Below are 72,089 nucleotides of genomic sequence, written 5' to 3'. Positions count from 1 at the left end.
GAATAAACTATTTGTTTCATGATGAATTTCTCATCAGAGACTTTCAAGGCCATAAGGCATTCACAAAATATTCTTTCCAGCACTGAAAGAAAGAAATCTCAGATTCCTGTGAGCAGTGAAAATATCATTCAAAATTAAGAGAAAAGCAAGACATTTTCAGGTGAAGAAAAACTAAGAGAATTTGTTGCCAGATAACCTAAACTAAAATAATGGCTAAAGAAAAGTCTTTAAACAGAAATAAAATGAAAAAGAAGAAACCTCATATTATCAGAAATCAAGAAAGAATAAACTAAAGAAAATATGGATATTATAGACTTCCCTTGTCTTATTGAGTTCTCTAAATTATGTTCAGTGCTTGATCAAAAATTATTAACACTGTCGAATATGGTTATAAATGCATGTAAAGAAGGTATTTAAGACTATTATATTATAAAAAAGAGAGAGTAAGGGAGGCTGACCCCACGGCCTAGAGATTATGTTCAGCATGCTCTGCTTCAGCAGCCTGGGTTCAGTTCAACGGTGTCTACCTACGCCACTTGTTGGTGGCTATACCGTGGCAGTGACTGACATAAAAAATTAGAGGAAAATTGGCAACAGATTTTACCTCAGCAACAAATCTTAGCAAAAAAAAATGAGAGAGGGAGAGGAAAGGACTTAGAGGAAGTTTAGGTTTCTACACTTGACTCAAACTAGTTAAATTTTGACAGTAGATTTTGATAAACTTATACATATATAATATAATATCTTGAGCAACCACTAAAAAAGTTATACAAAGGGATACATTGAAAAATTGTAGAGATAAATCAATGTAAAATTCTTAATAAATGTTTAATGCATAAAAAGTTAAGAAAAACAAAAAAGAGAACAAATAGAATACAAAAAGTGAAGTGGAAGACTTACACATTAACATATATGTGATTATATTAAATATAAATGGTATAAGTAAACCAATTAAAAGACAGAGATTGATAAAGTGAATAAAAACATGATCCAACTAAATGTGGAATACAAGAATCTCACTTCAAATATAATGATAAATAGATCGGAAGGAAAAAATATGGAAAATGACATACCATGCAAATGTTAATCAAAAAAAGCAGGTGAAGTTACATTAATATTAGATAAAGTATATTTCAGAACTTAATATTAGATAAAGTATATTTTCAGAAAAAAAATGTCCAGAGACAAATACTGCATAATGATAAAAGGTTTACTGCAACAATAAGACATATAATTCTGAATGAATAAGGAACAAATAATAGAATTGTGAATTATTTGAAAAAAAATTATAGAACTAAAAGGAAAAATAGACAAAACCACAATTAGAGTTGAAGGTTTCCACACCCCATTTTTCACAATTATGACAATGAATAGATAGAAATTCAGCAAGCATATAGAAGAACTCACCACTACCGGCAAATAATATGATTTAATCAACAATTATGAAACAGTTCACACAACAACAACAGAATACACATTATTTTCAAGCACCCATAGAATATTTACCAAAATAGACTGTATTCTGGGCCATAAAAGCAGGTTCAACAAATTTTTAATAATTGAAATCACAAGGTATGCTCTCTGAGAACAATGTAATCAAACTAGAAATCAGTAACAAAATGAAAGCAGAAGAATCTCCAAACATTTTTAGAAAATAAACCATATATTTCTAAATAGTTCATGGGTCAAAGAGAAGTTCTCAAGGGAAATAAAAATAAATAAAATGATTGAAAATGTAAGTACAACATATCAGATTTATGGGACATATCTAAAGATGTACTGACAGGCAGTTTACAGCAATAAATGCTTATATGAGAAACAAGGAAAATCAAATCAGTAATTTAAGCTTCTACCTGAAGGAACTAGAAAAAGAAGAGCAAAACAATCCTAAAGCAAGCAGAAGGAGGGAAATACATTGCTAGTAATAAAGCAAGTGCTATCACAAGAGATTGTGCAGACAACAAAAGAATAATAAGGGAATACTACCAACAACTTTATACAAATAAATTAGACCATTTAGATGAAATAGGTCAATTTCTTGAAAAGTACACAGTGCAATTCACCCGATATGAAAAGCAATTTGAAGAGCCCTAAAATTGTAAGGAAATGGAAATCATTAAAAGAAAAAGAACTTCTGAAAAAGAAATCTCCTGGCCAAGATGACTTTACTGGAGTATTGTACCAAGCATTTAAAGAAAAAATAATACCAATTCATCTAGTATCTCTCAAAAATATACATGAAAAAATCTTAACAAAATATCAGCAAATAGAATTTACTAATATATTTTTAAAAATTATACACAATCATTAATTTGGGCTTATTTCAGAGATGCAAAGCTGGCTCACTATTTGAAAATCAATCAATATGACCCACCTTTTTAACAGGCTGAAGAAGAAAAGCTCTATGAAACAGTTGATGCAAAAATTACTGACTTTAATGCTAATGTTATTCATTAACGATAAAAAATCCTCAGAAAACTAAAAATAGACTGAAACTTTACTTGATAAAGAACATCTAAACAAAACATCATACTTAATAGTATAAGACTGAATGCTTTCCTTCTGACATCAGAAACAAGGCAAAGATGTTAGCTCCCCCGCTGCTATTCAACATAGTGATGGAAGTTTTAGCCAGCAAAATAAGGCCAGTAAAGAAAGTAAAAAGAAACAGATCCGAATAGAAGAAAATAACTTTCTCTATTTTTAGAATAAATGATTCTCAACATAGAAAAATCACAAAGAATGACCCAAAACAAATAAAAGCAAGTAAAATCTCTTAGTACAATAATTTAGTTCAGCAATATCACATAGTACAACATCAACATACAATGAAGGAATAATAGTTTTCTTTAAAACAAATATTGCAAAAGCAATTAGATAACCATAGACAAAAAGCGACCTCCAATGATATCCCACATCCTATAGAAAAAATAACTCAAAATGGATTGAAGATTTAAATCTATAAAATATTTAGAAGACATAAAAAATCTCCAGGACTTCATATTCAAAAAGCTCAATTCATGAAAGAAAATATCGGGAAATTAGGCTTCATCAAAACAACAAAATCTTTTGTGTCGTGAAAGACACTGTTAGGAAAATGAAGGCAAGCTACAGACTGGGAGCAAGTGCTTGCAAGCCACGTGTCTGACAAAGAACTTGTATTGAAAATATAAAAATTCAACATAAAAAAAGAAAACATTCCAATTGGAAAATGAGCAAAACACATGAATAGACATTTCAGCAAAGAAAATACACAGATGGCAAATAAGTACATGAAAATATGTTGAACATCATTAGGCAAGAGGAAATGCAAATTAAGACCACAATGGGATATCACTACAGGTCCACCATAGCAGCTAAAGAAAAAAAAATGTTGACAATACCTTATCATGGCAAGAATGTGGTGGAATTTACTCTTCCTTATATTGTTTATGAAAATGGATATTTTTATTGATGTATAATTGACATATAATATTATTAGTTTCAGACGTACAACATAATAATTTGATATTTGTATGCATTGATAAATAATCACCAAAATAAGTCTTGTGAGCACCAGTTCACTAGATCTGATCTAAGACCAATACTTCCTCATAGAATTTTCATGAAGGTTGAATGAGCTGATATATGTGAAGTGCTTGGAACAATGCCTGGTACATATTAAACACTATTTAAGTGTGTAAGTGTTGTTAAGTTTAATACTTTAATTTCATTTTACTTAAATGATTAACTTATTAATCAATAATATCACTGTGCATCAGAAAAGATCATGATTCCTTTTTTAAATTGAAAAAATAGAGATTACTAAATCATATATTGTGCCTACCGAATTCATACCTATACCTTAGAATCTTTGCAAGTAGATTCCAGCTTATTTATTTATTTTTAAACTCTTAAGTTTAATATTTTAAATTAATGTTCTCAATAATTTTAAAAGTTCCATAGAAGAGAATAGGGAAGAACAGCTTTGTAACCTTGGTTTTGGTAAAGAGTTCTTAAATAGGACAGAAATATCACTAAATATTAAGGCAACTAATTGGGCAATTTTTAAATTGAGAACTTATATTTATCAAAATCACCTTGAGAATGAGTAAAGGTAAGCCAAAGGCTGAGAGAAGATATGCAGAATACATTTATTTGACAAAGGACTGTTATCTAATACGTAAACACACGCAAACATACGCATGTATACCCATATAAAGAGACGTGCATATATATGTGCAGCCAACATACACACATGTATACATACATATACACATAGCCACATGTGATATTTTCAGTTGATCCTCATTATTCATGTGTTCCATATTTACAAATTCGATTATTTGCTAAAATTTATTTGTAACCCCTAAGACAATACTCATGTCACTTTTGTGGTCATTTGTGGACATGAATAAAGTCATAAAAAGTTCGAGTCGACTGATGCACACATTTCCAGCTAAGGTCAAATAAGATGACCCTCTGCTTTCTTTTTACAGATCTCATACTGTAAACAAGTACCTTTTCATGGTCTATTGGTACCATGTTTCTTTCATTTGAGGGCTTTTTCTTCGTGATTTAGTTGTTTGAGTGTTCTCCAAGCTTAATGCTGAAGGGCTGTCTAATGTTTCTAAGTGTAAAAAGGTGTGATGTGCCTTATGGAGAAATTGCGTGTGCTGGATAAGCTTTGTTTTGTCCTAAGTTATAGCGTTGTTTGCTGTGAGTTCCGTATTAATGAATCAACAATATGCAGCATATTAAATAAAGTATTTTAAAACATAATCACACACAAAAATGTTGTGTATTGATCAGTTGACAAAAATGTTGTGAACAGAGGCTTGTAGGAACTTAACCTTGTATTTCCCCTAGGAGGAATAATTGAGCATTTGTTAATTCAATGTATGCAGTGACTTTACAGAACATAAATACTGTAAATAATGAGATTCAAGTGTGTGTGTGTGTTTGAATTCTACTAGTTAATTACAAAAATATACGTAGCCCAATTATTTTTAAGTGAGTAAAAAATATCAACAGAACAGGTGCTTCATAAAAGACGATATACAAACAGCTGACTGACTTGATGAATAGATGAAAAGCAATAGGATGTATTGGAGTACATGAGGAAGCCATTGCTTTAAAACTAATTCAGCCTGACCTTGTTTTTCCAGAAAGGCCTGATGTGGCTTGCTGAGTATGCATTGTACATCTGCTTTTAATATTTACAATGTCTCAAAGACAAGAATGATGCCTTTCAAGATAGGGATGTGGCTTTCTCCCATATAGGCATTTCTTTAAGGATAAGCATCTCTTCCAGGAAACTAAAGACTAATTACTTATGTGCTGTGCTCACCTTGTGACCACTGACCTGCTGCACTAGCAAAGCAATTTCATGACTATTGTAAAAGTGATATTCTTGTCATATGTGATGTATACTCTTTGTTCCAGGACAGTATATAACCACTCTGTACACCCCACTTGTTTGGTGTACTTCCTTCCTTAGGGAAGGAAGCCCTCCAAGCCATATTCCTCAGACCTGGCTCATAATAAGCTCACTCAAAATTCTGATTTATAGATTGATTATGGATTATTTGTGTCGACAGATGTTTTCAGACAGCCAGAAGTAAGAATAGCTGTTAACTTTGTCCTATGTTCCAGTCAAGTCACTGCCTTCCATTGGTGAATGCTAACAGGAAGCCAGTTGACGTGGGAGTTTATAAGCCTTCTCTCCTGACCACAGAGTTATAGATACAAAGGACCTTAGAGACATGCTGTTCTACATACATATGGGAAACACTGTCCAGGGGTTGAGCTTCCCAGTAGTAACTATAAGAGATGACAATTGCTAGATTGTGTAAATTCCAAGCTGCTTCTATTATCTCCAGAAATATATGAGTCATCTCAAATACCAACTGTGAGTGGACATTTTTACAATCTGTGTGTCAGAGGTGGAATTGGATTTAATTTGCTTAAGAAGAAAATCAATTTAATAGGAGGTATCAAGTCCATTTTAATTTTTTTCATCCTCTCTATTTTTTACTTACTTATTACTTTCTTTTTTAAATTTCATAGACTTTTAATTTCTATTTCTTGCATCGATTTTAATTTTATTTTTATATATTTAATCATGAAGACATTTAATCCTATGACTGTTTCTAAGAGCAACGTTTTGACTTTCTCTCTTAAAGTTTAATTTCTGATATTCTAATTAACAATACTTCCAAGTGTTCTATAATCTCCATTAGTTTCCTATTTGAAACAATCAATATTTAAGACATATTTTTTAATCATTACCAAATTAGTTATTTTAAATTTTGATGTTTTATTAATCATTTCCAGTTTATTAAGCTGACGTCAGAAAATGTAACCATTTTAATTTCTACCTTTTACATTTTATTGAAATGACCTTGTGGCATGATTAATACATGAATGATTTTCTAATTATAGATGTGGAGATTTTTCAGCTTTATTCAGGTAAATTGACAAATAAAATTGCAATATATTTAAAGAGCACAATGTGATGATTTGATATAACTACACATCGTTAAAGAATTCCTACTATAGAGTTATTTAACACATCCTTTAACATTTTGACCTTCTTATTTTTTATGAGAACACTTGAGTTCTACTCTAAGCAAATTCTAATTACACAATATGGTATTATCAACCATGCTCACCGTGTTATACAGTAGTTCCTCAGAACTTATTCATCTCAGAGCTGGAAGTTTGTACCCTTTCACAAGCTTCTCCATAATCACCCCACCTCCCAGCCCCTGGAAACCATAACTATACTCTCTGTGTTTATGATTTCCACTTTCGTTTTAGATTCCATGTAGAAGTGATACCGTACAATATTTATCTTTCTCTGTCTGGCTTATTTCACTTAGCATAATGCCCTCCAGTTTCATCCATGTTGTCACAAATGACAGGACTAACTTCCTTTTTAAAGCTGACTAATATTCCATTGTATATATGTATACGCCACATTTTCTTTATACTTCTTCCGACAATGGAAACTTAGGTTATTTCCATTTCTTTACTATTGTGAATACTGCTGCAATGAATATGGGAGTAGAGATGTCTCTTTGAGATAATGATTTCATTTCCTTTGAATATATATGCAGTGGTGTGGGTATTTTGGATCATATAGTAGTTCTATTTTTGATTTCTTGAGAAATCTGCACACCGCTTTCCATGGTGGCTATACAAATTTACATTCCCACCAACAGTGCACAAAGGTTCCCATTTCTTCAAATCCTTCCAGGGATATGTTGGAAGCTTGGTTTTAGAGTTGGAGTGAGCCAGTGGAAGAAGGTGGGGAAGTGTCCACTGGTGCTTTTGAACTCTAAGGCTCCTAGATGCATGCTAATTAGTACCCAGACCCTCAGGCAGCAGCTTGTATACAATCAAACCCCATCCATGGAAGGACCTGGAGATGGGCATTTTTGCTTGCTCCCTCTATGCTAATCCATGGGGGAGAAACTGTGACAAGAGCTCGAGTGTCCATCAACAACTTCTTTGTTTCCTATAGTTCTGAGGGACTCATGACTTCAAACCCCACTGGCTTTCAAAGCCAAGTGTTTTGGGGACCCATCCTCAGGTGGGAACTTTGAAAATTGGGACGTTAAATGTGCTGTTCAAACCTTTTACTCTTTAGGGAAAAGTTGGAAGTTCGGGATTCCCTCCTCACTGTATGGCACTGTGCTAGTGGGTGGGATTGATGGTGAGAGTTTGTCTCAGCCTTTCCTACCTTTTTTCCATGTGGATATTTTCTCATTGCCCAGCGCGTAGGAATCATTCAGCTAGTTTCTGGATTTCTCTCATAGGGAATTGCTCATGTATAGCTGTACATTTGGTGCATCTATGGGAGGAGGCAAATTTAAGAGATTCTATGTCACTGTCTTGGTCCAGAGTCCCCAGACTCTGCTTTTCTTTCCCTCAAAAATGATTTTGCAGGAGTAAAAGAGTCCAGACCAGCAACCTGTAAAAGTGGAATTTGTAAACAGGTGCTTTATTAGAAAGTTAGTTCCCTTTTTGAAACAAGGTTTAATATAAAACTATTAAATTATTTTTTATATATTTCACCTATCTAGGAGAGAGTGAATATAGTAAAATATTCCATTGATAAAGGCTTTTAGAAACGAAAAACAAGTTTTCTTTTTTCTTAACAACGTTTTATTTACATATTACAATTCTTAGTTAATTGGTCTACATACTTCCATGACCTTATGTTTACAATTTGAGTTATGTTCTTTATAAAATATTTTAAAATATACTTTTTGACCTCAAATATTTTTCTTGAAATTTATTAACCAATATAATGTATTTACTTGATCCAAAGATTCATGTTTTAAAATTTTTCTTTCATTGTAACATTTCTGTGATGGGTATTTATCATATGACTGACGAAGAAACAGGACAGAGAGAAACACGATAGTTAACACGTGGTAAAATTTTGTATTCCTTTGATAGTTCACCATCCAGTTGTGAAAATGCAATTGTGAAGCAAAGGTTGAATCGTTTGAATTGTTAATAGTGTGACTTACATCAGGTATACAGAGGTGAGCAACACAGACAAGGTCCCTTTTTTTTTAGTACACAGTTTACTGAAGATAAAGGAAGCAAAGGAGACAATGCTAAACCTGCTAACGAGGCAAAAGTTATGAGCACAGGATGCCCCTAACAGTTTAGCATATGCCATACATAGTTGCAGATGGCCCAAAGAAAGGATTAAGGTCAAATGATGTTGTCCTCCTAGAATAGAAACTTGTTTCTGTATTTCATTTTAACTACTACAAATTACTATATGTAATGTAATCTTTCCAATGTTTCTAAGAAGAAATATTATAAATTGCATGTCTAAAAATAGGATGAATCTTAAATCAAGAAATATGTAGGACTACGATCTCTATTTGTTTTCATTGGTTAATCTTTGTGTGTATACTTATATATTTATATATTAATTTTATATATGTATATTAATAGCTAGTTTTCTGCGGTTTGTTTCCCATAAAAAGAATTTTAGACTTTTTTCCCCCACTCAACTCATGGAGATTTTGTAGTCTAAATATATATATATATATATATATATATATATATATATATATATTTAGTGAACAACATCACTATTATGTGAACAACATCATATTGTTACTGTAGGCACAGTGTTTTACAGCATATCATTCTTAAGTCAAGTTATTGTCTAATCTCTTGCTTGTCATCTTACAGTTTGGTGTTCATATTTTCAGATATGTTGAGAGTGCAAAGAAGACACTATTTAAATTTTACCTTTCTGCCCTGCAAGAAACCTTTTATAAAACATAACTTTTCTCATTTAAGGCTATGAGTATCTTCCTTTCATATTTTAGATGCTTTACCCTCATGAACTCCATATTTGAGTTGCTTACTCGGTTGCTGTTGTTTCATCCACTAGTGACTAGTATTTTAGCTCTCTTTTTATTGAAGTTCAGTAGATTTTCTTTGGATGTCTTTTTGGATGCTATCAGAATCCTTTCTCAGAACTTAAGTTAAAGATCTAGATATTAGTTCCCTTTGAAAAAAATGTGATAAATCTTAATGACAGAGAAGAAAGTTACATGAGGGAGCCAGAAATGTGTGCATTCCTGGCACAGCTTCCCCTCATCAGTCCTTAAAACATTCTTGCCTTGTTGTTGGAATAGAAGCTGCCTCTTGCTTTTCTCTGTTACCTATATGACCTGAACCCTGCAAGCATGGCTGCTTTTAAACTCTTCTGGTCTACAGTGTGGTGGTGCTTTTCCATCGTGTCCCACAGGCTGCCTCTGCCTCCAGCGCTCCCCGCACAACATCAGGAAGCATTTATGTGGTTCCAGAATGTTGTCTCTTCACTTTCGAGAGTCCGCACTCCTTCTCAGAGGAATGATTTGTAATTCAGCCAGAAAGGTGCTTGTATTCCACTCCCTCCTCTCTGCAGTAAACTGGAATTTGTCCTCATGATCACTGTCTTTCTTAGCTTATGACGCTGCTGCTGATGTTATTTTTCTGATGTTATCTTAAGAAATGCGTTAGAGTTTTTGTGAGAGTTATCCAAAAGTTTTTTTCCTCTTAAAGAAAGCACATGTGACTACAGCATCATATTTAATTGGTCACTTAAGGCATCAACCACGTTATTGTGTTATAACCTCAGGTGACTCCCAGAAGCTATGGAAGTATTTAGAACCCTTTGTTAAAATACTAATGGATCTGCATGCTAGTGTAGACAATCCTTTTCACTGCTTTCTGTCATTTCTAACAGATACTTCATCTTCTGATTTACTACTTAATAGATATAGTTAAACAAATCAAACAAACAGATAAAAAAACCGGTGATACAGTATGAATTGTAAGTAGAATAATGATAAATTGCATTAGAGATGTGAAGATATTTTCTACAAATATACTTTACAAATAAATCACTGCTTTTGTGACTTCTGCTTTGAGTACTGAGTGAATTTTACTTCTTTTTTGGTTCTTGGCTATTTTTAAGACAGTTGAACTGTCAGGTAAATAACTTCTGGATAGCAGTTTACATTAATTTACCTATGCTTAAATATACTACTGAGAACTGTCACGTTGATTGATTTTTATATTTAGGCATAATATAAAAAATAAATTTATGTTAACACAGTGTTCTCTCAAAGCCCCACTCCACATTAAGTGGAAAAAATAAAAATAGTAATTGATGATCTGATGTATGAATACTTGGAAAAAAGCATTTAGTGTATTTGTTCTTTCTTCTTCACACCAACCTAATTTATGTGATCAAAGAACATCAATCATCTCAAGTTAAAGTGCCCAATGGGTAGGGCCTTATAACATTCCTTAATGAAAAGTTTATATACTCACATAAAGTAAACATCTATTTTTTTAAAACATCCCTCCTTTTCTTAGAGAAAAAGAATGTTTTTCTCCTTTAAATATATTTATTTTATTAAATGAAATACTTTGCTCACTTGCCTTGTGCTGCTGCCACTTTGTCTAATCCTACTCATTATAGAGTGGGATTCTACAGATGCTCCTTAGAGTTACACTAAGGAATATATACTAATCATTAAAGAGAACTGAAAAGTGGGTTTTTCTCCAAAGTAATCATAACCCCATAATAAATGATCCTCCATAGACCTGTTCCTAAAAAGTAACTAAAATCTAGTTTTATGCATTATAGACTTATTATAATGATGACTGATGTTTGGTTTAAATAAATAACTAAAACGGAAATCAAAACTTCAGAGGAGGAATCTCATACTCCAAACTCTGGCATTCTGCATATCCTTTAAAATAGGAATAAATGACTACATTTACAATTTACTTTGTACCTGGGCACCTTTTTTTCCCTCCAAAAATTGTAAAAGCCAGGCATACATAGACAGAAAAAATGAATGATTTTATACTCAGCACTTAAAATCAAAGCAAATAGAAAATAATTTGCTCATGAATCAGCAATCACATGACAGCCATATGGGAAATGTTCCTCAGTCTAACTGTGTCTGTGCCAGTATTCCATTTGTAACATTTCAGAATATCTCTGAGATCTTGTCTTGCCTTTTCTGCTCACTCGTAAGCAAACCTGTCCTTGTGCCCCAGTATTTCACAAACCGGAGAGTTATTTGATTTCTCAATCACTGCTACCCTCATTGATGCTAATATATGGGTTATCATACTTACCTTTACTGGTTTGAGATTTCCCTGTTGAGGATACCTGCCTTACTAAAAGTTTAAATGTCACAGGATTGCCCTTAGTATCATTGTTCCATTTTATTATTTTTTGTAAGAATAAAAGGTTTATAGAGTGTCATAACATGTGGGTCAGTCTTCGAAGCTTTTTATAGGAAACTTATTTTATCCTCATGCAACCTTATGAGACAAATGCTAGTACTATCAATGTTAGTTTTTACGGATGTGAAAACTGACTCTCCAGAGTAATTTACCTGTGGTCATTCAGCCAGTGAATGACAGATCTGAGCAATGTGACTCTGGCACTCAAGCCCTAGCCACTGAAATGCCTATTTCTCAGACCCCAAAAGATTGAGAAGACTGAGACGTAAAGGAGAAAATAGGACATTTTCCAGCGGTGGTCTGCCTTTATAGTAATGAGTATTTCAATTAAATATACAAACAAAAATGTTATTTTTAAACTATGTATTGGACTCATTTCTCTGTCACTCAAGCAGGACCTGAAGTTGGACACAGCAGCTGACTCAACAGGTTTAACGCAGATTCATGGCGTCTTCACTCTGTCATGGTCAGAATCATTTTGGAGTGGAATTCTTATAAGTCTGCATAATTCTGAGCACTGTTCATCCATCAGCAAATAAAATCCCTTCAACAGAGCATGAGGCAGACACACTGCCCTCAGCAAGCTTACAGTTTAGCACACTCCAAGGAGCTATATCTATTGACTTACTCTGCTCAGCCATGATGGAGAGCACTGTGTCTTTTTTGTTGAGACTCTTGCCATCATTTGCTAGAACCTGCTTCCCCTTTAGGATGGTGGGCATGATGATGTGCCACTGGTTTTCTGCTTTCCTTGGCTATTGAGGACCGAAGCTCTCAAAACAACCGTGCAGACACAAGACAATTAGAGACATCCCATTGATAGTCCAAACACCTCAAGCCACATTAGCTTCATCTTCATGGATATATCATTTTTGATTTGTTCCATCAGTGACAGTGGTTGAAAAGCACTGAGGTATTCAAAAAGTTTGTCTTGTATCATGACCAAAACTTTACAACTAATGCCAGAAATTTTATCCTACCTCTGGATTCTAAGGAAATAAAGGAATAGGCTTTAGAACATGGAATTCATGAAATTCATGAGAGAACTAGTCTCCTGGAGAATAAGTTTGTATTAGTCAGTGTTTTCTAGAGAAACAGAATGAGCAGGATGTCCACATACAGAGAGAGAGATTTATTTTAAGAAATTACCTCATGTAATTGTGGAGGCTGGGAAGTTCAAAATCTGCAGGTGGGCTGCTGGACTGGAGACCCAGGGAAGAGTTGCAGTCTGAATCCCAAAGGAAATCTGCAGTCAGAAATCCTTCTTGCTCACGGAAGTTCAGTCTTTGTTCTGTTAAGGCCTTCGACTGATTGGATGTGGCACATCCACAGTCTGGAGGGAAATCTGCTTTATTCAAAGTCCACTGACTTAAATGCTGCTCTCGTCCCTCAAAAAAAACCCTTCACAAAAACATCAGAACAACATTTGACCAATATCTGGGCACCGTGGTCCAGCCAAGTTGACACATAAAGTTAACCATCATATCATCCTATTAAAAAATGCTTTTTTTGTGTAGTTTGAGAATGATTTATTGAACATATATTCTTAACTTCTCCTTAGATTAGCCACTTTATGATAATTTTATTGCAATTTTACCATGCTTACAACTCAGATGAATTTCAAACTAATAATGCTGAGTGAAAAAAGTCAATCTCAAATGTTACATATTGTATCATTCTATTTACATAATAGTCTTGAAATAGAAAAGTTTGGAAATGGAGAATAGGTTGTAGTTGCTGAAGTTGGAGATGAGAGTGGGAGAGGGGTAGGTAAGTGTGATTGTAAAATAGGAGCACAAGAGTGGCTTGTGGGTCTAAACAGCTCTTTTATTGGTAGTTACATGAAGCTACGCATTCAATAAAATTGTTTAGAACTGACCATACTCACACCCACACACACATACCTGTAAAGCTCATGAAATTCGAATAAGCTCTTTGACTGTACCAGTGTGTGAATTTTTAGTTTTGTTATTATACTATACTTATGTAATATATTAAAATGTGAGTAAGCTAGGTAAATGGTACATGGAATATATCTGTACATTTTTTTCAAGTTATGATGAATCTATAATTATTCGAAAATATAAAGTTAAAGAAACTTAGTGTGTAGCTAAAGGAATTGAAAATTTGCATCCACACAAAAACTTGTACATAGATGTTTATAATAACTTTATTCATAATTGCCAAAATTTGGAAGCAATTAAGATGTCCTTCAGTAGTTGAATGGATAAATAATAGTTGAAAGGATAATAATAACAATAGCTGAATAGATAAATGGCAAAATTAAGGATACAGTAAAAACATGAGTGGTTGCCAGAGATTTGGGGGGAGGGAAAGAGAGACAGAGCAAAATTTTTTCTTTGAGGAAGATTGGCCCTGAGCTAACTACTGCCAATCCTCTCTTTTTCCTGCAGAAGACTGGCCCTGAGCTAACATCCATGCCCATCTTCCTCTACTGTATACATCGGATGCCTACCACAGCATGGCTTTTGCCAAGAGGTGCCATGTCCGCACCACGGAACCGAATGGGCGAAACCCTGGCTGCTGAGAAGTGGAATGTGTGAACGTAACCTCTGCTCTACCGGGCCAGACTTGAGCAAAATTTTTAAGACAGTGAAACTACTCTGTATGATTCTATAATGCTGGATACATGCCATTATACACTGTAAAAAATCTTTATACAGTTGTGAAAACCTATAAAATGTAGAACACCAAGAGTGAACCCTAATGTAAACTACGGTCTTTGAGTGATAATGATGTGTCAACATAGGTTCATAAATTGTAGTAAATGTACCACTCTGCTAGGGGATTTTGATAATGGGGGATGTTATGCACGTGTGGGGGCAGGAGGTATATGGGAAATCCTTTTCCCTAAAAATACACTTTCCTCTCAATTTTGCTGCAAACTTAAATCTACTCTAAAAAATAAAGTGTATTTTAATAAAAGTTAAAGAAAAGAAAGGAATGGAAAAAATAACATAAAATATTAATTATAAGGAAATAGGAATGGTCACATAAGAAGCTGACAAAGAAGACTGATAAGAAAAGAGATATTGTTTGTGATAGAGGTTTATTTCATAATTTTAGAAGGGTCAATTCATCAAAGAGATATAATTATGTTTGCAGAAGTGTATGCAGCTAATAAAAAGAATCAAGATTTTTGAAGTAAAAGCCAAATGTAAACAAGAGAGAGATAGACAAATGGTTACAGAAGCTTTCTTCATAATTGCCAGAAGTTGGAAGCAACCAAGATGTCCTACAGTAGGTGAATAGGTAAACAAATTGTAGTACATTCCTAGTTGTTGATTTAACACTCCTCTCTCAGAAACTGGTAAAACAAATAGACAAAAGTCAGTAAAACGTATAATATTTCTACAATATTGTCATCCAAATGGACCTATTGATATTTGTAGAAAGCTACACCTGAATGCAGAATTTACATACCTTTCAAACACGGATAACTTATTAACAAAGATAGACCACAGATAGGACATAAAACACATCTATCTTAATAAGTTTAAATACAATCATACAGGTATGTTCACTGTCCTCAGTAGAATTAAATTATATAACAAAATAGAAATATCTAGAAAAATCCAAAATTTGTAGAAATCATACAACACATTTCTGTTTAACTGATGAGTCAATGAATTTATAATAAAATTTAGAAATATTCAAACCAAGTGATAATAAAAAATTATTAAAAATATAGAACAAGACAGCAGATCAATGGAACAGAGGAGAGAGCCAGAAACAGATCCACACGAAAAAAGAAGCAAAATAAATTCAGTGGAGAAAGGATAGTTTTTCAACAAATGGTGCTGGAACAACTGGACTTGTACGTGCATAAAATTAATTTAGACACAAACCTTATATCTTTCACCAAAAGTAACTAAAACTGGATCACAGACCTAAATGTAAAACGCAAAACCATAAAATTCCTAAACAATAGCATAGCAGACAATCTAGATGACTTTGGGTTTGACAATTACTTTACAATACCAAAAGTATGACCCATAAAAGAAAAAATTGGTAAGTTGGACCTCACTCAAATGAAAAAATAACTCTGCTCTGTGAAAGACATGATTAAGAGAAGGAAAAGAAAAGTCACATACAGGGAGGAAAGATTTGCAAAAAACATATCTGATAAAGAACTGGTATACAAAATATGCAGAGAACTTTTAAAACTCAACAATATGAAAACAAAACAAAAACAATTAAAAATGGGAGAAAGATCTGAGCAGACACGTCACCAAAGAAGATACAGTCATGCATCACTTAAGTATGGAGCTACGTTCTGAGAGACATGTCATTAGGTATTTTCATCGTTCTACAAACATCAAAGAGTGTACTTGCACAAACCTAGATGGTATAGCTTACTACACAGCTAGGCTATATGGCACTAATCTTATGGGATCACCATCCTATATGCAGTCCATCGTTGATTGAAACATCATTATGCAGCACATGACTGTACAAATAAGAATATGAAAAGATGCTCAACATCATATATAATTAGATAAATGCCAATTAAAACAAGAATGGGATCCCACTACACATCTATTAGAATGGTTAAAATCCAAAACACTGACAGCATCAAATTCTAGTGAGGATGTGGAGCAACAGAAACAGTCACACATTGCTGGTAAGAATGCAAAATGGTACAGTCACATTGAAAGACTACTTGGCAGTTTCTAACAAAATATCAAACATTCTTTCACGATACAATTCAGCAAAGGTGGTTCTTGGTATTAACCCAAAGGAGTTGAAAACTTATGTCCACACAAAAACCTGCAAATGAATGCTTATAGAAGCTTTATTCATAATTTCCAGAAGTTGGATGCAACCAAGATTCCCTCAGTAGGTGAACAAACTGTAGTACATCCCTACAATGGAACATTATTCAGTGATAAAAAGAAATGAGCCATAAAGCCACAAAAAGATATGGAGGAAATTTTAAAACATATTACTAAGTGAAAAGCCGTTCTAAAAATGCTGCAACTATATGAAATTCCAGAAAATGAAAAACTATGGAGATAGTAAAAAGATCAGTGGTTGCTAGGAGGGTGTATGGGAGGTGAAAATAGGTGAAACACAGGGTGTTTTTTGGGCAGTGAAACAGTGAAACTACTCTGTATGATACCGTAATGATTGACACATTTCATTATACATGTCAAAACCCATAGAATGTACAATGTACAGAGTGAACCCTAAAGTGCACTATAGATTTTTTTTTAATGAGTTTTTTTTTTTTAAGATTTTATTTTTTCCTTTTTCTCCCCAAAGCCCCCCGGTACATAGTTGTATATTCTTTGTTGTGGGTCCTTCTAGTTGTGGCATGTGGGATGCTGCCTCAGCGTGGCTTGATGAGCAGTGTCATGTCCGCGCCCAGGATTCGAACCAACGAAACACTGGGCCCCCTGCAGCAGAGCACGCGAACTTAACCGCTCGGCCACGGGGCCAGCCCCAACACTATAGATTTTAAGTAATAATATTGTATCAATATCAGTTCAATTGCAACAAATGTACCATACTAACACAAGATATCAATAATAGTGGAAATTACGTATGTTGTTAAGGAGGAGGTATGTGGGAACTCTGTAGTTTCTGACCAATTTGTCTGTATACCTAAAACTGCTCTGAAAAATAAAAGTGATTAATTTTTTTTAAAAGATGGAATATAACTAAAGAAGTAACTAGAGGGAAACTTAAGGATTTCAATGTTTATGTTAGAAAAAGAAGAAAGGTTTTAAATTAAATACCTAAGTTTCTAACTTATTAAGCTAGTTTAAAAGATCAAGAAGCTAGCAGTGTCAGCGACATAAAAAAAGCCAAACACTAGAAGCAAAGCAACAAAGCTAAACGTGAGTTACTTGAAAAAATTTATGAATTTTAGAAGCTCATAAAGGAGATAGTCACCAAAAAAGTAGAGAAAAAACACAAATAAATAACATCAGAAATAAAAAAGACAACTTCATCAAAGATTTCACAGACATTAAAAGGATAAGAAGAAAATAAGAGTAACAACTTTATGTCAATAACTCAAGCTAAATGAAATGGACACATACCTTGAAATATAGAAATTACCAAAATGGTCATATCACACAATAAGAACCCAAAACTGACAGATGACAAAATAAAAATAAATTCTTAAAAGAAATTGAATTTGTAATTAAAAAATTCATGGTCAAATGTTTTCACCTATAAATTCTACCAAGCATACAAGTAAAACAATGATATCAAATTTATGCAAACCCTGAAAATAAAAGTTGAGGGAATGTTTTTTATGTTATTTTACAAGTCCAGTGAAACAATTTTTCAATTAATGAATATTCACATGCAAATCAATCTTAGATAAACCAATTAAATATGGGCAATAGATTGAACAAGTCTTCACAAAAGAAGAAAGGATAATGACCAATAAGCACATGAAACTGTCCTCAGCATCATTGGTCATCTGGGTAGTATGAATTAAAACCACAAAGAGATATTACTTCATACCCATTAGAATATCTAAAATTTAAAAAAAGGCCTACAATACTAAATAGCAGCAAGGATATGGAACAGAAACTCTTGTGCAACGCTGGCAGTAATGTAAAACATTAAATAGACTTTGGAAAATTGCTTGGCAGAATCTCATAAATCTAAATACATACTTAAATATGACTAAAGGAAAAAATTGTTCAAGAATATTCATAGCAGCTTTATTCACAATAGGCAAAAACTAAAAACAACTCAAATGTCCACAGACACTGAGTGGGATATTCACACCATATCACATTACTCAACAATAAAAATAACTGTTAATACATGGTACAACGTGGATGAATACCAAGACATAACAGGGAGCAAAGCAATGTAGACAAAAAAAAGGAATGCATGCTCTATATTTCCATTTATATTAAATTCAAAACTGGGTGAGATTTCACTACAGTGATTGAAATCAGAACAGTGACTGTTTCTCAGAGATGATATAATTTCGAAGGGGCATGAGGAAATTTCTGGAGGTGATAAAATATTCTATATTGGATTGGAGTGTGGGAACTTGTATATCCATTTGCCAAATTTCATTATAGCATTTAGTTAAGATCTGTAAACTTTGCTGTGCATAAATTATTACTCAACAAAAAAGAAATATATGATAAACAGAAAAAAAACCTAATACACAATACAAAAAATTAACACAGCCAGGAGTGAGGTCTTTGAAATTAAAACCAAGAGGAAAGGGCCCAATATCAAGGGATATATTGCTCTAATTATTATAATATTAAAGAGAAGATGGATATTATAAAAAAATTTTCGCCAATGAAGTTCAAATTTTGGATAAAATGCACAACCTTTTAGAAAAAACATACATTAGAAAGAATCTAGGCACGTAGTCAAGACACGATCAGTTCCCCTCTCCATGAAGCTACCCATTTTAGTCAAACCCACCTTCCGAGTGTGACATCTTGCAACCTCTGATCGGTTGTTCTCCATAATTTTGCATTTCCCAGAAACTGCCACTTTGCATTCACGTCAGTAATGTATGTTGCGTTTACCTCACAGTCTCACCAGCCCTTGGCATAAGCAGAGGTGTGTGGTGTTATCTCAATGTGGTTTTAATTTGCATTTCCCTAAAGACTAATGACATTGAGCATCTTTTCATGTGCTTATTTGTCCTTTTTATGCTTTCTTTAGTAATGTGTCTGTTCAAATCTTTTGCTCATTTTTTTCTTGACTGAGTTATTTGCGTTATTTGTTGAGTTTAGAGAATTCTTTATATTGGATATAAATTCTTTGTCAGAAATGCGATTTGCAAATATTTTCTCATAACGTGTGGCTCATTTTTAATCATTATATTAACAAAGTCACAGATTGAAAGTTTTAATTGATGAAGTCAATCTATCATTATTTTTAATGGATTGTTATTTGAGTGTTATATCTGAACTCTTGGTATAACAAAGTCACAAACAGATTTTCCTGTTTCCTTCTTATACAAGTTTTATATCTGATGTTTTGCATTTAGATCTATGACCTATTTTCAACTATTTGTATATATATAAATATATATATATGGTGGAGAGATTCTTTTTTTCTTTCTTTTTGTCTTTTTGGTATATGATGTCCAAAGTTTCCAGGACCATTTCTCCAGTGAATTTCCTTAATTTGCATTTTGGCAAATTGACCATATTTGTTTGGATGCTTTTTATGACTCTCCATTATGTTTCACTCATCCATGTGTCTGTCCTTTCTTCAGTACCAGGATGTCTTGATTACTATGGCCTTAAGATAAGTCTTGAAATCCAGCAGTGTTTGGCCTCCAATTTTGTTCTTTCACAAAATTGTTGATGGTTCTAAATTCTTCTGCCTTTCTTTATAAATTTTACCTTTTACTTCTCAGTAACTACAGGGTGGGCTGCTCTGATTTATATTAAGAATGCATTGAATGTATATATTAATTTGAGGATAACTAGTATCCAACAAGTACTTTGTCTTCCAATCCATAACATGACATGATATAGCTATCCATTTACTTAAATTACCTTTGACATTTCCAAGAGATCCTGCATGTCGTTTATAATATTTACAAGTAAGTATTTTTGGTGCTACTGCAAATGGTACTTTAAAAAATAGATTTCTAGTTGTTCAGTACTTTTGCAATGATCTTTATATATTTATCTTGTATCCTCCAAACTTGTTAAACTCACTTATAAGTCTAAAAGCTTTTTTTGCAGGTTATATGGGATATTCTACGTAGATAATCATGTCATTTGTGAATAGACACAGTTATATTTGTGCCTTTTAAATCTTTTGCCTTTTATTTCTTTGTCTTACCTTATTCCACTGCCTTGGAATTCAGGTATGATGTTAAAAGAAGTGTTGAGAGTGGATGCTCTTGCCTATTCCTGATCTTATGAGGGACTATTCAGTTTTTCACAATTAAGTGTTATTTGACCTGTATGTTTTTTGTTTTCATCTCCAGTGTGTTGAGAGTTTTTCTTACAAATGGATGTCAATTCTTTTCAAATTTTTCTTCTGTAGCTATTGAAATGATCATTTTTCTTATTTAGTTTGTTAATGTAATAAATTGCACTAATGAATTATCAAATATTGAACCAGCTTTGTATTTCTTGGTTAATCTCCACTGGATTGTAGCATATACTTTTAAGATTGTCAATCTCACTGTAGCTTTAGCCACATCTTTCTTTCTCTCTCTCTTTCTTCATTTCTCTCTCTCTTTTTCTTCCATTATTTTTTTCTTTTCTTCCTTCCTTCCTTCCTTCCCTCCCTCCCTCCTTTTTCTCTTCATTCTAGCAAAAGTTAACTAGAGATCCTAGGTTGGTGAACACATTGTAGTGCTGGTAGGGCGGTGCAACTAGAGTGGGCAGGGAAGCTCCATCTCCCTTCCTCCTCTCTATATATCTCTTCCATCTGGTTGTTCCTGAATTATATTCTTTGTAATAAACTGATAACCTCTAAAAATTAAATTTTTCTTCGACACTGAGAGTGGCTTTCATTTGGTTGAAAAAGAGAACTCTGGTCTCATATAAGATATCATTTATGAAAATCTTAGAGAAAAAAAGTAGAAGTCAACTTTACAGAGTTCCTTGTTTGTATGGCAGCTGATGATGTAGGATAATGTATGATTGAACCACCACAGCCAGAATTCTAGGACCTAAATGAAAAGGTGCAAATTATTGGTAAGATTCCAGCTGGGATCAAGGACATAGTGACATTTCTGCAAACGCAGATATAAATAGTGCAATAAAGGGACTTCTTGATAAAGTAAATAATGTCTTCAGGAAATATCAATTTCAGAACCATGGTGCACTTGAACACCAAAAGAAAGAATTTGTAAAAAATCAAAAATTTCAGTGATACTCTGAAAAATATATTTTACACATGACAAGGAAGTAAATGTGTTCATAAGTGCCACTAAATAATTCATCAAACCAATACGACCCTTCAGATCTTCAAAACTGTGGCCTGAAAGTTGTATATTTTTAGAGATGTCCTTCTCAGTCTCAGTATTGAACTGCCTTATCTGTAAATCTTAATGCTTGAATATAAAAATTATTAGTCCTTTCTGAAGAGATCTAACCTAGAATGTTGAATGGGATTATTGCCCTTTTACACTATATTTTTGTAAAATGTGGTTTAATCATAATCTCACAGTCAAAATTTTGTATTATTTTTGCCATTATAATTCTTTTACGAATTATAAGCCAAAAGAATTTACACCTTAATGGGTCATTATATAACATTCTTTAAAAGAATTGTGAATGTTAGTGATTGTTTCTGACATTTTAACTTGAGTGTAATATGTTGCAAGATAATGTATTTAACAATGTTGGGTGATAAATATTCAAAAAATATTTTACATTTGTTAAAATAAAAGATAACCAATCAAAACTGGAAAAGAAGAATAAGAAAATCTGTTGATTACTCTATTTATTAAAGAATTTTTTATTCTTTAAATTATACAAAATTATACAATAAGGTATACAATTTATACAATATTATTATACAATAAGGTATATTGGAGTTCACTAATCACACCCAAATTTTAGTAGCCAGGAATTAATTCTTTGGAAAGTTATACACATACTGAAACTTGAGGCTAAGTAAGACTTAATCTGTTGAAGTAGGTGTAAAATGACATAGCAAGAATATTACTACTGACAGGAAAATTTACTGACAGATATAGTCTATGTGACTAAACAAAGAGATCCCAAGAGTGTCTTTAAGATTAATATTTATTTCTCTCTGTAATGAGAGTTTGGAGGGAGGATACAGCTCAGAGTAGATAGGCAGCTCTGATATACGAGATCATTCCTGGCCAGATTCTTTCTATTTTTATCTTCATCATTTTTGGGGTGTTTTTGTCGCCAGGATTCAAGGTGGTTCAAATTCACATCTAGATTTCTCTCTCAGAGAATGGAGAAAAGAGAAAATTTTCAGCAGAACTAGCTTGTCTGTAAATTGAACATAAATTAGAAACTGTATAAATACTTCTGTTCACATTTTGTTATCAAAAACTGGTTCACATGGCCACATCTTACTTATCTAAGATAAATTTTATAGGAAAAACTTTGGAGGCATAGTGAATAAAACAAAATAAAATTGGAAAAATTGTCGAGAGAGTCTATAAAATGTCCATCTCTACTTTTTAAAAAATTTATTTGCCTTTGACCATGTTTCCCTCAGAGAAGGTTAAAAAATCAGAAGTCCAAAACAGCTCTTTTTTTCTCTTCTTTAATGTCTTACTTTTCTTCTAATGATAGTCTCTGATAAATAAACATTTTGCAGGAATATCTGTGTTTACACCAAGAGTATGTATACTTTTTTGTCCAACGCTTTGTGATTTAACTTCTATTTTAAGGCTTAGGATGGAAAACAACTTTACTCAAATTTAGGTTCTAGAAGCAAATAAGTAGAGTATACTTAGTTTGTGTATACAAATGCTTAGTACTGCTTGGATATGCCACTACAGTTATTAATTAAATTTAAGCATATGCATGGAAAATTATATGAAGAAAAACCTGATTTTGTTGATATTTAAAGACAAATTGAAATGAGTATTTAATGCAAAGTGCTTGTCAATAGGTGCTTAATTTTAAATAGTTATGAGCACAAACATATACACGCATTTAGTAGAAATATGAACACTTTCATTCTTTATTTCTGTTTGCTGTTGAACTTTGCATTATTCTTGCAAGTTTAACCATTTAAAAGAATATCTACCTGTTACTTGGATCACATGTGAGGATATCTCGCTCATCAAATTATGTGACATGAAAGACAACTTCCCTCTCCTGGACGCCCGAATCACTATGCACATCTTTTGTAACTTCTATTTCCCATTGTAGGCTTCATCCAAGTTTTTATGATAATTTTTTGATATATTTTTTCAGCTTCTCTAAGCTGCTTGGGGGCTGTAACATTGTTCTATTAATTTCCTTCTCCCACAGACTGCTTAAGAGAAACTCTTGCACAAATTAGGCACTCAAAATTTCTTGAAAGCCACTATAAGATTTGCCTTATTTTTCTTAGTTTTACCAATTCAAAGTGCCGTTTACCATAATCCATGCTGACAAAAGCAAAGGTATCTCTAATTGCCTACTGTCAGCAGCGAGAACTAAAATTATGTGATACAGAATGAGCTGAGAGGTCACTTTATTATTTACCCTTGGTTTTGAATGTCTTAATAGTTGTAGACTGCCCAATTTGTGCTGAGCTGTTTTCCCTTCTGGACTTGCCAATCCCAGGAATAAGATGGGTGATGTTCAGGCAAAGAAACTAGGGAATCTAGTGAAATGAGAGAGATAAGAATGACCTTACCTATTTGCTTTCTGTAAGCTTTTAGTTTCCTTGTAGAATTAAGAACACATAATGACTCCAAAAGTAAAGAATTTGATTTCAGAAAGTAAATACTTATGGCAAGTGAGTTCTTTAATTTCGATTGAGCAAATATTTATTGAACCTATATCACCATAGATCCTGTTATTAAATTATCCCTTCTGCAATACTAAAAGAATACTGGCAACATAGCTAGTCTAACATGTCCTTTATTCTAAATGAATACTTTAGTGACCCTAAGTTTGCCATCAGAGAATGTCTATTAATTTTGCAATTTCTAACTTACAGTGTTGCAACTTTTTATTACTCCAGTTCAGATCATCTTTGCAAAGTATGCCTTAACTGAATTATAGACAAAAATATAAAAGAATAAAAGTTTAATAATGAAAAGAAGCAATTGTCCTTCTAGAGAGACTTTTCTCCTACGACATCTAGATTTTTGTTTTCCAATATACTGAAACTTAAATTTTAAAATATTAATACATATAGACAAAGAGAACTGATCGGTGGTTACCAGGGGAAAGTGGGGGTGGGGGGAGGGCACAAAGGGTGAAGTGGTGTACCCACAACATGACTAACAATAATGTACACCTGAAATTTCACAAGGTTGTAAACTATCATAATCTTAATAAAAAAAACTATTTACTTTAAAAAAAATTAATTCAGCTGCTAATAAAGAACCTTTAAAGTATGCTTATTTTGAATAAAACTTTTAGACTCTTATAAGTTTTAGTAAAATAACCTGTTATATGGGATTATCTGAGTCCTTAGAATTGTTTTTTTAAAACATTCTTGAGCTCAACAGAAAATTTCAAGACAAGCACTAGATAGCTTTAAGAGGCTAATCAATATCTAGAGAGCGTGGCATATAAAACTATGATCAAATGTGGTTAATTTTGGTTTCCTGCCATGTAAACTGCATATGGCCCTGATTTATTCAAGGCAGTAATGGAGCAGATTTTGGAGAACCTGAGATTGTGATTGATTCATCAAAATACAAGAGCAGAATGAGGAGGCCAGGCCCAGCTTTAATTACTTCACAGAAGCAGCTGTTCACCCGTTATAGGGCATGAATGTCATTGGTATCATCTCTGTCCTTACCCCACTGACATGGACATAACGCCTCCAGTTGACAGAGCACAGCTCCTCTGTGGGCTGTGCATCCCTAAAGGAGCCAGTGAGCTGCCTGCTGTGATAGAACTGTTGTGTCTGACAGGATGCTCTCTAACACTCTCAGAAGGGGATGGTTATATTCACTTTAGGGCAAGTATATCTGCATCTCTCTCCCGGGAGTCTTGTAGCTGAAGAATGCCTTTTAGGAGTCATTTCCTGTCTGCTCAGATTTATTAGTAGGCAGAAGGAGGAACATTTGAATGGGCAGTTCATTCATTATCCTATTGTATGCATCCAGGGACTTTTCTTTCTTAGAACATAAATAATAAAATATAGACCAAAATGACTTCTGAAAAACAATAAGGTTATTAGAAAAAGCACTATCCTGTGGAAAAAATGGCACAGATGGGTAGAAATTTTTGTAAAGATTCTCATTGCTATTTAATAATGAAATAAAAAGAAACAACTCATTCTACAGAATGGGTGTTAACTGTAACTAATAGAATTGCAAAGTAACAAGAGCTCATACAAGATAGCATATTTCTCTATCATGTCAAAGAATTCTAGAGAATTCTAGAAGTGTTCCAGGGCTGATAAGGTAGCACAATGGTCACTACAAAAGCATGCTCCTCCTGTCTTTCTAACACATTGTCATCAACATGAGACTTGTACCTCATGGTGCAAGGTATATGGCACAGTCATACAATAAAATATTATTTTCTCCAAATAATAGTATTAGACAATGAATAAAGTTAACCCACCCTTATGGACTGTCCTGGAAATATATTCAAGAGGTACTTCGAAAGAATAAATCTAAATTGGCTGAACAGTGTGTACATGTGTGTAAATATAGATTTATATGGATAGATATACAGGTATCTTTAGAAATCTTGATAAAATTATAGCAACATAATGAACAAAATACTGTTAATGTTTTCATTGTGGTAAACATACATATCATTAGATTTACCGTTTTAACTATTTTACAGTGTACAATTCTGTGGCATTTTATACATTCACAATGTTGTGTGAAAATCACAGTTATCTACTTCCAAAATAGTTTCATCATTGCCCCAAAAAACCCCATCTTCATTAAGTAGTTATGCCCTATTCCTTTCCTCCGCTCTCCTCACCCTGCAGTCTTTGGCAACAACTAATCTGTTTTCTGTCTCTATGAATTTGCTTATTCTGGATATTTCATATAAATGGAATCATACAGTACGTGGCTTTTTGTGTTGCCTTTTTTCACCTAGCGTATGTTTTCAAGGTTTATCCCTGTTGTTACATGTATAAGAACTTCATTTTTATACCTGAATAATATTCCATTGAGTGGATATTCCACATTTTGTTTATCTGTTTATCAGTTGATGGACATTTAGGTTGGTTTAGCTTTTTGCAATTTTAAATAGAATTGTTATGAACATTCTTGTACAATTTTTGTTTGAAGATTTGTTTTGAATTCTTTGGGGTCTATTACTTGACAGGGAATTGTCGAGTTATATGTTAATCTGTGCTTCACTTATTTTCTGCAGTGGCTGCATCACTTTCCATCCAGCAATGTATAAGGGCTCCAGTTTCTAAACACCCTTGCCAACGCTTGTTATTTTCCATTTTTTTTTTTTAAATTATAGCCACCCTACTGGGTGTGAATTGGTGTCTCATTGTGGCTTTTTATTTAATTTTTATTTTTTTCGGATGTACATCATATTTCAAATTCTGGATACATTACATCATGTTCACCACCCGAACACTAATTATAGTGCATCCCCTCACACGTGACACTAATCACACCTTTTGCCCTCCCCCCTCCCCCCTTCCCCAATGGTAACCACCAGTCCAATCTCCAATGCTATGTTGTTGTTTTTTTGTCGTTTTTATCTTCTACTTATGAGTGAGATCATATGGTATTTGACTTTCTCCCTCTGCCTTATTTCACTCAGCATAATACCCTCAAGGTCCATCCATGTTGTCACAAATGGCCGGATTTCGTCATTTCTTATGGCTGAGTAATAGTCCATCGTGTACAAATACCACATCTTCTTTATCCATTCGTCCCTTGATGGGCACCTAGGTTGCTTCCAAGTCTTGGCTATTGTGTATAATGCCGCAATGAACATAGGGGTGCAAGTATCTTTACGCCTTTGTGTTTTCAAGTTCTTTGGATAAATACCCAGCAGTGGAATAGCTGGATCTTATGGTAATTGAAATTTTCTGTTAAACAAAAATATCATACACAAAGTCAGGGTACTGAAGGGTTTTACCTTTTGGGAGGGAAAAATATTTCATTGTGGCTTTGATTTGCATTTTCTTAACGACATTGAACATATTTTCATGTGTTTTTGTCCATTTGCATATCTTCTTTGGAGAAATATCTATTCAAGTAACTTGCCCATTTGTTTGGATTCTTTTTTTGTCTGTTGTTGAGCTGTAAGAATTCCTTATATATTCTGGATAATAGATCTGTATCAGATATACCATTTGCAAATATTTTCCCCTTCCTGTGAGTTGCCTTTTTGTTCTCTTGATAGTGTCTTTTGATTTCCATAAGTTTTTAATATTGATGAAGTCCAATTTATCTTTTTTCTATTGTTACTTGTGCTTTTGGTGTTACATTTAAAATAAAATTGTCAAATCCAATACTGTAAAGTTTCCTATTACAATTTTATAGTTTTAGTTTTTATGTTTATGTCTTTGATCCATTTTGTGTTGATTTTTCTATAAAGTGTGAGGTAAAGATCTAACTTCATTCTTTTACATGTGACTATCTAGTTGTTCCAGTGCGATTTGTCGACAAGATTTTTGTTTTCCCATTGAATGGTCTTGGCACCTTTGTCAAAAAGCAGTTGACCTTAGATGAATGTATTTATTTCTGAACTCTCAATTCTATGTCATGGATCTCTACACCTATCCTTATGCCAGTACCACAATGTCTTGAGTACTTTGGCTTTGTAGAAAAGTATGAAATTGGGAAATGTATGTCCTCAATATTGTTATTCTTTTCAAGATTGTTTTGGCTATTCATGGCTCCTTACAATTCCACATGAATTTTAGGATCAACTTTTTTCGTTTTTGTAAAAAGGGCTGTTGAGCTTTTGTTACGGATTATATTGAATCTGTAAATGACTTTGAGGGATATTGCCATCTTAAGAGTATTAAATCTTCTAATCCATGAGCACAAGATATCTTTCTACATATTTTTAATTGTTTTTCAGCAATATTTTTTAGTTTTCAGTGTGCAAGTCTCATACCACCATGGATAAATTTATTTCTAAGTATTTTATTCTTCTTGATGTGATTATACATTGAATTGTTTTCTTAATTTTCCTCTAACATTGTTCACAAAAAGCAAACTTTCAAACATAGTTACCAATGGGATGGAAAAAGAGCTCAGAAGTGGATAAAGCTTTTACTTCTTACTGTATATAACAAAATAAGCAATGGAATTGTGTATATTTTTTTTTACTTTTCCTTATGTAATTTTCTTTGTTTTTCATATGAAACTGTTAAATGCAAGAAATTGCACATATATAAACTTTACTGACATAAGAATGTCTCAAGATGACTGTCAAGGAGTCCTACATCTTTGTGCTATGATTAACCCCTAAGACTAATTTTCAAGCCCACATCTGCTTTGCTGCTTTTTTCTTTGCAAAAAACTCCAGAGACCTAGGCAGCTTTCCATTTCTTTCAGTAGTTACAACCTCAGACTCAACGTATTGTGGGCCATCTTCTCTCGTACTCTTCACAAAACTAGACTGATTATAAAGTCTCAGAGAGGCAGTCAAAATTTCTTAAGTTCTTAGTGTATGTAAAATAATTTTTAAAATATTATTCTAACACATAGGTTGATGATGGGAAATTCAGACGAAGGATCTGCTCAATGGGAGGACAAACCTGAATGCCTCAATGTCTTATTCTAAGGAGGAAACAGTTAAAGGAAAGCCTTTGACCTTATATTGCTAATGGTAATAAATTGGAATAGAATCAGGAAACAAAAATAAAACCCTATTTTATGGGGTTTTGTGTTTCCCCTTTTCTCCTCTTTTTTACAGTTAATTTCTCCTTGTTCCTCCCATGATAAATGGATTCCTCCCATGATTTTTAGGATTAATCTTTTTGAGAAGTATTTAATCACCTAACAGCTTCCACATCTCCTTATCTTAGGTAGGATTCTGTTTAAGAAGAAACTCTTTGTCTAACTTGATTATATTTTCCTTTTCATTAGCCTTCAAACATTTACAGAAGTTGCTTTTTGCTTTGGAAATTCTTTTCTCTAACTCCAGGTTCAAGATTAAAGCAAAACAAAATATCTATTTTAATCATTTAAAAAGTTTTCTTTGCTTTTTCTCCTTTTAAAAACCCCTTGATGTTTGCTATCCTATCTTCTATATAGAGGGAATATTGTTGTTGTTAGTAAGCCTAGTCAGTTCCAACTCCTAGCGAAACTGTGTACAGCAGAGCAGAATCCTGTCTGGTCTTTTTGCTCCATCCTCTCACCTTCTATCACCCAAAGCTCTGCTGCTGTTCATAGGGTTTTCATGGACAATTTTTTCAGAAACGGGTAGCCAGGTCCTTCTTATCCTGTCTAGCCTGGAAGTTCCACTAAAACCTGTCCACCATGGGTGACTCTGCTGGTATTTGAAATAAGGGTGACATAAGCTTTCAGCCTCACAGCAACATGCAGCTGCCACAGTGTGACCATTGATGGATGGTGTGGTTCCCTGACCAGGAAATGAACCTGGTTGTGGTGGTGAGAGCACTGAATGTTAACCACAAGACCACCAGGGTTGGCTAGAGGAAATACAGGCAGCAAGAATTGAACTAGATTTGTACTGGAGTTTGAGAGAGAGTCTGGAGACTGGGATAAATGACAAGAAGCTACTCCAGTAGCAAGATGAGAAATGAAGAATTTCTCCAGCTGCCCAGGGCAACCAACATTCTCCTAGGGTAAATTTTTTTTTAAATGCTCAACTCGCTAATTTTTTAATTGCTTTGGTTCGGTGCTGTGTGTGTATGAGTGTATAGACAGAGTAAAGACAGTTCATTTAGCTTTCAAACATATAAAAATATCATTAACAATCACCTTAAAATTTGTAATTTGTGTACTCTGTAAAGTAGTGTATCCTCAATGTATTTTCTTAAAAAAGGATTTATTGTGAACTCTACTACATGCCCATCTTTCTAGAAATGGTTTGCCTTGTATCATCTGTTTATAGCCTGTCTGTCACCTATTTCTAAGTTTCTGTCTAGTTTAATTTTGTCTCAGAAATGTGTGCATTATTGCTTATTTTGTGAATCTGAGGTTGATTTAAAAACAGTATTTCTGGGGGCTGGCCCCGTGGCCGAGTGGTTAAGTTCGCGCGCTCCGCTGCAGGCGGCCCAGTGTTTCGTTAGTTCGAATCCTGGGCGCGGACATGGCACTGCTCATCAGACCACGCTGAGGCAGCATCCCACATGCCACAACTAGAAGAACCCACAACGAAGAATACACAACTATGTACCGGGGGGCTTTGGGGAGAAAAAGGAAAAAATAAAAAAAAAAATCTAAAAAAAAAAAAAAAAAGAATATTATAAAAAAAAAAAAAACAGTATTTCTGACATGAGGAAAAAGATTTGCCTGTGATAGAAAGTTCAAAAAATGTTTTTGTTCAATTATGAAAATCAAATGCAAGAGTCAAAATGTTCCTTTAGGATTCTGTGTCTTGATAAGCAACAAACAGAAGCAATCCTTAAGCACTTCTGAAGAAGTGCAGGAGAGCTTGATCAGGCTGTATGTTCACCTCTGGCCCTTTATATGACATCTGATGCATTCAGAAAAGTGGAGAAATGTTCAGTTCCTTTCTGATTCATTGGATCTGATTCCATAGAGTCAATCTGCAGCTCTCAAATAATGCTACTTAATCAGAAAACAGAAAACAGTGCAATAGAGAATTCAGAACTGACTCTGAGCTTCAAAGCAGTATATCTTATATTTTAAGACTAATCAAATAAATATCCTCTGAGTTATATTAGCTATGTGTATTCACAGTTCAGCTCATTTGCTCCCAGTTATGAAATAGGTCTTGCCTACTCTATACTACAATGGGTTCCTATGACATTTCTAGGCTGATCAAGGTAATCAACCACAGGAGGAAAAGAGAAATGTAGGGAGAGATATATAGTCAGAAACATAAATATTTCCTCGTAAGAGGATTGCCAGTGAGGCAAAGCCCCTGTCCTCTGGGTTAGGGAGGTCTGCTTGGAGAATTTTGGAAAAGGAAGGGAGGGAAGAGAGAGCCTTTGGAACAGGCCTTGGCGTGTGAAAGAAACAGAGGACGACAGAGAGAAAGAGGGGCAAAAATAGAAAATTCTAGAAATTACAAGACTATTTTCTAGCCTTTTAACAGTCTCTGGAAGGGAGACTCTTAGAATGGATGGATTTTAAAAAGTTTCTCCAGATAAAGAAATAAATAGCCACAGAATTTCTGACTGTTCCATCCAGAATAGTAATTCAGTTTAATGCTTTTTTTTTCACAATATTTTATTTAGCTTACACCATGCTACTCTAGAAAGAACAACGCAGGGAGAGAAGTACATGAAAAGATTGACACATGCAATCTTGGAGACACCATTTAAGCAAAATAATATCCTTAGATGAATCTGAGACAGTATGGTGCTAAGAGATAATTCTAAATAATGAAATTAGAATAAAAAGACCAAAAATGAAAATCATTAAAAATTGTAAGAAAAAAACAGCACTGCCTAAGTATCCTGAAAGGAAATGACAAAGAATATTTTCATGCCACCATATTTTTCACAGTAGAGGTTGCAAAGTAAAAATAAAACAATATGGTACAATAATCTTTGTAGTAATGGAAAGCCTCAGTAGCTCTTCTCTTAGTGAAGGCTTTGTTTTTGTTCCATTCATTAGCCTAGGCTGTCAGGGGATTAGGAAAACAAAAAGAGAGCAATTTTTTAATCATTTCTAGGTGATAAGATTTTGAGTGAGAAAAAATATGCTTTAGTCATTTTATGATCCATTCTATTGTTAGGCAATGGAAACATTCAGTTATGTTAGAGTTTCTTATTTTATTTCTGTTAAGTCATAGCAACAGTCCTTATTGCCAAGGCTTTTGCCATATATACAATGACAAAAATAAATTACAGTAGCATACAGTAACACAAGGTTTTGGTTATTTTACTCTCTTTAAACATATTATGGGATTCAAGCTATTTTCAAGACAATAAGCAGAAGAAAACTGTAAGTGAAACAGTTATTGGACACTGTCATATTGCGTCTACATTCCATGTCTTTGTGCATATATGAAGTGATAGAGTCAAATATCTTTACAATGTGATGTAAAACATATAATATATAATATATATATCATAATATAATATACATAATAATATATAATGTTGGCAATGGAAGGAATACTTGTAATCCTCTAATACGGTTTTTACATACTATGGAACAAACCCAGAATGGTAATCAAATTGTTCAAAATAATGTGCCTCTTGTTGTAGAGTAGAAGTGGATGAAATCCTTTTGACTTCCATTCTAGTAATTTTTATACAATCTCTTATTTCCAATGAGTTATGTATGGATTTGAATGTTTAACCAATTATGCCAATTCCAGAAACCAGGTGGCTCATTTGAATGGACAAAACAATATATATGACCTGCTTCCCTTATAGTCATTTGCATGAATCAGTTCTTTTTCTTTTATTATTTTTATTTTTGTTTTTATAGCAGTAACAGTGGATTATAACATTATATAACTTTCAGACGTACATCATAATACATTTGGAATGCTGTGTAGATTACATATATTCACCACCCAAAAACTCATTATAATCCATCACCGCACATGTGAGCCTAATCACCACTTCCCCCTCCTCTTTACCCCCTTCCCCTCTAGTAATCATCAATCCAATCTCAGTTGCTATGTGTTTGTTTGTTGTTGTTTTTATCTTCTACTTATGAGTGAGATCATATGGTATTTGATTTTCTCCCTCTGACTTATTTCACTCAGCATAATACCCTCAAGGTCCATCCATGTTGTCACAACTGGCCAGATTTCATCCTTTCTCATGGCTGAGTAGTATTCCATTGTGTAGATATACCACATCTTCTTTATCCATTAGTCCCTTGATGGGCACCTAGCTGGCTTCCAAGTCTTGGCTATTGTGAGAAATGCTGCAGTGAACAAAGGGGTGTATGTATCTTTATGCATTTATGTTTTCAAGTTCTTTGGATAAATACTCAGCAGTGGAATAGCTGGATCATATGGTAGATCTATTCTTAATTTTCTGAGGAAACTCCATAGTGTTTTCCATAGTGGCTGCACAAGTTTACACTCCCACCAGCAGTGTATGATGGTTCCCTTCTCTCCACATCCTCTCCAACACTTGCTATTTCCTGTATTGTTAATTATAGCCATTCTTACCAGAGTGAAGTAATATCTCACTGTAGTTTTGATTTGCGTTTCCCTGATAGCTAATGATGTTGAGCATCTTTTCATATGCCTGTTGGCCATCTGGAAATGTTCTTTGGAGAAATCTCTGTTTAGATCTTTTGCCCATTTTTTAATAGGGTTGTTGATTTTCTTGTTGTTGAGATGTATGAGTTCTTTGTATATTTTGGAAATTAACCCCTTATCTGATATATGGTTTGCAAATATCTTCTCCCAATTTTTAGATTGTCTTTTAGTTTTGGTGGTGGTTTCCTTTGCTGTGCAGAAGCTTTTTAGTTTGATATAATCCCATTTGTTCATTGTTTCTTTTGTTTGCCTTGCCCGGTCAAACATGATACTTGAAAATATGCTGCTAAGACTGATGTCAAAGAGTGTTCTGCCTATGTTTTCTTCTAGAAGTTTCATGGTTTCAGGTCTTAAATTCAAGTTTTTAATCCCTTTTGAATTGATTTTTGTGTGAGCTGTAGCATGATGACTTACTTTCATTCTTTTGCATGTGGCTGTCCAGTTTTCCCCACACCACTTATTGAAGAGACTCTCCTTTCTCCATTGTATTCTCTTGGCTCCCTTGTCAAAAATTAGCTGTCCATATATGTGTGGGCTTATTTGGTTGCTCTCGATTCTGTTCCATTGATTTCTGTGTCTATTTTTTGTGCCAGTACCATGCTGATTTGGTTACTATAGCTTTGTAGTACATTTTGAAATCAGGGAGTGTGAAACCTCCAGCTTTATTCTTTTTACTCAGGATTCCTTTGGCTATTTGGGGTCTTTTGTTGTTGCATATAAATTTTAGGATTCTTTGTTCTAATTCTGTGAAAAATGTTGTTGGACTTTGATAGGGATTGCATTGAATCTATAGATTGCTTTAGGAAGTATGGACATTTTAACTATGTTAATTCTTCCAATCCAAGAGCATGGACTATCTTTCCATTTCTTGGTGACTTCTTCAATTTCTTTCAACAAGATTTTGTAATTTTCAGTGTACAGATCTTTCACCTCTTTGGCTAAGTTTATTCCTGGGTATTTTATTCTTTTTGTTGCAATTTTAAATGAGATTGTATTCTTAAGTTCCCTTTCTACTACTTCATTGTTAGTGTATAGAAACACAACTGGTTTTTGTATGTTGATTTTGCATCCTGCAACTTGACTGTTTTCATTTATTATTTCTAAAAGTTTTTTGGTGGATTCTTTAGGGTTTTCTAGATATAAAATCATGTCATCCACAAATAGTGACTGCTTCACTTCTTCTTTTACAATTTGGATCCCTTTTATTTCTTTTTCTTGCCTGATTTCTTTGGCTAGGACTTTCAATATCATGTTAAATAAGAGTGGTGAAAGTGGGTATCCTTGTCTGGTTCCTGTTCTTGGAGGAGAGCTTTCAGTTTTTCTCCACCGAGAATGATATTACCTGTGGGTTTTTCATATATGGCCTTTCTTATGTTGAGGTACTTTCCTTCTATACCCATTTTATTTAGAATTTTTCTCATATATCTTGTCAAATGCTTTCTCTGCATCTATTGAGATGATCATATGATTTTTATTTGTCTTTTTGTTAATGTGGTGTATCACAGTGATTGACTTGTGGATGTTGAACCATCCCTGAATTCCTGGAATAAAACCCACTCAATCATGATGTATAATGTTTTGTGTGTATTGTTGTATTCAATTTGCTAGTATTTTGTTGAGGATTTTTGCATCACTGTTCATCATTGATATCGGCCTATAATTTTCTTTTTTTGTGTTATGTTGTCCTTGCCTGGTTTTGCTCTCAGCATAATGTTGGCTTCGTAGAATGAGTTAGGAAGACCCCTCTCCTCTTGAATTTTTTGGAACAGTTGGAGAAGGATAGGTATTAAGTGTTCTTTGAATGTTTCGTAGAATTAACCAGGGAAGCCATCTGGTCCTGGACTTTTATTTTTGGGGAGGTTTTTGATTACTCTTTCAATCTCCTTACTGATGATTGGTGTATTCAAATTCTGTATTTCTTCTTGATCCAGTTTTGGAAGAATTTATCCATTTCTATTAGATGATCCAATTTGTTGGTGTACAGCTTTTGATAGTATTCTCTTATCTTTTGTATTTCTGTGTTCTCTGTGGTAATTTCTCCTCTTTCATTTCTGATTTTATTTGAGCCTTCTGTCTTTTTTTCTTGGCAAGTCTAGCTAAAGATTTGTCAATTTTGTTAATCTTTTCAAAGAACCATCTCTTGGTTTCATTATTTTTTTCTATTGTGTTTTTAGTCTCTATTTTGTTTGTTTCTGCTCTGATTTTTATTGTTTCCTTCCTTCTGCTGATTTTTGGCTTTGTTCTTCTTTTTCCAGTTCCTTTATGTGCACTGTTAGATTGTTTATTTGGGATTTTTCTTGTTTGTTGAGATAGACCTGAATTGCTATAAACTTTCCTCTTAGAACTGCTTTTGCTGTATCCCATAGATTTTGGCATGTCATATTTTCATTTTCATTTGTCTCTAGGTATTTTTTTTATTTCTCCTTTGATTTCTTCATTGACTCAATCATTGTTCAGTAGCATTTTGTATAATCTCCACTTTTTTTTTGGATTTTCTGATTTTCTTCCTGTAGTGGATTTCTAGTTTCATACCTTTGTGGTCAGAAAAGATGCTTGGTATTATTTCAATCTTCTTAAATTTATTGAGACTTGTTTTGTGGCCTAATGTGTCATCAATCTTGGCTAATGTTCCATGGGCATTTGAAAAGAATGTGTATTCTGTGGGTTTTGGATAGAATGTTCTGAATATATCTACTAAGTCCATCTGGTCTAATGTGTCCTTTAAGGCCAGTGTTTCCTTGTTGATCTTCTGTTTGGATGATCTACCCATTGGTGTAAGTGGAGTGTTAAAGTCCCCTACTATTATTATGTTACTGTCTATTTCTCCTTTTATGTCTGTTAATAATGGCTTTATATATTTAGATGATCTTATGTTGGGTTCATAGATATATACAAGTGTTATATCCTCTTCTTGGATTGTTCCTTTTATCATTATGTAGTGCTCTTCTTTGTCTCTTGTTATAGTTTTGGTTTTAAAGTCTATTTTTCCTCATATAAGTATGGTTACCTCCACTGTCTTTGCTCTGTCATTTGCATGGAGTATCTTTTTCCATACTTTGACTTTCAGTTTGTGAGTGTACTTAGTTCTGAACTGTGTCTCTTGTATGCAGCATATTTAAGGGGCTTGTTTTTTTTTCTTTATCCAGTTGACCACCCTATGTCTTTTGATTGAAGCATTTAGTCCATTGACATTTAAAGTAGTTATTGATAAAAATGCATTCATTGCCATTTTGTTATTTTTTTTTTCTGGGTGTTTTAGCCATTCTTCTCTGTTCCTTTCTTCTTCTCTTGCTCTCTTCCCTTGTGGTTTGATGACTTTCTTTAGTAATATGCTTGATTTCTTTCCTCTTACTTATTTGTTTGCTTATTATAGGTTTCTGGTTTGTGATTATCATGAGGTTTCTATATAATATTCTACATATATAGCAATCTATATTGAGTTGATATTTTCTTTAGCTTGGAGAGAGAGTCTTGTTCCCTTGCTTGTAATGTATTCCTTTGCCTCCTCAGTTTGCCTCTTTTGCTGTGCTTATATCTATATATTAGGTGAGTCAGCTCTGTCTCCTCAGCTTGGAGAAGTGGCCTTATGTAAGAGATGACTTTTTGAGACTCAGCAGTGTGCTTCTCTCTTGTCGCCAGTCCAAATGATCCAGGAGTGACCCTATTTGAGCTACTTGTGTCCTTCTGCTGTGGCAGGGTTGTTCTTAATCATCACTGTAAGTCAAACATTCAGTTATGGTCTGCATGCCAAATTTAATATCCTTAAATTAATCAATAAAAAATATTTTCTTTGTAACATGAGACATTTGAAGTAGATCATTTATAAAATTCTTTAAAGCTGTAAGTATCTTTTAATTTATGTTCTCATTTATTCAGGATGAATTTTTCTTTTCTCTTCTCTGATTTTGTAATCAGATTGTTTAACTCAAGTAAAATGACTTAAAATTAGCAGTATAAAATGCATTATGTGGATAAAAGAGGATATTATGATGGAAATAATTTAGCTATTATTATGTTAACAATAGTAAGCATATATATTTATACACTCATACACATTCATTTATGTAACAATCATTTATTACTTATCACCACATGCCATCAACTTTGTTGGGTGTTGGGGTTCCCAAATGAACCAAATGAACGTGAATTTCTGACCTTGAGAAGGCACTGAAAGACTCCAATTAAGGATTATCATTTCTTTAATTTTTATAGTGGAAACTGAGAAATGATCATGATGCGTGTCTATGTGGAAAATAGAATTCTCAGTAAAATTTAGTGCCCAACAGAAGGAAGCAAGATGGATTATCTAAAATATTTTCTTTTGGTGGTGATAGGATGTTTAATTAAAGGATCTTGACTTAATAAATCCCCATCATAAATGTGAGATATTCTCTAGATTTTCTTTCTTTTTAAATTTCTTTAAATATGAATTTTAAAGCTCACTTTTTAGGACTCATTTTAATTATTTTATTGATTATAAATTAAGACTAATAATCTTCCTGGAAAGTGTTTGTCCCTTAAATTAGTTTTGAATTGTTGAGACTTTAAAGCTATATTTAACAACTTACATTAAAATGATGGTTCCTTTCAAAGTAAATCTTGATTTATCTTTATTTTTCTGTTTCTGACATGCTTCCTATTTTCATGTTGATCCAAATTTCTGACTTATATCATTCTCCTGCTCCCTGAAGAACTTCTTTAAACACTTTTTTCAGGGCAGGTCTACAGGCAAGGAAATCCCTCAGATTTTGTTTGCCTGATAAAGACTTTATTTCTCCTTCCCATTTGAAAGATAATTTTACTGAATATTAAATATTAAATTCTAGATTGGTGGGTTTTTCCCCTTCACTCCACTATCTGATGATTTCTGATGAGAAGTCCTCTGTAATTCTTATCCTTATTATTTCAAATATTTCTTCTCTTTCTCTCTTTATTCTCCTTTCATGCTTCCAATATTTTGTATGTTACACCTTTTGAAATTGTCCCAAAGTTCAAAGATGTTCTGCTCTAAATTCTTAATTTTTTTTCTGTTGCGTTTCAGTTAGGGAAGTCTATTGAACTATCTTCTAAGTTCACTGAATCTTTCCTTTGCTGTATCCATTCTATATATGAGCCCATTAAGGGGATTTTTCATTTCTGTTATAGTGTCTTTTTTATTTCTAACATCTTTTTTTATTCTTTTGTAGAGTTTTCAATTCTTTGCTTACTTTACCCATCTGTTATTGCATATTGTCTGTTTTCTTCCATTAGAACTCCTAATATATTAATCATAGGTTTTTTCTTATTTCCTTTGTGTAATAATTCCAAAACCTGTATCATATCTGAGTCTATTTCTGATTCTTCCTTTGTGTCTTCTGACTGTGTTTTCTCTTGCATGTTAGCATGCCTTGTAATTTTTGTTTAAAGCCAGACATGATTTTTGAGCAATTATACCTGAGTTAAATAGGCCTTTACTGTGAGGATTTTTGTCAATCTAGATGGAATGTGAACTGTATTTAATGTTTGTTGTAGCTATGGGTGCCAGAGGCCTCAAATTCCCCAACTATCCTTGGTTTGATCTTCCTTGTTGTCTTTGGGTTTCTCTAAGAAATCTTTCTTAATTAGAGTCTGTGTCTTGTAGCTTTTTTAGCTATCATTCATTGATGTTATACTGGAATGCTCTTTGTGTGGTGTTAAGGTATAGCGAAAAAGTATTCTATAATTTTACTATTAAATCTGAGTCGTTTAGAGGTGTGTGTCCCTAGTCTGTGACGTTCTCAAGTGCTTCTTACCTTTGCCCACTCTTTACGTGAGACAAGAAGCGTAGAAGTGACTGGAGTCAGAAAAAAGCTGTCCTCAAGATCAGATGTGGCTCTGGTAAAATCTTTGTCCCTGAAAAGTATAACTTGCTGTGGAGAATCCTCTGGACATATATGACAATGTTTATTCTTCCAATATCCTGCCAGAGCCATGAGAAGATCTTTATCTGGACATTTTCTATGAAAACCTAGTGTGTTTTCAGAAGGCAAAATACAGAAAATGTGGGGGCACTGTTAAGACTACAGTTCTGAGGAGTTTCTCACTCTCAAGCTGGTCCACATGCTGCCTTCAGAGGTTCATCAAAGTTACCATTTAAGCACCCCTACCAGTTTATGTCTCTAGTGGCTTCTCCTCCACAGAAGAAGGTCTTGCTTGTGATGCTCTGGATTCACCTGTTTGATCTGATTTCAGGGTGCCAGTTTACCTTGGGACCTCAGTACTCTGAGGGTTCCAAAAGTGTCGTTGGTTATGACTTTTTTCAATATTTTGTTGCTACCAGGGAGAGAGTGATAGTTTCCAGGGTCTTCACATGTTGGAGCTTAACCCAGAAGTCTCATATATAGTGTTGTAGGTGAGGAAAAACATTCCTCTACCCTTTTAGGTTCTTCCAGCTGGTCTAAGAATTCAATTGACTTGAGACAGAATAACAAGAGAAATAAAAGAAATTTAATAACATGTATACATGGGAGAAACCCAGGAAAACTGAGTAACTCATGAAAATGGCCAAAGTCACTACCTTAAATATCACCTTCAGCTAAAGACAAAGGAGAATGTTGGGGGTCGTGATTTGAGAGTTCAAAGGGGAGGAAGGCAATTTGCATAGAGATGGGAAGGCAAATGTTTGGTAAACAAATGTTTGCCATGCCTTGCAAAGACAATGAGACATGGAGAGGATTTTGATCAAATGGGCCTGCTAAGTTCCTCCCTGTCTACCACACCTAGTTTATATTATGCTATAGTGATCTACGGTGATAACTCCTTCCTGGAATAGGTCTTCTATATTAAATCCTTTTAGGCAATTAGGGGGAAGTTCAAAGGTTTTCCTTAGTCTTTTGTTCTTAAAAATAATCAAGCCAAAGAGACACATTATGGGGTGGTAAATTCTGATCCCCTACAGTATATAAAATGGGTGCTGCACACAAAGAACTTTCCATGTAACAAGTTAAAAGTAATGAATAATTGATAAGTATTAGCGATGTATTTGCTTGATTTTATTTTCCCTAACCAATTTTTCTTTTACTTTGCTTTCTCAAATTAAAAGAAATTCCTTCTTATTTTGACAATGATTTTAGAAACAATTCATATTATAAATAAAATAGATGTGTGTTAAATTATATAAACTGCAAACGTTTAGCAGGTGGATCGGGAAAATAAACAAAGCCAGACTAATCAGGGACAAGTTTCATGGGTCAGAGGGGAAGAATTGAACCATGATAAAAAATATGGGTGGAACTTAGTAAAAGAAATGAATTTTATGTCAAGTAAAGATAATAAAGATGTAAAAGTGTTATAATGTAGGAATTACATGACATTTTCACAGGATGGGAGGTGGTTGTTATGACTGATGCGTTTCATGTGAACATGTAGGCTTAGATGAAAGATCAAGGGAAAAGTTGTGTTGATGTGATTAAAACTATATTGTCGTATTTGTTCACTCTTTTAATTAAAGAATTAGCAAGTTAAACATTATGCCGAGGTCAATAAGCATAAAATGATATTAGGCAAGTCCAGGAAAGCATTTGGAAATTACCCTAATGTTCATTTTCCATGTTACTAACCACAATAGCAAAGACCAATTAATATAATCATTAAATTCTTATTCTTCTTGTGATACTAATAAGAGTTGTTATTTAAACTCTAAAATCACAGTTATTGCTATTGCTGGATGAATCTGGGGAAAGATTTTGTGTATAGTGGCTATTCAGAGTATTCCCTGTTTGCATGACAAAGTGTCCAAGAAAGAAACAGCCTTGATATATAGATCCTGGAGACTCATTTTTGATTCTTCAAAATCCCATCTCACCTTTTGTGAGTTGGCCTAATTGGTTTTATCCTCATCAGTTTCTTCAGCAGGTGAATATGGCTAGAAGAATCAGCCTCTTAATATCTAACATTTTTCAGAATAAATGTCAAAGTTATAAAAGTACGTTAACAGTAATCCAAGAAAATGCTTAATCTTATCCATCCTGATCATCCTGTATTACAGGCAGTGAGTTAAGAAAATCAGCTCATTATCCCATAACTAAATTCTTTATGTTCTCTCTTAAATTACACCTGTTTTGAAACTCTCACTTAAGATATATTCCACGTTAAGGCTTGGTATTTTAAGATTGCTTTAAGCATTTTTAAAGGGAAAGATTATCTCTAAAATCTTTTTGTTCCAAATTTTTTATATGCAGTGGTTTATGTATACATTAGATTATAAATAATGAGTCAAGAAAAATATATTGAAAGAACTAAATAACTAAATTCATTTACAAAATTTAAAATTAGTTGTCTGAGTTCTGAGTTCTCCCTTAAAATATAGTATGAGATTCAACAGAATTGTAAAACTTGCTCAAACAGACATATAATCCTCATAATTAATAGACTGAAAGCAAATAGTCTGACTTCAAACAAATTACTAATCCTTATTCCAGAGAGAAAGCCAAACAGAATTTGTGATTATATTTCACTAGTATAAACATTATTTATTATTCATTCCTGTTATATATACAGTCTATTCTCAAATTTATTTACCAATGAGTGGCAAGAGAGAAGCTGACATATATAAATTCAAAAGATGATGACAAAAATAATATTTATATTTAAATTTGGAATGTCAAATGCACAATAAATCTCCATTTGTGATGTAAGAATAATGAAAATAGACACAGAAAAATAACAGAATTACTATTTGGATTTTTAAATCATTTTTACTCGATTTACAATGTTACAAACTAGTTGGAATCACTCTTCATGCTCTTCTGTACTATACATATATATTTTATTCACTCAATGTTAGTTTTCCAATGGTATATTCCTGAACTGATAGTTCCACTTTTTTGAATGGTGTTTATTCAAAAGATAAAGATGGGTACTTTATTATTGGTTTACATCTATAATATAGTAAAGAAGTAATATCTGTCTTAGAAAAGTCTATGTTTAGTAACCCAAAAACTTGGCTTAAGAGTGACCAGATCATTCGAGGTTGTTCATACAGACATTCTTTATTAATATCGATTATTTCTACTGAATTGCATTGCTGAAACTGTAGACTGTCTTATTCAGTAGCCAGTCTATTACATTAGGTTCTTAGGGAAGAATATCACTACATCAATGGTCCTAGAGTAGCTACAGTGCTGTCTACAATGTGACCTGGACATGCTTCTTTGGGGCACGCGGGAGATACCCCAGACTAGGTACTCTTTTTCCATTCCCTGATGTGTCATGGGGCTCTAAAGCATAAAAAGCTTGTGTTCCACCTCACTTCATTTTTTCCCCTGATGTGCAAAGGTGACAAGATTAATTTTATCTCAATAAAATTGAACTTGGCTTTGACTAGTGATCTGGCAGCCTGTGGTCATTTTTCCCTGCCTGGATAAACTCAATCTTACCCCTTATCCTCAGAGTAATAGTCGTCTTTGGTGTCAACCATTGTTTTAGCTAAAAATCTTGAATATTTAAAGCCTTTGAAAACTTTTAGAAGGTAAGCTCATCCTTTTATGGCATTGATCATTTTAGGGCTAGGATTAGATCACTCAGCTTTAACCACAGTTTTTCTCTTTTCATCTTACCTCAAAAAATCTTCATTTTTCTTGATCATTTTAGCTGTCTATCTTTGGCTTGCTAGACATATGTATAATGATTATTCCAATTTCTACATACTAAGTTTCATACACAAAATAACATTTTCTCTTTTGCTTGTAATATTGTCATAATCAATGTTCCTGGATGTTTTGCTTTGACTGGTTGCACTAGCACAAGGAATTAACATACTAAGGCTTTGGGAAAAAATTTTATAAGATTTATCATATTCAATTAAAGTTTAAAGTTATAAGGCTTTTCATTTTTACATCCACAGTTCCAGATACAAAGTAACATCTTGCTCAAAAATTTTTAATTATCTATCACATAATGGTATATTTCTCAATTATAGTTTAAATGTAATATACTTCTTTTTTAAGTTGAATATACAAATGAAAAGTAACATGCTTCTGGGAATAATGACCTACACGTTAGCTAATTCTTTTCGTTTATCAAAAAGTTTTGTCTCTCTCCTACACTTTAAGATTCATAAAACACTGTACAGTAGGAAGTGTAGATGCGTGAACTTTACATTCATCACTCACATGTAGTTCTTCCTTTATCCAATTTGACTGGCGCTTTTTTAGTTCTCTTATGATGAAAAACTTACTATCTTCCACAGAAAAGAGAGAGGAGTCATTATTACCCTTGCAGATTTCGCAGGATTTTTGTTTAAAAAATCCATTATCTATATTCCTTTTTGCAGGGCTGGGGAAGTGCTCCAAACTCAGACTTTTTAACTATTTCTCTTGCTATTCAGAGACAGAACACAACAAATAGAACAGAATAAACACTCTCGATTCTATTTCTTTCTATGAATTTGTACATACACTCAATATTCACTTGTTTCTCCTTCACTATGCAGAACAATTCTTCCCAGCTCCATATATTATTCTCCCAATTTTTTGTATTCTAAGATATCATGACATTCAGTACACAAAAACTCTCTCTCTTAGAGGATAACATAATTTTACATAAGAAGAGAAACAGCCAAAGCTATATGTCATGTAACATGTAGAAGCAGATATCAGTTAATTTTTTTATCTATGTCCATCGGAAAGTTATTACCGGAGTTGGGATTGCAAAGTAAGACTTGTCACTGGAGTAACCAAGTGTGGGGTCAGATTCAGGAAAAAAAATCTGGGGAACATCGTGCTCCCTGGTTCCACTGCGGTCCTGCTGTTGTTCCTTCTGTGCCTCGTGTTTAACTATAAAGCTGGATCAATGGACCGTTTTCAATTCGCATACTGTAGAACTCGGTGCACTATTTCAATGACTTCTTACAGGATTTATAATTCCTCCTAATGAAAACTTCTATATGTCTAATAAACTAAATGTTCATAATTCTATAAATAAGCAGATTTTTCCTTGTTCTGTCCTTAATATAGATGGAGAACAGAACAATGCCTTCTCTGTACTAATACTCTCTGCTTAGAGGTAGTAACCGGGCAGTATTCTGCCTTTCTTAGGCTCGCTGAAGTTATCCTGTTTATTTTACCTTTCCCTTGTGTTTTATAAACGTCACACACTCACATTTCATTTTGCCACTTCATAAATCACTTTTATTCTTCTCTTTTAGACCATTTCTTTTAATTCTATTTTTTACAGGTGTAATGGTGTAGCCGATAAAATTGGATTAGGATGATAATAAAAACTGGACATGACAGGCTGAAGGATAGAGGAATCTAGGACATCAAACACTACGCCACAATGAATAGTCTCTCTGCCATCCAGTTCTTCACTAGCCTAGTTTTAAATTATTTTGTTCAAATGTTTCAGAGAGATCTATGTCACAAAACAGGAAGGGTAGGAAGATCAGTAGAGGGTTAACTCGTCTAACTGTGTAACAATCTTAGGTCCATTTACTCAGTTATAGTAAATAAAGTAAAATTATTATGTAACATATGTACACCTTAGATTGTCCACTTATAGTTTTTAACTAGCAAAGTTATAATTGTAAAATCTTTACAGCTTCATTCAGCACTAACATTTATTTGTATTGTTTTCAGTTTGTCACACTACTTAGACTGTGTGCCACTTGATTAAGCATAAGAAACACATCTTGTATGACTGTTGTATTGTTTATAATACATTGCACAGTTTTGGACGTGAATAGAATAACAATTTTTAATAAATGTACATAAACCTAAGTATACTGCAACTGAATATCTTTTTGTTTCATCCGTATCTATTGACATGTATAAACATTCATATCCATACACTTATATTTATATATAAATACACATAAATTAAATATTTATAAGTAAATTAGTGTTCATATATAAGGTACATGTGACATGATTGTCACATGCAGTGTAAAGTTAAATAATTTCACTTCGATTAGTTTTCAGTTGAGATAATAATTTTAGAAATGTTAATTAATATGCCCTAAAGATAAATACTTTGCCTATGACCAAATGTAGTTATTACTCCCTTTTGGACAAGTTACTAAAGAAGAGAACAAAAGATGTTTTGTGTGAGAATGCTCCTCAGAGAGACTATCTCTTTAAAATTATCAAGAAATTAAAGTGCTTTTGTTCATTCGAGTTGTATATTTCACTATTTCTTGTATAAGTTAAAAAAGAAAAACTTCCAAAAATAGTTATATGTCAGGGCTGGCCAGGTGGCATAGTGGTTAAGTTCATGCACTCTGCTTCAGTGGCTCAGGGTTCACAGTTTCGGATCCCGGGTATAGACTTAGTGCAGCTTTTGAAGCCATGCTGTGGTGGCATCTCATGTAAAATAGAGAATGATTGGCAGCAGATGATAGCTCAGGGCCAATCTTCCTCACCCAAAAATTAATTAATTAATTAAAATAATTTTATGCCACTTCATTTAAAATAGCAATATTTAACCTATTACATAACATAAATAATTTAAATATTTAAAAACTTTAATTTTGTAATTTAGTATAAAATATATCAAGAAAAAATATATAAACAATATATCTTTAAAGAACAATAACTATTTTCAAAAAAATAGTGAGATGAGGAATGGTATTGTTTTGCAATTTCATAAATCCTTAATGTGCATAGCATATACATACAAGAGTATTCTGTTGGATTCTGCATTTAAAGTACTATGCTATGTTGTTTTGGTTGAAGTATGTGAGGAAAATCTTACCTCACACAGATACATAGTTTAAAGAGAGAGAGGTATATTTTAGTAATATTTTGGGAAAGTGTGGATATTCTTTGTTAATAATACCCTAAAATTCAACAAGCAGTAATTTCATAGTAGCAGCATGGAATTGGAAGCCACATCAATGAACTTTTTGTTCTCTAGGATACCAACATGCACCATGCTAATGCAGTTTGAATAGATCTTTGCCTTGTGCGTGATTTGATTTTGTAACATCAAGCATTGATCATTTGTAAACTGCTGATTCACTGAGTTAAGTAGATAGTCCAAATAACAACACCTTCCAATAGATTACATTAAAAAAATCACTTTAATAATAGTTACCAATCTCAAGAAAAAGTTTTTGCATATCAGAAAGCTGCCTAGATGTTGGCAGATACACGTTTTCAAAAATTTTATCTTACTTGAATGCTCAAATTTGACAAGAAGAAATAAACAACAAAAAAAAACTGTCAGTGACTTTTCTTGATGAGGTAGTTTAACTTTTTCAATTTTTGTGAAAATGTTTCTCAATTATCCAAACTTGCCTCACACTAGTTTGCCTGTCAGTGATTCTTTTCAGTAAAACATGATGTTCCATGAAAACAGCAATTAATTCATCTCACAACTCATACAGTCCCCATACTGCTTTTCCTGAAGACAATTGTCACACCTCCGGCCACCTCAGAAGTGCTTTATGTGCACTTTTCCTATGATCACATTGAATATTAAAAAAATGTGTATGCAAGTTTGAGATTTAATAAAATTAATAATTTTTACTTAATCATCAAGGGTATTTTTAAGTGAAACTGGCTTTGTTTTTCTTTCTATAAGTGTATGGCAGTAAAGGGTACTGTGACTATTAGTCAAGTTTGGTACTGACGCCTTAATTTGTGCTAACGGGAAAGCAGTGTTAGTCATTATCCTGTGCATATCAGCAGCAAATATTCAGTACACATGCTAGCACAGCATAAAAAGCAAATAACATTCTATTATTAGTATGAAAATAGGTTTTCCATTTAGAGAACTTCTGAGAGGATCTTGCAGACCCTAGGGGACCATGAGCCACAGTTTGATAGCCACCACCTTAGAGGAACAGAGTAAAGAGAATTTTGAAATACAGAAGAGAATAAGCTAGAGACTAGAGGAGAAATAGTCTGTTTCCAAACACTTAAGAAGAAGAGATTTACCAACAAGGCTCTCCAGGCCAGTATGCAGTGGTATAGAAGGGAATCTGGGCCGGAGTTGTACATACTTGTAGGAATCTGACTGCACACAGGTCCCCAGATCAAACGACACTGCTGACTCTGTGACGATCATGCCACATCATAAGAGAGGATACAAAATACTACTCAATTATTGTGTGGTGACTATTCTTTCTCAAAGTTATTAACAATTGTAAAACATTTTAAAATACTTCAAAGATTTTTAAAAATAAATCATTCAACCTACACAATATAGCACCTTTGTATAGAACTAGAAATTCCTAGAATTTTCAAGCAAGAAGTGGTTTTACATATCAGATACCATATATTTCAACACAATTCATTTTACAAATGGTAGAATTAAAGTCCAGTGAAGTTCTCATTTAAACATCTTGTAGCTTGTCAAATGCAGAGCCAGGTCTTGCAACTCAATTTTTAGATTTCACACCTCTTTCTATGTTTACTGAAGTGAAAATTGTTGTTTCCCCACCAGATCATTTGGTTATATTTTCACCTGATAGTAATAGAAACCCAATTACACAGACTTACACAGTTTTACATTTCTTGCATGATAAAGAATCCAAAGGTTGCCAGCTATGGGAGTTATCTCAGGGGCTCAGTGATATAGGTTAGACAGCTCCATGATGTTGTTGACTTTTGCTGTTGGTCACAGGATGGCTGCTGTAAGCAGGTTATCACACACACGTTACAGACGGGATTAACGAGGAAACGGGGAGAAACACTAAAGACTTCTGCTTATGTCTCACCAAAAAACGACTATGCCTGGGAAGGAACACATAAAGTGTGGTAAACTCAGCCCCTAGGGTAGAGTCCAGCAAAGAAGCCAGGCCTAGCTTGGCGTGATGCAGATCAACATAGGATGTTTCTCTCTCAGCAATCACTTTTCTTTTTTTCCTACAGACCCATTGCCTCAAGGACAGTTGGCCACTTTCCTAAATCCTTAGGAGTGCCTGATGGCCTAGGAATTTTTTTTTTTTAAGATTGGCACATAAGCTAACAACTGTTGCCAATCTTCTGATTTTTTTTTTCTTTTTCTGCTTTTTCTCCCCAAATGCAGTACATAGTTGCATATTTTAGTTGTAGGTCTTTCTAGTTCTGGCATGTGGGATGCCGCCTCAGCATGGCCTGATGAGTGGTGCCATGTCCGTGCCCAGGATCCGAACCAGCAAAACCCTGGGCAGCTGCAGTGGAGTGCCCGAACTTAACCACTCGGCCACAGGGCCGGCCAGGCCTAGGATATGTTATCCGCTTGTCTACAACAGGTTCAGTGACCCACACAAAACCACTCATCACAGAGCAAACCATTTGTAATAAGGATTAACATAGGTATTTTATAAAATTTTAGTCAATAAATTTCAAGCAACTTTTCTGGATCTTCTAAGAAACGAATTCCCTCTGTTTTGAAGAATAATCTAACATAAAAGACAGTCTCTATTCCTCTGCATACACCCAGATCCACTCATCAAGAACAGACTTGTTACAGTTTAAGACTAAAACTCTGTTTGGAGCAGGATGAGACAGAACAATTGCATGAGAAATGGGGCAAGAACATTATAAGTCCCTGCCTTTTCACAGTGCTACACTGAGACTTTGTTTCATAAACAAATACATCTTTTTTTATCTTCTAAGCCATTTTGGATTTTCTATTACTTGTAGTTAAACATAACCTATCTCATACAGTGAGTGGCACAACTAGGAACTGAAATGGATATGAATAATTCAAGTTTCTGTTCAACATAAAAATGTTTGCTGAGAACGTATTATGTAAACCACTGTGTAAGTGGTAGATACCAATATTTCTTTTAAGATTTTATTTTAGTATGTATATAAAATATAAATTAATATTAAATATAACATAATATACAAATATAAATTAATTATTAAATAAAAATGTATGCTAGAAGAGCTATTTTAGGGTCACGATTTTTTTATAATGAGGAAGAATTTGTTTATGATTTTAAAGTCTGGGTAGAATTCTGTCAGATTTTGTTGGATTGAGAAAGGATGCACTTTCTAGATATAGAAAATAACATGAGCAGAGGCATGAGGATCATAATATATGGGAACATATTTGTAGAGTAGCTACTATCCAGCTTTTCAGAAGTTTAGTGTACACAAGAGAGGTAAACTTGGAATTTATAGCTAAAAAGTAAAGCCCAAATCATATTGTGTAGGGCATTGAATGCTGATCTGAGGAATATGAGGGACATTTAAGAGAACACAGGGAGGGTTTGGAAGTTTTTGAATAAGGGAGTTACATCATAAATCTTGATTTTAAAATGCCATTCTAACAATAATGTGCAGGATAGGCTGGAGAGGGTTAATCAGGAGACTACTGTAATATTTCAGGTAATTGGTAATAGGGCCTGAATTTGTATAGTCATTGTTGAAATAAAATTAAAGTGATTATGGGGAAACTAGCTTGATTTCTGATCCAATGTACTTTCCACTTTTCCATACAGCCACACAATGGCACTCAAAGACGGGGCTTGCCAAGATGCATGGGCATGGCTGTCACGGCATTTTAGGTTAGGATTTTTTCTTTTTTTTTGAGGTACAAGTAATAAAATGGACTCTGATTAATGCATGATGTGTTGATTGGATGGACATTGAGTATCTCAGAGAATCAAATAAATGGTTTCAAAATAATGTTTTAGCAATGACAGACACCAGACAACTCTGGAACAGTGAGCGACATCTAGTGCTCAATTATCAGAGGAGTCATTGTCTGTTCTTTTGCTCTAATCATCTCTTCTCAACACTGAAATCTTTGTAGATAAATTTGACCTTCCTTAGGTCAGATTGGACTTGATTCCACAGCCCTGTTCGAGAATTGGCAGCAGGTTACTGTGAATGAGTGAATTCCTCAAAGGCACTCTTATCAAAACAGTGGGGATGGAGTTGAGGAGAAACATGGTAGTTGGATGAAAACAGTCCATACAGTACATCTCTCCCTTATGAAAATGAGCCAGATACTACCAGATTCTATTGTGGCCTCGACACAAAGTAACGCACAAGACAACAGGTAATATTAAAATATCCTTGATTATAAGAAAAGTGCAAAGGAAATTAATCAAAGAAATGACTTAACATAACTCTTCCAAGGACAACAACAGAAGTTTTCCAAAAAATTCTAATTCTTTTTTTATTTCTCATATTTACAATAAGATGCTTTAAATATAAGCTTACATAGTAACATAAATCGCTATGTCACTCCCCATTTTTAAAAAATGTCATTACTTAGTATGAGCTTCAGAATAATGTAGATTTAGCCTTTCCTCAAATATTCAGAGACCAAAGAAGGATCATGAATATATGTATCACATCTTAGAAAAGTTTGAGTATATCCACAGAATTTTAAAGCTGTAGGATTGGAAGGCACTTCAGAGTTTCGATTTCAGCTCAGTAAAAAATATATTCATGTAATGGCAGTGACATGGAATCTACATATTTAAGTAAGGAATGTTAAAAAAAAAAGTTAAGGGAACTCTTGACTTGAACTTTCATTGGGGAGTTCCATTACGGCCCTGAAATGAAATGTAAATTTGATTATACTTTTTGAGGATCTATAGGACAAAGAATATTCATAGTTACTGCTGGTATAAATCATGGTTTTTAATCAAAACAGTTAATGGTGTCAATCCACATAGTAGTTCTTAGGGCAACTCCTAAGATTGTGTCTGCTGCAAAAAGATATGTTGAGTCTTAACCACATTTGTCAGTTATCTTTTCCTGTAACAACAAGCAACTCCACAATATCAATGTCTTATAACACATTATTTCTCATTTTTTTTCATTCCAAGACACAAATAAATGGATTAGAAGCTTTCTGGGACATCGTCTTCTTATAGCACATGGGAGAGAGATGGATAGAAAGATCTATTAACTTTTAGAGCCTCTGTTTGGAACTGAAGCTTTTACTTATATGAGGTTGCTTGGAAAAATCACAAACATGCATACACTGCTTACTTAGAGGCACCATCAAGGCATGGGCACATAATTCTATCATACAGATGGATTAGAATTATTAGAAACAATATCTCACTTCACCCTGTTGGTCATGAGTATGTATTTCCTTCGGATACACAAAATACTCTCAATCCTCTTCCTCAAAATAACTAACGGCACTTTGAGCATTAGACACAAAGTCCAAAAATTCATGAACTGCATCATGTCCAATCTGGCACCTATTGATTAAGAAAATCAGAATATATTATCAGTCTTCCACAGCCGAGTATAATGGGAGAGGATAGATGTAATCAACACTCCCATTCAAAATAGGATGGAATGGAAGGCACAAAGCAGTCCTCCATAGATAGCAATCCTGAAATATCACTTGAAAAACATCATGCAGTCCTGGTACTTTGTGGATAGAGATTATATTTTGATCAAATATTGATGTTACTCCTGGGGCTTAGTGACTCCCAGTTCACTGTATCCTCAACTCTTGATTTTGCCCCGTGAGGTCCTATATTTTCCATTTCCTTCTTGTCCACATCTTAATAGGGTGATGGAGAAAATGCCGTATGTTGCAGTGAGAAAACTTCTCAGCTAACTTGAGGGTCTGTAGAAAGTTGGGACCAAAGGTGATTATAGATAAAGCAATCACCAACAAGTGTCATCTCTTTTAGTCCGGGCTGGGCTTTTGTATCTGTGTGTGTGTGCATGTATGTTTGTGTGTGTGTATACGTGTGTTTGATTATTATAGCTTCATAGTAAATTTTGAAATTGAGAAATGAGTCCTCCACACAAAAATAACTTTTGAACATTGATCTCAATTCAGTAAACTTGCTAAATTTATTTATTTTAAATAATTTATATATTTATTTTTTAAACATACACAATAAGTCTATCTATAAATGATAATTAGATGTGGCTTTTTCACTGGTCTTTTACAGTATATCCTTTTCAGATTAAAGGCATTATAGTTTATTCCTAATTTGCTAAAGGGGTCAATTTTCTGATGAATATATATTGAATATTATCAAATGTTTAATGCATGTATTGAGATGAAATATAATTTGTGTTCTTTACTATTTTAAAATAAGAATTACATTAACTAATTTTAAAGCATTAACATAAATATGTATGCTTGCATAATTACACCAAAATTGTGATATAAACTTTCAGTTTGGTAGCTTTCAGTTTGATAACATTTTGTTTATAATTGTTGCATTTCTGATTATGAGTGAGCCTAGCAAATACTTTGCCTTTCTTACAATGTCTTTGCCATGTTTTGGTATAAAATATTACACTAGTCTCATGCAAACAGTGAGTCTCATGCAAACTGTGGCAAATTTTGCAAAATATCAACCTCATTTCTTTCCTGATATTCGTAAATGCAATGGTCAGGGCATCTGTTTCCAAGAGGTGGGATTTTCTACACCTAAAAAATACAATTCTGGGGGCTGGCCTGGTGGCATAGTGGTTGGGTTCACGTGCTCTGCTTCAGCAGCCTGGGGTTGGCAGAATCGGATCCCAGGTGTGGACATATACACTGCTCATCAAGCCATGCTGTGGTGACATCCCACATACAAAATAGAGGAAGACTGGCACAGATAATAGCTCAGGGACCATCTTCCTCAAACAAAAAAGAGGAAGATTGGCAACGAATGTTAGCTGAGGGCCAATCTTCCTCACCAAAGAGAAAAATATATATATATATATATATATATATATATATATATATATATATATTCTGGGCCAGCCCTGGTTGTCTAGTGGTTAAGTTTGGTATGCTCTGCTTTGAAGGCCCAGGTTTGGATCCCCGGGTGCAGAACTACCCCACTCATCTATCAGTGGCCATAGTGTGATGGCGGGTTCCATACAAAATAGAGGAAGATTGGCAACAGATGTTAGCTCAGGGTGAATCTTTCTCAGAAAAAAATAATAATAATAATACTTTTCTCAGAATTAATCTTCTGAAATCCAGTTATTAAGTATTTTCTCAAATTTTATATTTAGAAAGTAAGGAATGATAAAGCCATACAAATGGCCATTTAACAGACTGAAACTCACTGAGTTAGTGACATTTACTTACGTCATGAAAAATGGATAGTATTTTCTGACTGTGGAGGGGGTGTGGGAAGGCAGAGAGCAGCTTGGCATCCCCCGGGCTGAGAGGACCCAAGTGGGTCTGGAAATCAAGGGGTGCTGTGGTGAAATAGGAGGCAGGAGTGACTGGAGAGTCAGGAGGGGCTTACGGGCCACATTGAGGATTTGAAACTTTAATCCAGCATCAAGGGGAGACCTGCACACACTACTGAGGAATCTTCCTGAAGCATGGCCGATCCCGCCATTCCTCTGTGTAGGTGCTTTTAGTGATTATACCCTCAGAACAAATTCCACATTCCTTGACCCTGTTGTCAAGTTCCTTCAGAATTAGGGACTAACCTATATATTCAGACATTTCTCTCAGTCCTCTCCTACATGTCTCTTACTCTAGACAAATGTGCATGTCCTGTGCTGCAAACTCTACCCACAAAGTGGCCTTTTTCACAACTGTTCACACCATTTCCTCTGCTTGAGATATCCTCTCATATTTTCTTGCCTTCTTCCCTGACGAAGACCTTCCCACATATTGTGACCTAGTTCTAAGGCCACCATCTCCAAGAAGGCTTCCGAGCCCTCCCAAACATAGAGAGTCTGTCAGGGCTCTGAACTTGCCTACAACTCGGTACCTCTACCTGTGTATTCATCATGCTCTGCCTTGTTTTGTAGTTATTTGGATATTTCTCTTGTCTTCTGTACTTGATTCAAAAAAGACAAAAAAGAGGAAAAACAAGGCAACACTAATGACCGTTTAACAGACTGAAGCTGACTAAGGTAGTAATTATTCAGGATCACACATCTTGTTTCTAACAATTTTCGTAACAAACCATTGCTAGGTGACAGCTGTTCAGCAGCATGTTTGACAATTATTTCATTTCAAAAGGAACATATGCTCTGGCTCATCTTAGGCTATACGGAAAGGAGGTATATGTGTGCAAATGTAATGGTTGAGATCCAGCTGGACCTCTCAATACCTTGAATACATTTGATTTTTTAAAACAATATTAAGGGGTTCTGAATACCTGTTTTTTTATCTATGTACATGCACTAATCATATATACAGAGTTCTAACTTGAGTGCCAGAAATCTACATGGGATATTATTACGACAGCAAGTCACATCTGAGAGTAACAAAAAATTGCCATAGCAACATCTTCCTTGCACAATAGCTGCAATGAAAATGACAGTAGACAGGATGTAAAAGACTGCCAAACATTTTTTGGCATTATAATATATATAAAATAGTGGAAGGAGTGATGCTTTACAAAATCAAATTACTTTTTCTTATTGAAAGGACTTCATTGTTATTGTAGCCATCTGTCACTCAGGCATGTGTAAACATTTGTGTCTTCTCTCTTACTTAGACTGCTTATGTTAGGAGATACATATGTACACATACACACACGTGTTTGCTGCTAAGGAGTTTTCAAACCGTATATTTTCTTGTTTAATCGTTATGGAAACTAACATAATGCTTGAAATTTTCACAAATATTAGGATAATTCCTTTGTGAACTGAATCCACATGCAAAAATTATAAAGACAAACCTGCACTTCAAAACCTTAAGGAACATGAATGTGCCTCACCAGCAGACGTGCTTGCAAATGGAAATTGCAGACCTGAACCAGGAGCTGAAACATCTCTACTAAAATTTACAGATCATCACTCTACCAAGTTTCCCAATGATTTCACAGTATTTTAAAGTTTAAAATAAGCTCCCCCAAACTTATGGAATCATATGTTTGTGAAAAACTGTTTAATACTGTGGTAAAAATGTAAAGAAAGATGAGAAACAATTATTTTTTAAAAAATAATTTATCCTTTCCTAGTTTCAACAAACTGTTGGGCATAATAATTTAGTATCTATTTATTTTATAATTTTATATACATTTAACATTTTATAATTTTATATCCATTCAACACATTAAGTTTGCACTTACTTTGTGCTAGGTACTGTTTCTTTTGTTTTAAAAATAAAACAACATATGCACACATGTACACATACAACAAGAGCAAAATCTTTTACTTAGTAATCCTTTATTGACGAATTGTATGGAATACAAAAATGATGCTAACATATCCACTATAGGAATCATAATTGTAATAGGCTATATAGCACATGATTTCTATAGGAACAGATGTGTTATAGCACCAAAAATAATCTATATCTATATCCATATCCATTTTTTACCAGCCGAGTTATCTTCCAGAAGAACACACAATGTCAAGAGAGCATACTCAATATTAGATGCCACGAAAACATTTCCTTTCAGTAAATCTAAAGAAATATCCTGAAGAAAAACACTCTGAAATAAAAGGATTTAAGAGCAATAATTCGTAACTTACTTGAGTATCATGAGAAGCTAGTCTATTAGTTTATACAAATTTACATCAAAAAGAGAGAATAAGTTAATGTGAATATTAAATTGAGAAAATTTTGTAGTAGAAAAAAGTAATTTTAATTATATAATATACTAAATTATTAAGCATATTCAGGCAGTAAATATCTGAGCCCAGATAAGAAAACAACGTTTAGATATTTTTCTTCTGAAGACATGTTTTAAACAAATGTCCTTATAATTTTATGAAAAATATTAAAATTAATAAAGTATTAAAAAGGACATTTATAGTCAAAATTCCTAAGCTCCCTCTTCTAGGAACAGAATTATCTTAATCATTTTTCATATTATGGTAAGAAGAGTCTACTTTTATGAAGAGAGTATGGACATTGCTTTGGGGGGCTGTCACCTATATAGTTCCACTGAGAAAATTTTGGTTCTTTAACATAAAACAACTTTAATGAGACTGAAATGTGTTGTATCCTAGTAACAACAGAATAGAGTGTTGCAATTAATCAGAAAGAAGAAAATAACTTTTTCAATATAATCCTTCAGTAATGGCAGATACGGGACAGAGAAATTATGTCATATGGTCTTTTGAAGAAATGTTAAAACAGATTAAATTTGTTTTAACATAAAATGTGAGTTATGAGACTATATATTAAACAGAGTTGTTTAAATTATATCTCATTATTCTTATCTTTTCTCATTTTTTAATTCCCAATTACTAGTAATTTACATAGCAGCAGGACATGATTTAGAAATTTTAACCCAACTGACTACTTAAGTTACTCTCATTTGTGTTATGTAAAATTTAGGTACACAGACATCATTACCTTCTTAACTTACTAGTCTTGAACAACCATAACTATGGTAAGAATAATCTAAATTTATTGCAGAATAAATTGAATATTGAGGGATAAGAACAATTAAAATGTTAAAATATGTTATGCTAAAACATATGTTAAAATATGCTCTTTTTGTATGTTACATATAGAGAATGTAAGAATTGAATAGAAGAATAAGGACCACTCCACCAAACATCTGTGGTTCATAGATAGAAATGTAATCTATATAGATTGTAAATCAGTTGTTTAGTAAGTTGAAATATCCTGAACTGAATAAAAGGTTTAAGTCCGGTGGTGTATTGCCCACAGTACCCTCCGTCTCCATCACCTGTCTTTACCTTACATAGAACATATATCATCAGCATGAAAGCAGAAATAGTAGATAAGATAAACAATTCAACTGCTCCCACATGAGTTTACTGTCACAAGTTCTTACATAGCATCAGAAAGCAATTTAGGAAAATAAATTTGAAAAAACACTATGCTCAGAAACAAATGTATCAAATGTGATTAACATAGGATGCCACTCTTTGTTGAATATAATAATTCGTTATGATTTAATAAGAATTCTCAAGTGAATTTGATTTTGTAATGATTAGTGTCCACTCTATATAAAACACAGCTAAGAAGAATTTGCAGACAAAATTATAACAATTAATTCAACCTCTGCTTTCATTCATGAGAGTAGCTGGTACCAGACTTGCCATATTTCCTTAAACAGCAACAAAACTGCAGAAAATATATGAGCAACATTTTTCAGGTATTAGGTAAATAGCCATTAGAGAGTTGTTATCCCCAAGAAACACACAAGGAGCACCACACAACCCTTGGCTGTTTGCCCAGGGATAATGTCACACTGCAGTAACGGAAGGGAGGAAGAGGTTAGTAGGCAGCATCCAAGGCTGTTGGAACTGGGGGCAGAACCAGCTTCATGGCCTGTGATCCATGCAATTGTACAGGCCCGAAACTCAGAAGGGCCCCATTCTTGGTTTAATTCTTTGCTGGTGTCATCTTTAAATTCTTAATAATTTCATCCTTGAATTTGTGTTTTGCAGATGAAGTCCGATGGGATAATATATTAGGCACACGAGCAGCGGAGATACTCACAATATGCAAGTCTGCTGTTCCTTACTGTCTTATTCACATATATTATTTGTGATGCCTCATGGGCACAGAATTCTGGTTGGCTCATGGTGCATGAGAGTTCAGTGAGAAAGTGAGTGAAGATGAGCATATCACATCTATGACTGAGTAAGATGACCCAAGACGTCATGCTTTCTGTTGGAATTAAAAGCTACTCAAACACAAAAAGAAGAGACGTTGTAAGAGATCCTATTATCTATTTATTCATGTTATTTCCATGTATTAACCAAATACTTGTGCTGAAAATGATGACATAGAAGGAAAGGGAAAGATTGGTCAATCCATAGTTACTTTCTTTTAAATCCTTCCTAACTAATCAGTAAGCCAAAGGAGAGCAAGTCAAATTAAAAGTAAATGAGCTAACTGATTTTGTAAAATCCTAAAACGTAGCAACTTGAAGAGAATTTCAAAGAGAAAATGAGGAGCTGGCCTTGTGGTGTAGTGGTTAAGTTCACCCACTGTCCTTTGGTGGCCTTGGGTTCTGAGGTTTGGATCCCGGGCATGGACCTAGCACCACTCATCAAGCCACACTGTGGCAGCATCCCACATAAAATAGAGGAAGATTGGCACAGATGTTAGCTTAGTGACAAGCTTAGTGACAATCTTCCTTACACACAAAAAAATAAAGGAAAGAAAAGAAAACTGTAGTATATATAAAGTTTTACTTTTTTCTTTTTCAATTACGAAATATAAATTTAATTTTCCTTTATACTTAGAGAGTGAAAGCTGAGAGAATAAAGGTACTAGTAAAATGTTTATAATTTGATTTTTAGTTAGTAAAGTCATATTTTAAAGGAATCACTGGTACCATAATTTAAAAGAACTCTGTTGCAAACCATCTGGAAGTAAACATTTTCCTCTAATGGGAATAATTGAAAATACAGATGTTTTGTATACATGTACATGTGTATGACAAGAGAATGAAGATTAGGTAATATGTATAAGTGCCAATAATGGTGAAAGATTTATAAAATGCTTTTATGTATGCTTTTATTTTCCAGGCATTATATATAAAATGGACTTTTTATGTGAGCACTTTTAAAAGAAAGTATTTTTAGCTTTACATGGCTAATTTTCTGCTGAAAGCAATGTTTATCAACTAATCCCATTTTACAAAAGCAAAGTGAAATTGTCTGAGCCTAATGACTACTACTTTGTCTGTTAGAAAATAGTGTAGCTTGAATTGAAATGTGTTTCATTTTCATTTGTTAAATTTTCTTCATGTTCACACACTAGAAACTAGTTTTCAAAGAATATTTTTTGACATACCTTCTGTACTTATACGACTGCTTTTCCTGCTGGCACTTTCACTTATAAATACAATTAAGGCTTCAAAATGTTATCCATGCTTTAGGCCCTGAAAAAGCATAGCAAGAAATGAGATTTTTTTTTTTAACCTAAGCCATTTAAACAGAAATATTTGCAACTACATTCTATTATGCTCAGAGTTGATGATTAAGGTCATGAGAGAGGACACAATTTCATAATAATAGAGCATAGCAGGAATATTCCTGAAGACTACGCCTTAAGGAGTCTCTACTCTTATGACCAGGAGGAGAATTGGAACCAGGGAAGAAAGTCTGCCAAGGAAAGTCAGCATTGCAAGAGAGCTGGTCATTTATCAAAAGCCACAAGGCAATCAAGTAAAATGACAAATCAGAGTCTTTAATGATGAAATTAGGAAGCCATTGATCAATCTTCAGAGTTAGATTTCAACAATATAGAGAAGAAGAATTGTTTTAAGAATGCAAACTTTTGTTTTAGTGATTTCACCACTTTTAAAATCTCTGAGCAATAATTAATAGTATTTTTTAAAGTAGCTTAAAGAAAAACATAACCAGATACAGGCCAGAAATAAAATACTGAAAGCAGGACTAAGGGCATTACCTGACAGCTTTCAAATCCACAAGGAGGCAGAGACAGCAGGGGTTTCCAACATCTGTGGGAAGGAAAGTTGGAAAATTCCCCACCATAAGGTGAGGAGTAGAAACAAGGACAGCGTCAGCTGAAAACCTTAAGAATGTTGCTAGAGCTATAGGTTATAAAATGCAACATACTTGGTGATGTTATGAGTGACATTCCCACTAATTCACCCAGACAGGAATTACAACTGCAAAGTAACACCTGGTTCTATACTGGTTATTCTGGGAAGTCAGGTGAACACTACCTCAAAACTGCTGCACAGGGAGAGTTTGGGGAAAACAGAGAGAGAGACAGCAAAACAAAGCTAATTCAAGGTAAGATTGCATGACTAAATTTCTAAAAAATACCTTGAAAGTTAAGCATAATAAAAATAGTTGACATGCAGCATTATTCACAATAGCCAAGACATGGAAACAACCTAAGTGTCTGTCAGTGGATGAATAGATAAAGAAATTGTGGTGTACATATGCAATGAAATATTATTTAGCCATGAGAAAGAAGGAAGTCCTGCCATCTGTAATAACATAAATGGAACTTGAAGACATTATGCTAAATGAAATAAGCCAGACAGAGAAAGACAAATACTGCATGGTATCATAATAATAATAAACTATAAATTAGCAGGCATAGAACATTTTTATGCTGAATTTATGTATAACTAGTTAATTCTTTGCAGCTGCCAAAAAATATTCCTAGTTAAAAGATTGTGGGAATAATATACACAAACACAATGAAATAGAACAATGTGATGAAATGTTGAGAAGATGAGTAAGAGAGGACACTGGTACATTTAGTTGAAGTTCCAGGAGAGAGTGAGAAGATATTGGGAATAGGAAGAATTTGAAGAAAGAATGGAAGAGACTTTTCTGAATTGGTTAAATCTATAATTGCATAGACTTGAAATGCTCAATAAAATATGAAAGAAGAGAAATGAAAGAGAAAGTTTAGTAAAATGGTTTATCGGTATTTTTTTTTTAAAAAAAATCTTAAAAACAACCAGCAGGGATAGAAGAAGAAAAATGAAGACTTCAAAAGAGTGAAAATTTTACTGGCAATTAGCTCATTTCTCAAAGGAAAGAATGAATGTTATGAGTATATTTTATTCATTCATTCTCCAACAAATATTTATTACTATGTACCATTTTAGATGATAAGAATTGAAAGTGAACAATAGATAGAAATAGTCAAACAAATATATAAGCAACAAATATGGTATATCAGAATATTTCTCCTTTACTGAATCTACCTTCCGACTTGAAAGAACTAAAAATCAAAAGATATGAAATAATGATTTGCAGGAAATTACTATCAGACAAAGACAGCAATACCCATGGTTACCACAGCCTACTACTTGGAGAGATTTTCTAGGCTGTGGTGTAAAGGGGAGAATTCAGGTGGAGCCTCAGGGAGCTAGAATTGAGTAGTTGGAGCTGGGTCTCCAGACAGGTCAGGGTGGCTAAAATATGCTGGCAACAATAAAAGAGACAAGAGAGCTCCAGAGATAGAGGTCCAGAGATTTTCAAAGTGCCACCCTTGAGGTCTTAACTGAGACAAATTGGTGCATACACAGGAGAGAACTGCACAAGGCTACAGAATGAACTCCTCAAAAGGAGCCTCAAAATCCAAAGGTCAGACTAGACTTAGAATAATTCGTGTTCTGAGTTTTCAGACAGGAAAATTTCAGAATTCATGGGGCCTCAGTTAGAATACTCAGAAGAGTAGTATCCATCCCTGGGGCCAAAGTACTCCTAAACTAAATGCTGCTGTGGTCCAATCTAACAAAACCTAAAAGCAAGTCCTGAAAAGATCAAAATTATTCCATGTGATATAACTGTGACCAAAACAAAGCTCAAAAATATTTATAGAAATACAAAACTACTTAACATACAAAAACTTTAATTCACAAAATATGGGACTTAATTTAAAAAAAAAATTCCAGACAAGCAGGAAGAATATATAAATAACAATGAGAAAAATAAGTAAAATAAAACTTTCCCAGAAATAAGAAGTGTCAGAATTATTATACAGGAACATTAAAATAGCTATTATAAATGTACTCTAATTGCTCAGAAGGTAGAGAAATAAACAATTACATGTTAGAGCCATGAAAGAAAACAAATCAGACTTCTAGTGATACAAACTACATTTGTGATATAAAAACTACACTGGGGCCAGCCCTGCCATCCTAGTGGTTAAGTTCAGCAGGTTCCGCTTTGGCAGCCCAAGTTCAGTTCCTGGGCACAAACCTACACCACCCATCTGTCAGTGGCCATACTCTGGTGGCAGTTAACATACAAACGAGGAAAACAGGCAGTGGATGTTAGCTCGAGGAGAATTTTCCTCAGCAAAAAAAATAAAATAAAATAAAATAAAAAATTGCAATGGACAGAAATAATGGAAATTTAGATATCTCAGAAGAAAAGATTAGTTAACTGAAGACATCACGGTAGAAACCACCTAAATGAATAAACCATCTAAACTTCATCTAAAATGAAGGCTAGAGAAAGAAAATAATTGTAAAAAATCCAAACAGAACATCCCTGAGAAGTGGGATAACATTAAGTAAGCTAATATAAATGTAATTAGAGTAGCCAAAGATGAGGAAACAAGGGGCTGACAAAAAGATGATTCAAAATAATAATGGTTGAAAAATTTTCCAAATTTGATGGAAATATAAACATAGATCCAAGAAGCTCACATGTACAAGACACATTAAGAAAATTAGAGAAAGGCACATCATAATCAATGTGCTTAAATTCAGCAGTAAAGAGACTATCTTAAAAGCTGCCAGAGGAAAAAAATAAACGTTATATGCAGAAGAACAATGATAAAAATCACAATATATTTCTTCTCTGAAATAGTGGAAGCCAGAAGATAGTTTAGCAAAATCTTTAACATACTGAAAGAATAAAACTGACAACTTAGAATTATATTTCCAAAGAAACTCTCTCTCAATGATAAGGGAGGAAGCGGGTGCCAGCCTGGTGGTGCAGTTGTTACGTTTGCGTGTTATGCTTCAGCGGCCCAGGGTTCTCCAGTTGGGATCCCAGGTGCAGACCTACGCATCACTTGTCAAGCCATGCTGTGTCAGGTAAGTAGAGGGAGATGGGGCTGATGTTAGCCCAGGGCTAATCTTCCTCAAAAAAAAAAAAAAAATAATAAATCAAAAATAAAGGAGAAAGAAAGTCACTCCAGACACAAGAAAGCTAAAAGGATTCATCATTAGTAGAACTGCATGACAGGAAATATTAGAGGAAGTCCTTCAGGTAGAATGAAAACGACCCTAGATGGAAATGAAATCTTCACAAAGGAATGAAGAGCACCAGAAATGGTGACTACATGGATAAATATAGATTTGATTTTTTTCTTTACTATTAGTAAATCCCCTTAAAATGCAGTTGACTATTTAAAGCAAAGATGATAACACTTTATTGCACAGTTTATTGCATAGATAGAAGTAAAATGTATGACAACAATAGCACAAAGGCCAGGAGAGGAGAAATGGAAGTGCAATATTATCATGGGAAATGGTACCACAAAGCAAAGTGGTATCTTCCTTTGAAGATAGATTGTGATAAGTTAACAATGGACACAATAAACCTGAAAGCAAGCACTAAAAGAACATATCAATGATCTGAAGAAAATAAGAAAATGATGCAGTTAATACATAATCACAAAATAATTCCCAATTAGTTCAAAATAAGGTAGAAAAAGTGTAAATAGGAACTAAGAACTATTGCCTTATTTAGTATCAAAGATGCTAGAGGGTGTCGGAGGCTCAGCTCTGCAGGTGGGGATACAGTGTAGCGGTCCTGGGCCCTGCCTGGAACAGCACCTTAAGTCTAATCACTGCTTGGTGGGGGTGGAGGCTCAGCTGACACTACCATCCAACGGCCTCTCTGGGCAGGGGATGTAGGATCAGCTCTCCACTTGGCCCCCCAACACCATCTGGTGCAGAATTTGAAGGGCTCCTGCTTCCGTCAGGCAGGGCCAGAAGTTTAGCTCCTACATGGCCCTACAGTGGAGTTGGGTGCTCTCCTTGCTTCAACAGCGTGGTGAGGTGGGGGCAGAAAATCAACTTCCACTATGCTAAACCTCCAATGGAAGTGCAGTTTTTCTGTTAGTGTTTGGCTGAAGTAGTACAAATATTGCCAAAAATGTTTTCTGTTGTTAAATCACCTTTTTCCTTGACCTTTGGCCAAGGGCAACAGGATTTGCTTGCAGCTCTTTTGTCTGGGTTGGAGACTTCTGCAGCGCTCTGACCGAGATGTATGGAAAGCAACTAGGAAGCCTAAGGAACTCATCTCTGTGTTCCTCCTCAAGACCCAAGGTCATAAGGCAGCCAGTCTTCCTTATTCCACCTTTCAGAGTTTTCCCATACTTGTTTTTTTGTATTATATCCAGAATATTTTAGTTGGACATGGAAGCACTTGAGAGGAATGGGGCAAATCCCTCTTGGTGTAACTAGCTTGCATTTTTGAAAAGGTCTGTATGGCTAACTGCAGGTCAAGAATGAAGGTAAAATGTTCTGCTCTTGCACGGGGCCCTCTGAATCCAGGGGGAAGGATGGGTTTTGGAGAGAAGCAGTAGACAGGTGGCACTTCTTAACCACCAGAGACAAGGTAAGTGTGGCTGGTCTCTGACGTGGTGATCAAAGAGATGAAACCACAAAAATCTTTGGCATTTGCTCATTTATCATGGTATTTCCAGAATTGAAATAAATGGGTTGTCTACTAAAGCCTAACTTGACTTGAAAAGCAGAAAACCTCCAGGTCTGGAGAAAGGAAGTCTCACTCAAATCGTCACAAGATAGTCATGATCTCTCAGTTCTCAGACTTGAGCCAATTCACAAATTCAGAGCTCCTTAAAAAAAGAGACGTCAGGACTTGGAGGAAGGACCTTATACATTGCCAAAAAATGTATATGTAAATCAAATGTTAGCAAACTTTTTCTCTACAGGCAAGATGGTAAATATTTGAGGCTTTGTGGCAAGTACTGAAGTCTGCCACCGGAGAGCATGCAGGTAGCTATAGATTATGTAAATGAAATGGCATGGTTGTGTTCAAATAAAACTTTACTTAGAAAAAAAAAGTTGCTGGGCCAGATTTGGCTTTGAGTCATGGTTTGCCAACTCATGCTGTACTTTACCCAAAGGTCTTGAAGCCATTTACTATGGCAACTGTGCACTGAGAAAGACGAACTAGCCACACTTTTAAATATCACTGGCTACCGACTCTGAGCTGTCACTAATTCCTTGAGATTTACAACAGCACCTTGATCTAATAGGCCACTTAGTGAGATGATTAATAGAATTTTGTGCCTATTCTTTCTCAAAGTGGATATATATCCTTGGACTCATCCAAGAGTTTTATGCCTGGGGCTGGCCCGGTGGCGCAGAGGTTAAGGGCTCATGTTCCGCTTTGGCAGCCCGGGGTTTGCAGGTTTGGATTCCAGGTGCGGACATGGCACCCCTTGGCAAGCCGTGCTGTGATAGGCGTCTCACATATAAAGTAGATGAAGATGGGCACTGATGTTAGCTCAGGGCCAGTCTTCCTCAGAAAAAAGAGGAGAATTGGCAGTAGTTAGCTCAGGGCTAATCTCCTTCAAAAAAAAAAAAAATAAAACAAACAAACAAAAACAATAGTTTTGTGCCTAGCTCTTAAATGCAGAATCGGAATAGACATATTCAGCAACTAGCAGAACGCCACACTGCTCCCCATGTGGAACAAAGGCTGTTATGGTAGTGACTGAGAAGTGCAAGCCATTAGAATGGCTTCTGCCTAACTAAATAGTAAGCCTGAAGAAATATGGAATTTCAGAGACAAGTGTTACCACCAACACCCCAAAAGATGCAGATGTGGTGATTTATACCACATCGTGATTCAACTTATTGATTTGGCCAGGCCAGAAGACAGAGTATCTCAGACAATTACAAAAGCAAGTGGCATTCAAATATAGTTACTATTCCAAATATAGTGATTTTGTGGCTAAAGCAAATCATCATATGCCTTCGCACTGGTATGCCCTGTTGAACTGACACATTTACTCTGTATCTCTTAGATAAAGATTGGAATGGTTTGGTTCAAGCAGCAGAGGCAACGGTACACTTTGCTCTTCTATCTCAAGTAGATCCTCCTTCTTTCCAGCCCTCTGCCATAATCTAGTGCTCAGGAACTGTGGTTTCTATTCCATTCCACTGGACATCATGCTAATCCATCACATTGATGCTGTCATGATGATAAAAGTAGTAAATACTCAGTACATTTTGGTAAGACACATGCGTGCCAGTGTTTGGGAAATACAACTCAATAAAATTCAGGGACATATGACCTCTGTGAAATTTTAGGTCACAGTGTTCTAAGATGTGTCGTGGGGAAGACAATTGCTGCCTCTGCTCCCCCCTTCAATTAAGGGTAAGGTACAATCTATAGTGGGCCTTTTGGGATTTTGGAAACAACATACACCTCATTTGGGAATGCTATTCCAATCCATTTAGTCCAAAAGGCTGAACGTTTGCATGTGGCTCAGTTGAAGAGAAGGCTCTATGGAGGCCTTGATCGCAGTTCATGCTGCTTTGTAACCTGGGGTGTTTGAAGTACGGGCAGATGGGATGCTGCATGAAATCTTTTATAGACCTTAGAGGTGAAGCACAATGCAGACCTTCAAACCTTTGGAGCACACCTATGCCATCAACTGTAGGTCATTATTATTGTTTGGAAAATGGGTTTTGATTATGTTCATGGCACCTAGAACAGGGTCGAAGGCAAAATATGTACAGAATGCAAATTTGCTGAAAGAAAGCATGAACTAGAGTGAAAATGAGTTTTGTTTCTGCTATTCAATCGAGTTAATAAATAGCTCAAATATAAATTAAATTAAAATATTTTTTAACTAAATAAAATATGGAGTTCATGTTTCCAAGGTCTCCACTTAATGTCTTCTATAGATTTTCAATAATAAAGTTTCAAACGCAAGGCAGCATACCAGCAGTCTTTGAGCACAGATTGCTTCTAGTGCACATTTCACATCAAAAGGCATTGGGCAGTGTCTAATTCCATTTCTTTCTAATAATTCCCACAAATTAACATGGGACTAAGCACATATGTTACTGCAGTAAAGATAGCATTGTCAATTGGAGTCGAATCTTATTTACATTATTTTGATATTTAACACACAATATGGCATTTATCAAAAATACAAAGTTTAGTTCTCAAAATTATGATCATTAATTTTCAAATTATTGTGTTTTTTGACATTTTCCTATCTTGTTTTTATTTCACCACTATTTTCAGTTATCTTTTACTTATCTCAGTATCTTTGTACAATTAGTCACAAATATCAACTATTATTATCTCTTATGTATTGATTATGGATTATGTGATAGTCCTTTTTAATTCTTCTGATTAAAAATTCCCATAAAATACACTAAATATCAACAGCCTTTCAGGATGAGTTTGTGTTATTCAAAAGTTTGTGATCTGGAATTTTAAGGGGAATCAAGAAAGTAGTGAGCTAATGTTCCTTTTCATTCTCCTGGGTTATTCTTCCTTTTCTTCCCAGTCACTACTGTCTTACATACACCTCAACACCTGGTCAAGAAATGCTATTTTTTTATATTTTACTGGTGATGTGAGGTAATTAATATGCTTTCCTTTTCATAACCCCTTTAAAAATCTCATTATTTAAGCTGAAAATATATTAGGAGAATGTAGAGCAGAGTAGAGAGGACAGGAGTTGCAAAACAAGACAAAATTGACTTTCATTCTTGCTCTCTTCTTGATAGCGTACTGCCTATCTCATTAGATTGTCATCCATATTTTTGACATTTCTAACCCCTTGTATTTCAACCCCTATAAACAGGTGGCAAATATTAACTTCACTTTTAAAAGGTCCTATGTATTCTTTCATTTGTATAAATTTTCAATTCCTAACACACAGCTGAGTTCCACATGTCCTAAGTGCTAAATAAACTCCCATTCACTGACTTTATTTTGAGAAAACAGAAATAGTGATATCCTGTGATAATAGTGAAGTAAGAAAGGAATCTTCACAGGTTGTTCAAATAAGGACCAAGAAAATCACTACAATTGAATTTAAATTTTAGTTATGCCTTATTATACCATAGTTCTCTATGTTGTGGATTCGGAGGTTTGATCTCTTGAAATTACATAAAACTTTAGTAACGTCTTATCATAGGTTATGACTGTGTCCTCCTAATACAGGTATTCCATTGGGGCTCCCCAGCATTAGGCATAATATCCTAGTGGGTGCATAAAATGAAAATTTTAATCAGAATTGCTGTTAGGAAAAAGATAAGGAAAAGGTGAAAGAACCTTTGAAACAGTAAGTTATACTGCACATTAAAAATAAGAGATTCCCCTACAATCCTTCAATGAATGGTATCTACCAAAGTCTATGTGATAGAGCATCTGCTATTGGCAAGGAATGAATCATCAAGTGGTAGAATTTACTAAGCGTCTGAAAAGAGTTAATACAAAGAGTAAAACCAGACACAGCTTCCCATCATATAGTTAACAGTTATGAAGGCCAAAGTGGTCCAGAGATTTATTCCTTATGCATACATTTATGTGTAAATGTCACCTATATTTCAAGCTCTAGAGATGAAAATATGACCAATTTTTGATCTCATGGTGTCCACAGTCTACTTGGAGACACAGAATGGAAAACAAATAATAGAGACTGCATTGTGCTATCAACAAGTTATTTATAAGATGTGGTGATAGAAAAGTTGGCCGTTCTTATCTGGGGATAAAAACATAGGAACCATTTAAAATGCTACACCAAAGGGGAAGCATGATGTAATCATATCTGGCACAAGAATTTGGAATAGTATTTGTGTGTGGTAACCTTAATCTTACTATGAATGCTTCTAACCATATAATTTTTTCTGAAATGAAAGAAATTTCCAAATAATTAAGATATTGTCATTTATATTTTGAGTTGATAAATATAAAAAATAAAGTCAGCCTTCTGTATCTGCAAATGTGGAACCCGTGGATCCAGAGTCCCAACTAAGATACCTGAGCATCTGTGGATTTCAGTATCCACGGAGGGTCCTAGAACTAATTCCCTGTAGATATTGAGGGACAACTATGTTTATAAATAAAATAGAATAAAAATTATGCCCTTACTAAATAAATGTTAAATCATTAAAGCAAATAAAACATGCTCAACAAAGTGCCAAATTCTTTTTAAACTGAAAGATGAGATTTGAATAGAAAGAAAGTGATTATTTTAATACCCTAGAATGAAGGGAAACTCAGTAAAATAGTATATCCTGCTAAACTCACAGGGGGCATTCTCCAAAATTTTCCAGAACAGCTTTTCGTCATCTTTCACTCTGATCCAGTTTGCACCCAAGACTGCAATCCTGGATTTCAGTCTGAAGACTTTTCTCAAATCTCGTATCTTCCCTGCCTAATAACATGAGTATAGAATTCTTGGTAGAGTCTTTTCCCCCTCAGCACTTTAAATATGTCATTCCACTGCCTCTGGCTTCCACGGTTTTAGAAATTGGCTGTTAGTCCTATTGAGAATCCCTGGTACATGACAAATCACTTTTGTTTTGCTTCTTTAAGGATTCTCTCCGTCTTTTGACAGTTTCACTATGACGTGTCTGTCTGTGGTTCTTGAGTTTATATTACTTGGAGTTTGTTCAGCATCTTTGATGTGTAAATTAGTGTTATTTATCAAATTTGGAAATTTTCATGCATTATTTCTTCAAATATACTTTCTCCTGTTTCTCTCTCCTCTCCTCCTGGGACTACGACTAGCATGTATTAGAACACTTGATGGTGTCCTGCAGGTCTCTGAAGCATTGTTCGCTTATCTTGATTTTTTTTCTTTCTCTTTCTCAGGCTGCTCCTATGCTGACTTATCCTCAAGTTCTGTGATTCTGCTTCTTCCAGTTTAAACCTGCTGTTAATTCCCTTTTAGTGAATTTCTAAAATGTCCTTATTTGTGCTTTTTAATTCTAGAACTTCTAATTGCTTCTTTCATCTTATTTTAGTCTCTTTATTGATATACTTTATTTGGTGATATATGGTAGTCATATTTTCCTTTATTTCTTTACATAAGGTGTTTTTAGTGCTTCAGATTTTTTTATAATAGCTAATTTAAAATCGTTTTGTAGTAAACCCAACATTTGAACCTCCTCAGGGACAATTTCTATTGATTGCTCTTAACTTGTTTATTTCCTATACTTTCCTTGACACTCATAATGTTTTTGTTGAAAACTGAACAATTCGGATAATATAATGAGGCAACTTTGGGCACCGAATCTAACAGTTTGTCATTTTTTTTAGTTTGTCTGTTGGTTTTGTTTCTTGGTTGTTGTTATTGATGTTTGTTTACTAAAAGACACTCCTGATCTAACCCTTTAAAATATTTATTTTCTGTATTCTTGGCCACTGAAGTCTTGCAGTTGGGTCAGTGGTCAGCTAATGATTGATCAGAAACTACCTTGAATTCTTTGAAACCTCAGTTTCCTCCCCTTCACTAAGGATTCTGTGTTGGTGCAGGAGCACTCTTTCAAGTCTCAAGCAGTTTAAAATTCTGCCTTAACATGTAACTACTGCTTGTACAGGGCACCAAGATCAGTCAGAGCTGAGAGAGGGTTCTGTGTGCGTGTTCTTTCCGAGACAAGCACACAGCATTGTCCTTTGCTTAGCCTTCTAATCTCCAGGATCATGGCAACACTTCTTACAGTCCCCTCTCGATATCTCATTCCTCAGATCTTTGAAACTTTTCCTCTATGTTTAGTGCTTTTACCTACCTGTTTAATAAATCTTTGCCTTTCATAATATTGCAATATTCTTCTTTTTTAAAAATCTTCTAGAATCTTTATTGTTTTTCTTTCACATTTATGTTTAAAATCAACCTGGAACTGATTTTTATGCATGGGATAATGTATAGTGATGATTTTTATGCCAAGGGAAAAAAATTGTCTTGGTAATTAGGGTCAGAGGAGGTCATGAGAGTGGGGTCCTCATGGTAGAATTAATCAATTTATAAGAAAAAAAGAAAGCAATCACTCTCTTACTGCCCATGTGAGGACACAGCAAGAAGGTGGCTATCTCTAAGCCAGGGAGAGGGCTCTCACCAGGAACTGAATAGGCTGGCACCTTCATCTTGGACTTTCTGTAACTGTGATAAATAGAAATCTGTTTTAAAGCCAACCAGTCTACACAGTTTTGTTATAGCAGCCCAAGCAGACAAATGCGAATATGATATGATATGATTTCTATCTTTAAAGGCATATTCTGGCTACTGAGTATAGAAAAGATTCTATGAGAACTGGATTGGAGGTTTTCACAATAATCCAAGTAATGGATGTTGGTGGCTAGGACTAGATTACTAACGAAAAAGGTGATGAAATCTATTTGGATGTTATTTCCTTTGAGATACCTCAGTAATGTGTAAAGCAAAGAGTCCACATGGCTGATAAAGAGTGACAAGGAAGATATAAATTAAAAAATTCCTGGAACTCTCACAATGTGGTAAGTTGTGAAAGCTGTGAAAGTTCACAATAGGAAGTCCTGATTGATCACTCAAGGCATTCAGTAGAAACTCCAAAAATATCACACTTGAATAGATGGAATGAACTATAGCTACAATATAGGCTACTTCATACCAACTCTAACAAAGCTTAAAAGCTGGCCTTGACAAGATCAAGCTGATTTGAAAGTAACTTGACTTCCTGGTCCTAAAACCCCAACACTCTTTAAGGAAGGAAACAAAATATAAACTTAAAATAATGTAAAAGTGACAGTTTATAGCATTCAATCAAAATATTAAACACTAGCGAGGAAGAAAATCTAACTCACAAACAGATTAAAAAAACAGTTATAGAAACAAGTTAGAAATTACAAAGATGATAGATTTAGCAGAGAAGGACTTTTGTACATCTATTATTAATGTGCTCCTGGGTTAAAGATTCAGAGAAAAGCAGGAAAATAAAATGGAGAAAAATGGATGATATAATAAACAAAAGGCTTCTCTTAAAAATTAAACATGTAATATCTGTGTTGAAGCAAATTAGGTAGGCGTTGACAACATGATAGATACATAAAATAAAATTACAATGAA

The sequence above is a fragment of the Equus caballus genome, chromosome 9, assembly GCF_041296265.1.
Source record: "Equus caballus isolate H_3958 breed thoroughbred chromosome 9, TB-T2T, whole genome shotgun sequence".
NCBI lineage: Eukaryota > Metazoa > Chordata > Mammalia > Perissodactyla > Equidae > Equus > Equus caballus.
This window is presented reverse-complemented; position numbering follows the sequence as displayed.